Genomic DNA, 72,089 nt, shown 5'->3' with positions numbered 1-72,089 from the left:
CACCCCACCAGGTCCTCTGAATATTCCTTCACAAAAATGTGTCATATTTCATGTGAAGCTGCATAAAATTAAAATTATATCGGGTAAAAACGGGATAAAACGGCCTAAAGGGCCATACACGGCCCTCGAGACATAGGTTCCCCACCCCTGCTCTACAACAAGGTATGGTGTTTATGTCACTGGGTACAGTGTAGCAAGTCCCAATTCCAAAGCCATACTGGGAAGTCTCACGCCACTTCACTTACAGTCAGTTCACACTGGGGATAGCGGACACAATCTCAAGGAACTCGGCATAGAAACATACCTGTTTAATTGGAATTATTTAAAAGTACTTCTGAAAGCGAGTTTTAAGCAAACAAAATACAAATATTATTGTCACCTTCATATCTCCTCAATAATTTCTCTTCAATTAGAGTTATCATGTTCCAAGCTTTACAAAAAGGGCACTTACTTGGGTACCTGAAGTAGAAGTCATTCTCAACATCACTGGAGATGTTGTGCTCTTTTCTGTACTCTGACCAGCGAGTACTCGACTCTTCGTCGTACCGAATGAACACCCCGAACAGGATAATCATAGCCGTTTGCCAAACGACGCAAACAGCCGGCAAGCTTATTCTCATGTAGGGCTTCTTGGGCCTATCGCAGCATTTTGTGACGCTGTGCAGACAATTTCCCATCGTTGGCAGCGTCGGGTGCTCCGGATGCGTCTGTTCAGCTGTACTGTGTGCACTGCAGTGAGGGAGGATGGTACCTGCACCTGATGCACACGCACACATACATATGGCCTGTGTGGAGCGAGGGGCGTGTACTGACTGCCAGGAGCCGGCCCCCAGTGACTTCTTCCCCCCTAATAAATGCCTTAAGTTGAAAATCTTGTCTGTCCGTGTTGGGTGGTTGGGTGTTGCTTGCTAATAGGGGTCTAAATCCCAGCCTCCATGAGGGTTTTTTACCTTCGCCAGAAGGTTATGTTTTGCCCGCCGTGTATTTATTTATTTATTTGTGAATATGTCTGTTTGTTTGTTTGTACTTCGTATAACTCAGTCAGAACTGAGCCGATTTTTATGAAATTTAGTGGGATGATTGGTCATGACCCAAGGAACAATCGAATAGTTTTTGGGAGTGATTGGGTCAAAGCTCAAGGTCAAGGTCACGAAAAGGTCAAAAACGTTTTTCTTTGCCAAGCACTATATACCAGAACAACGTATGCATGCTGAATTGACTAAGAGGTCAAGACTGGGCCAAAAATGTAATATTACGATATTCCGGTCCAATTGAAATGAAACTAACACCAAAATTTGGAGAATGTTATGCCCCACACTCTGAAGATGGGCAGAAAAAAATAAGTGGCGTAGGCGAAGGTTTGCGCTCTACAGAGTGCCCATTCTAGTTTGTGAATATGTTTGTTTGTTTGTTTGTTTGTTTGTTTGTACTTCGTATAACTCAGTCAGAACTGAGCCGATTTTTATGAAATTTAGTGGGATGATTCGTCATGACCCAAGGAACAATCGATTAGTTTTTGGGAGTGATTGGGTCAAAGGTCAAAGGTCAAGGTCACGAAAAGGTCAAAAACGTAAATTGAGCCGATTTTTATGAAATTTAGTGGGATGATTGGTCATGACCCAAGGAACAATCGATTACTTTTTTGGGAGTGATTGGGTCAAAGGTCAAAGGTCAAGGTCACGAAAAGGTCAAAAACGTAAACTGAGCCGATTTTTATGAAATTTAGTGGGATGATTGGTCATGACCCAAGGAACAATCGATTACTTTTTGGGAGTGATTGGGTCAAAGGTCAAGGTCAAGGTCACGAAAAGGTCAAAAACGTAAATTGAGCCGATTTTTATGAAATTTACTGGGATGATTGGTCATGACCCAAGGAACAATCGATTACTTTTCGGGAGTGATTGGGTCAAAGGTCAAGGTCAAGGTCACGAAAAGGTCAAAAACATTTTTCTTTGCCAAGCAGTATATGCCAGAACAACGTGTGCATGCTGAATTGAATAAGAGGTCAATGTTAGAATGTTATGCCCCACACTCTGAAGATGGCCAGAAAAAAAAGTGGCGTAGGCGAAGGTTTGCGCTCTACCGAGTGCCCATTCTAGTTAACTTATGTCTTCAAATTGTGCCCACCATAATTTGAAGGCATGAGACTTTTCCCCCTCTCCTCTCCCTATGTTGTTATTATGCTTTCTTAATGCCGCCTGTCTACCTGCCTGGTCCATGTCTACCCTTTGTACCCACTTTGTGCTTCACTGTTATGTGGCCAGGGGGACAGTACTTGTTGTTCACAAAAACACACACTCCCCCACCTCGTGTTTTACTACTACTACTACTACTACTACTACTACTACTATTCGATGCAATGCGATTTGATTATTTATTTTCGATACTTAAGAATACGATACGATGCGATTTGATTCAATCGTCAGATTGAGTATATCACGACATATTTCGATTATTATTTACACCCCTACTTGCTACCTATGTAGAAATGGCTGAACGGGGATGGTGACTAGCGCCAGAGAATCTCTAACAGGGATAAGGCTCAGTCTCATTGGTTCCCATTGTAGCCAGTTAGCTTTGCATGCGTACTGCTGTAACGAGCGTAGGCCAGTCATTCATGTGGGAAAATGTTAGGAATGGAAAGGGGAACCCATGCTAAATACATTGCTACTGCGATTTCCAGTCACAAATATCATCAACAAAACATTCCTGGTAAGCACTATGACTGTTGTTTAACAATAGGCTGTATTGACAAATCGTTCAGGTGTGTAGTTTTACAGCAGGTTAGAAGATTTCAACCTGTACTCGCTAGCATCGCGCTAATGTTTATGGGTTTGGCCCCATAAAAATTGAGCTTTGTGACCCAGTATATAATAATCTAGTGGCGCAAAATAATCGAAACGCTACTCAAATGCGGTCTTATTATTTCTAGCTTCGAACTTAATATGAATATTTCAGGACAAAAAATTATAAAAAATCACAAAAATTATAATGGTAGAAAACTCCATTGACACCCATTCATTTTGCACTGTCCCGTGGTTAGGGTTAGCCAGTTGTGGCTAGTAGCTATTTCCATGAGTGAACACCCCCTGCTAGCACCAACCTCCACCTCCACCATTTTTACAACCGGTTTGGCAACTCTGGCACAGGGGGAGGCATTTCTCTTGTCACCTCTAAGGCCCCCGCACTCCCCCAGCCCACACTAGACAACGACTCTGATAACGACCCCGACAACCACTCTTCAGCAGGCTCCTACCCCACTCACAACTAGGGTTTAGTATCGGAGGGGTTTCATTCGATACCGGTGCCAAATCGATACTTTAAAACAGTGCCGGTTCCTAAACTGTACTTTTTTCGGTACTTTAAAAACATAAAAAATAAAAAATAAATAAAAAGCACAGATGTTTGTAATGAAACAATGACTTTAAGTGGACCATCTTTCAAATTGGAAATTTCAGATTAGAAATGCGAAACTTAAGAAACGTATTATTTCAGCATACAATTATTAAACTATTTAAAATTAAAATGATAGAAAGTCAAATTCGTCTCTACTCTAGGCTTACATACAAGAAGCAATAAACTCAAAATGAACAGACAACAATCAGACACCTGCAGACACCACAGACACCACAGCGTGTGTGTGAGGAAAGCCCCACCTCTTCTCTCTGTCAATTGGAGCGACCGCAGACATGTAGAATAAACACCATTGAATGTAGACATGACATGTTGAATAGACACAATTGAAAGTATTTCAGGGACATGACAATCAGCTGCACCTGAACACCACCAAAACCAAGGAAATGGTGATTGATTTCAGGCGCTCCACCCCGCCCTTGGTGCCTGTCTCTATTGGGGGAGAGAATGTGGAGACTGTCTGCACTTACAAGTACTTAGGAATGCACCTCGACAATAAACGGGACTGGACCACAACTTCAGATGCACTCTACAGGAATGACCAAAGCAGGCTCTATTTCCTTAGAAGGCTGAGGTCATTCAGTGTCTGCAGCGGACTTCTGCTTATGTACCAGTCTGTCATGGCCAGTGTGCTCTATGCTGTGACGTGCTGGGGTGGAAGCATCAGGAAGAGAGATGCTGGACGCCTTGTGAGACTGGTGAGGAAGGCGGGGTCAGTGGTGGGCATGGAGAGGGAGACTCTCACCTCAACAGCTGAGAGCAGAGCCCTGAACAGACTGGACTCTATTATGGACAATTAGCTACGCACCCCCTTCACACTACCTTCACTAACTAGCTGAGTCTGTTCAGCCACATACACATACTGTGCTTTCAACTGCAGGACTGACAGGCTGAGGAGGTCCTTTGTCCCATGGGCAATTCAACTGTTTAACAACACATAGAAGGACACTTGAGGTAGACAGGCTTAACATTACCAGGAAAGAGTGTTGACAGATACATCTATGATATAGTGATGTAGAAATAGGAGAAATAAGTATTTCAAGTAAAACAAGGTAGAATATATATCCTGGTAAGGTGCATGAACTTTTTCATGACTTTGTCACCAGTAGGCTAGACTACTGTAATGCTCTCTTCTCTGGCCTGCCAAAAAAGTGAATTGACAAATTGCAACTCATTCAAAATTCTGCAGCAAGAATCCTAACAAGAACCAGAAGGAGAGAGCACATCACTCCTGTCTTGGCAGACCTGCACTGGTTGCCTGTCTCATACAGAATGGATTTTAAGATTCTGCTGACAGCATTTAAAGCATTAAATGGACTTGCCCCTAGTGACATCTCTGACATGCTCTCTTTTTATGCCCCTGCTCGAGCTCTCAATTCCACTGATGCCAAGCTGCTAAGGACTCCCACCCCCCCGCAAAAGAAGATTGGCGATGCCGCGTTCGTTTGCTATGCGCCCGAAGGGATGGAACGCCCTCCCCATCGAGATCCAATCAGCCAGCTCCGTCGACTCCTTCAAGAAGCAGCTGAAGACCCACCTTTTCACCCTTGCCCACTCCTAGCTGCCAAGGCGTCACAGCGGCAGCGGCAGCGTCCTTATTGTTCATAACCAGCCCTGGCAGGGGGCCCCCCTAGGTGGCCGCTGGTCTCTGCCTGAGGTTTCTTCCTGGCTATAGGGTTTTTTTCTCAGACCTTATTGAGCTTTTTCCCCCTACAAACTATGAATCAAGCGAAAGGGAGTTTTTCCTCCCCCCTGATGCCACCAGGGGCCGCATCTGAGCGCCCAAATTCAGTGTGACTATCTATGACTTATGCTAGACCCAGCCACTATGGACCTAACGGTGAATCCCATTACACCCCTTAGCCCTACGCCTTCCCCCTTTGCCTCCGTTTTGCGCGTCCACGTGTAGGGGTAGTGGCATCCAGATTCACATTCAGACAGATGGGTAGGGGTACGGCGAAGGGCTTTTCACCCCTCCGTGTGGAGATTTTCCAACACCAGACTCCACGACGGACGGCTACGACAGGTTTCCCTGAATGCATTGCGAATTCATTTAAAAATTGGCGGCAAGCCGCGGCACCCACAACAGCACACAAGTTTAAGTATTTTCACCGCAATTGGTGGTTTCAAAGTGGTAATAATTATTCCATTGTACTAAGTTCAACATTGTCCTAATGTGTGATGGCCCTTTTCTCCGTGAAACGCACATGAAAAAAATCGCTATTAACGTCAACCTAATGCATGGAATTAGTGACAGCTGTGAGTGTCATTCCATGATTGTTGAAGGGGTATCCCAATTCGTAGCGGTGTGTTTCAAGCCCTACACCTTACAGCTTCGTTGGAAAGCACGAGGGGCATGGGGAAGGCGTAGGGGTAGAGATTAGTAATGGGAATAGGACTGGGTACCGAAATTCAATTCTTTGATGGAACCGAATTAAAAGCTAAGGTTCTACTTGGTATCGAAACGTGCCTTGTCTGTCGGTTCCACGTTTCGGTTCCTGAAGCCTGACTTTCAGAGCCATCAAATGTGTGTTTAAGCACGCGGCCATTTCAGCCAATCACAAGTGTCACAAACTGACCACGCTCCTCCTCTTCCCGTTTCGCACCTCATTTAAACGATTGATAAGACAGCTGATTTTCAACCAGCTGCTTGTAGGCTACTATTGAGAAACAAAAACATGCCGTCGAAAGCGTGGCTAGGCTATATTTCAGGAAAGTAGCCTAGATAAGGAAGGAGCGCGCTGCAATATCTGCGATAAACTAAAACTAATGGCAATACATCCAACCTGTTCAAACACCTGCTCTTGCATTCGAACTTGTGCAGAGAGTTGCAGCATTTTTACAACGGCAACACACCGTCAACCTCAACTGTGCCTGCTGCAATACCGTCAACCTCAACCATGACCTCGACTCTTCAGGAAGATGTCTCTGACTCCTTGGAAACATGTTTTTCCATGAAAAGAGCTAACTTAGAAAGAACTGGTCTTGTGTTGGGGACGTACAAATGTAGGTAGCCTATTTAGACCGTCGGTTTAATTCGAGGGAACAAAGAACACAGCGACAAAAATATTTCCTCTCTATCCGGCTGGAGAATAACGCCATTGTTTACTTGAAGTAGCGGCCGCTTAAGGTTAAATAACAGTGGATTGAAAGAACATAAAAACGTTCCGTAAAAAACTGTAAAAAAGCTAAGAATCTCAGCTTTCGAACAAGCCCTAACACATGTCTGCAGGTCTAGGTTAAGGAGATCGCTGGCTGTTAGGAAAAAAATGACGAGATAAAAAAATGGTTGGAAAGCGCTATTTTTTCACTTGCAACAGCGGCCGCTTACAGTTCAATAACTTTTGAATGAAAGAACATAAAAACGTGCCGTAAAAAACAGTACAAAGCTAAGATTCGCAGCTTTCGAACAAGCCCTAACACATGTCTGTAGGTCTAGGTTAAGGAGATCGCTGGCTGTTAGGGAAAAAATGAGGAGATAAAAAAAATGGTTGGAAAGCGCTATTTTTTCACTTGCAACAGCGGCCGCTTACAGTTCAATAACTTTTGAATGAAATAACATAAACACGTTCCGTAAAAAGCTGTAAAAAGCTAAGAATCTCAGCTTTCGAACAAGCCCTAACACATGTCTGTAGGTCTAGGTTAAGGAGATCGCTGGCTGTTGGGAAAAAAAATGACGAGATAAAAAAAAATGGTTGGAAAGCGCTATTTTTTCACTTGCAACAGCGGCCGCTTACAATTCAATAACTTTTGAATGAAAGAACATAAAAACGTGCCGTAAAAAACTGTACAAAGCTAAGATTCGCAGCTTTCGAACAAGCCCTAACACATGTCTGTAGGAGAAGGAGATCGCTGGTTATATATATATATTTAGGCCTATATATAGTTTAGATTAGGACTCTTCAGCTTAGATTCACCATGGCGTGAAAGCACATTGTTGTCGCGGCTATGCAGCAGCTGATCATACGGCCCAGTTCTAGTCCCTGTATGGAAATGCGTGCGAGACAGCACCATCGCGCCCCCGTCAAGTTTCAGGAATATTTATGAAGCCTAGTTGTGTTAGAACAGTTCTGCAGAACCTAGTAGAAAAGCCCCAGCTGTCGACAGACTTGGTAGCGTAGGCAACATTAAAAAATCATGTCAGGCACGGTTGACATAGGATTGGTACCAGAAGTGAAGTTGCACCGTACAGCAGAACAATTTTAATCAGACATGAGTACATTTATCAGTATCAAAACCGTTTATTATACTTGCCAAGCCATGCCGAGAGGACAACTTGCAGCATGCAATTAATCATGAATGCTGTAGGCCTATAGAATTACATGCCTTTAACCCGCCATTGCTTAAGTCACGATGAGCGCCGCCTTGTGGCAGGCAGGGAAACTCATGATTTACAGACCCGTTACGCCATCTACTGGCCACTTTGGGTAACTGCAGGTTTAATTCAGGGTTTCTAGGAACCGAAAATGGAACCGTTCTGGTACCGGAACCGAAACGAAGGAACCGGAAATGGAACCGGAACCGAAAATTGTCAATCAATACCCAGGCCTAAATGGGAAAGGCCCTAAGAATCCTGGTCCTAACCTACGTTGACCTTATGACTCTACAATCTTTATCTATCTCTTCTTCCTCTGCCTTCCTTCTATTTCTGCCTCTCCTCTCTACCTCTCCTTTTAAATCCATCTCTAACAATGATGTCTTTTTCCCATTTGTTAAGCACTTTGAGTTGCATGCCTTGTATGATACAGTGCCATACAAATACAATTATTATTATTATTATTATTATTATTTTTATTATTATTAGGAAGACAATGGGTTAAATGATCATAAAGCAGGCAGTGCACAGAGTATGATAGGGGTGAAAATTTCTTACAATGTCACATTCAAGTACAGGTAAGTGCGGCTGAGCATTCGTTGGATAATGGCCTCGTCTCTCGATGCGAGTTGAACATCATCTGCGTACCCTTGGACCGGATTTGGAGAGCACGCACCAACCGGCGCGCACTTCTGTATCCATTTTAGCCAACTATTTAATGCCAGGATGAAGTTAACTGCACTCCACGGGCACCCCGTCTTAATTCCGATGTTTAGGGGAATTGGATCTGTTAGGGTGTTGTCACAAATTATTTGGATGAACGAGTTACTGTATACATCCACCATGAGGTCTACGTAGGTTTGGGGGAGATTTATCTCTGAGTGCGTGCAGCATTACGGTATGGGGTAGGGTGCCAAACGCATGTCTAAAGTCCAGGAAAACTGCATAAAACGTGCACGAGTCATGCTTAAAATTGTCTATTCCTGTTTTTAGACAGAATACATGTTCATTCATCCCCTGTCTATGTAGGCCTTTTGGCAGGTAGACAGGATTTCGTTGTCTGTAAACCATGGTAGAATGCGGGCCAGCAGGCATTTCATGAGTGCCCAGTCTCGCGGAAAATCAACTGTATGCTTCGTGGTGCCGCTACGATATAGCCTCGTTTTTCGTGGTTGGGCAACGCACACTGCTGTCAAGAGTGGGTGACAGAGAGGGCGATAGAGAGCGAGTGAGAGAGAGAGACCACCCGAGCAGCGTGCATTCTGGGAGGGGAGCGCTGTCGTTGTGTCAGCTTCATGCCATCTCTCCCTTCCTCCAACATTGTCCCTAACCTTAACCGTAATTATACAATAGTTATCCGGTCAATTTATTTTGCGACATCTGATTGGATGAGACGCGTTCTACTGGCATTCTACGCGTCGGTATGGAGGATGATGTCTATGTGGACATCATCCCCGGAGACTCATCACACCTAATAATCACTCCGCCGTGGATAGAATGTAACCAGGGCCGCGCATTTTGAACTCGCCATCATTCTATCTCATAGTCTACTGCGGAGAAAGTGAATGTAACCAGGGCTGCGTAGTTTGAACTCACCATCACTCTATTCCATTGTTCTATGCTGGACTAAGTTGGGCGCACGCACGCCCGCATGACAGAGACGCGTATCCCAGTTGGTAGCTGGATTCTGGCAGAGAGGAAAGAAGTTATCTGATTCTAGTGCAGTTGTCTGGGCAGTTGGCACACCTCTGCGACCGCTATTTCGTAGTCTTTTGAAGGCAATCTAACACATATAGCCTAGCCTACGTTAAATATCTGTTCATACACGGAAGATAGTTTCAAACTGGAGATATGCGGGACAACGGACACTTTTTTGACACAGCTACAGAAAGGCTATGTCAGTCTCCTGCAGTGTATGAGAACCGCTATAATCGGATCTCATTTGCGCTGCAGGAGAGGGAATGACGAGGAAAAGATGAATTAAAAATATAGCCTAGGTTATCTTGCCATCCACCACGTGCAAATCAATTAATAGTAGCCTACAAAGTGGGCATCTGGAAGGAAGATACCGTGTGCCATGCAATTTAAAATGATGGCCGCTTGGAACTGGAATAAGTTGCCTTTTAGTTTATTGGGAGGGAAACCGTGAACCCATCTCGGGTTCGCACCCACATCAGACGTTTGCCTATGAAAGTGTTTCAGTAGCAAAGTTGTAGCCTGCAGTAGCCTAAAGCAGACATCGGGATATCATAGGCCTACAAGGGATTGTTTTGTGTGGTTGTTGTGCGTGTGAAAACAGCGCTCGGATCTCATGCGGCACTGGAGAGGGAAAGACGAGGTGTGTCTTTACGCAGCTATCAGCAAGTTTTGTGGTCCACAAAAACGTGAAAATTAATGTCGGCCAAAAGGCTTAAGAGTAGGCCTAGGCATCTAACTAAAATGTTGAAGTTGCACAGTGTTTTCATTTATCATGCATCATTTCAGTAGGCTAAGCGAAGCCCAGTCGCAGTCCACACAGAAATGCACTTCACAGCGTTTCATGGAACTTTACACGCTGGCTCTGTCAGCTCGTCATTGCATAGCAACCATACAATCAATTCGGAACTACTTTGCTTAGCGGAGCAGGTAAACAAAGTATGATGAAGGTAACTAATAAACATGAATTCGAACATTTATTCTGGTATTTTGTTGGCAATTGAACTATTGTATAAAAGGAATTCGAGACGATTCGTCTAATGAATTGTTGAGAGGGGACCATTCGAAGAAAAAGTTGGACCATTCGTAGAAGGCATGGGGCGTTTCGTGCAGTACCTGAGGATTTTTCGTAGAAGACCTAAGGACCTTACGTTCAATCCATGCAGACCTTTCGTGTAACTGGGCAGATGTTTAGTTTAGTCTGCCTATTTTATTAGCCTATTATTTTTTATATTTTATCAAACTTGTGTGCCTACCACCACAATGCAATGAAAACAAAAATCGAACCATGTAGAAAGTGCGTGCGTCTCTATTTTTTAAAATTAATTATTAATTTTAGTTCAGGCTGCTTTTTTATCATTAGGCCTATTTTATAGCCTATTTTATATAGACTATATTGTAACGGACTGCCTCTGCCTCCTCCGGAGTGAGATAACAGCGTTACCCCCTGTGAACTACACGTGCAGCCTATAAAATGGAGTTAATTTCAAATGGCGGGTGAGACTGTCAGGAAGCAACAAGCCGAGAGAGCAAGAGAGAGGGAACCATGAAGTGTGCGCCGAGAAGATCACCATTCGCAAGAATCGCTAAAGCCAGACATTGATGTAAGCTGTTCCAAATTGAGAGGGTTTTGCAAAAGTGCACTACTAAACGTAAGAAAAGATATTCGTTGTGTTGATATGAATTATTTCTAATGTGTTGGTCACTGATTTTTATTCATTTTTGGAAAGGTAACGGCAGTCTTGCTGCCTGCCTGGCGCCCATCTCATAACTACAGTCGTTTGCACCACTACAATATCAACAAAATGTTTTGAAATGTACTAGGCCTACATCAATTTAAAGGTAGTCCTAAGGGATAATGTATTGTCCACACATGACTATAAGAAAATGTTTCCCTACGGGGCGAATAACACCCCCGACGCCGAAGGCGGAGTGCTGTTATCTCTGAAGGGAAATGTATTTTCCGTAGTCACGTGTGGACAATACATTATCCCGCCTTTACCAACATTATAAAGCATACATAGTTAACCATAGTTTATAGCGTGCGCAAAGAAATATAGTTTGTGGAACGCTCATAATGTAAACAGGTTAACAAGCAACATGGTTTGGCTACTTTCTAACTTGTTACAGCCACATTGCGCTTCAAACTCTTTGCAGGCTGCCTCGTTCACTGCGCGATATCTACTAAACTCGGGTTCATAACATGATCATTTCTATCTAATCGGCACAGTATTCCAGAAAAAAGCATAGACAACCCAAACACTGATGTGCGCCCTGACCATCATCATTAGCCTATCGACCCTGATACAGGCAGAGCCTATCAAAGGGCGTTGAACACAATAGCCTTGGTCTCATTAGCCGCGCTTCAGCGGCCCGGGGCCGCCCGGGGCTCAGGAGAGTGGCCGGCTCGGAGCTGCCGGCCCCGGGCCATTTTTTGCCTGATCGGACTCATAGCCGACCCCAGGCACATTCAGGTACACGCCTTGTTTGTGAAACGTCAGTCGGGCACAGCCCACTTTCGCCCCAAATCACAGAAGGACAACAACAGAACAACGACAAAGAAGGAGAAGAAAATTGAGCAAACTCTGCTGGAGCAGGTCGCCGTTTGGCTCGTAGCCTACGGACAAAGACGACAAGAACTGCAAAGAAAAGGGCTTGCCTTTCAAGAACAGTTTTATTACATGGCAAAGTTGTCGATTCAGAAGCTGTATGGGACGCAGCGCATATTAAGAAGACAAAGACGCATGAAAATACGAGCAGCTCGACAACTGAGAGTGAACAGAAGGAGACGTGCGAACATGCCCAGTTAATCCCCCCAATAGCGCACAGAAGCATGAGCCCCGGACATAGCGAGACATGAATGTGCAGGTAATTGAATAAGTTACCATGTGAAAGGAGACCAAATCCCGGAGACATAGCACCTTCATCAGTTGCTATAGAAAATGATGAGCCCCGGACATAGCGACACACCCCCTCGTTGCGGCGTGCCACCTGTCTATTCATGGTGAATGTGCAGGTAATTGAATAAGTTACCATGTGAAAAGAGACCAAATCCCGGAGACATAGCATCTTCATCAGCTGCTATAGAAAATGATGAGCCAGGGGAATAGCGACTATTTATTAAAGTAGCCACGGAAGTAGCGTAGCCTACAAGTCGTTCAATCTGCATAACATCGGTGTGTGTCCTGCAGGGAATTCTAAGTGTGCGCACTATGGCACATGTCTGCAAAACGTATGCCTATGGTTTAGTATGTCTGCAAAACATGAGACACTAGGGCAGCAGAGTGAGGATGATTTTAAATAGGCCTAAGTCAATAACAGCTGTGCTTTACTGTGTAATAATGTGGCTGCATGGGGGACTTATCGCTAAATTCTGGGCAAATTATTAGTTTGGGGTGTTTGGCTTTCTTATGGCATAATTTCATAAGATGCAACTTTGGCACTTCTGTTTGTGTTTTTAAAGTTATTTAGCCAACATAACTTTTTTGTTGTTATCAGGGCATCATGGGCACCACTACACTTAAACTTGGGATGTCATAGCTAAGTCATGTCGGCTTTTTTCTGCTTTTAGCCACCAACTCTTGTGCCATTATCGTGATTTGGCATGCTTTCCACTGGACACCAATAAAAAGTGTCTCACAAATACTCACACATGACATTTATGTCGGCTTATTTAGCTTTTGCGCTATTATCGCCGAAGGTCTGGTAGGCTATATCGCACATGGGCTATATCGCCCGAGGTTGACCCCGCCTCCGAGCCTCGGCGGTGCTTGCTGGCCCATCGAATTCGACGGGCCAGGGAAAGCGGCCCTTAGCCCCACAACCTGGCCCGGCGGCCATCTTTAGCACCTAGCCCCCTTATGATGAGATCACCGTCAGCCCCCTTTTGTCCGGGCCAGCCCGGGGCTGGCCCTGCAGTGAGACTAAGGCTAATGGCTATGGACCTTTTCAGTAGGCTATGGTTGGGGAAGTAGGGCCTGCGTCGTGATTCACCGTTGGTGTTTGTATCAGCACGCCAAAAGTTACCTCACTAACGTTAATGATGTTCTTTGCTGAGTAACCTAGCCAAATATATCCAGATCATCGTGAATTATGCAAAATAAAGTCTGCCAACTTGTATTGCCATTCTAGGAGCGATAAGGAGAATGCCGCACAGGCGTGGAGAAAGGGTTCCTTTGACACAGAGAATGCTCTGTGTGGCTGCGCGCATGCAGTGTTTAGTTTGCAGGTTTCAGGCAAATAATGGTGATCGATACGCCCTAGGTCCATAAGACTAACAGTAAAACAGGGACAATTACAAAAGGGATGAATTGCTTGAGGAAATCAAAAGGGACAGGGCGAAGTTATGACAACAAATTGACGTGCACCATTATGCAAGGCTACATGTAGTTATGATGGGTTAACCACTCAGTTACCGTTGCATTAATAATATGTATGATAAAGATGACTTCAGCGCAGGATATCAGAAATAAACAAGACAGCGCAGATGGCTTTTAATTTTTAACATGGCCACATTATGCGTCAATACGCCAATGCGTATTAGGCTATTTATCATGAAACCTCAAATCGGAAGTAGCCTTATCTTGTACCCAGCACTTTTCAAACCTTACTCGGGTTTATGGTAATTGTCCGGGCCAGCACTTTTGAAATCAAACGGACGCCCCTTGCCTGCATGACATGTCATTTGCATGATAAGAGCACGGACGATCATGGACATACGATGGTACACACATAGCCACACACGCACACAACACGGTTCAGTTCAACGTTTATTGACCAACAAGCGAGCAGCGCAGTACCAGCTGATTTGCTCTGGAATCTCGAAATGAAAACTGACTTTTCTTGGGAAAAGTGTTGCAAGAACATTGAACTCATTTAGTAGGCCTATCATTGTGCCAAGCGTGTGTCGCAATATTGTACTGGGGATATGTGTTGGGGAGGGCATTAACATTAGGCCTATGACAAAAACATTATCGGGGAGGATTGAGGATAAATCTTACACGTTTCCTTATTAATGGAAAATCAATTCCATACTAATTCCAAGTATTCAATAACCTAAACAATATGTAATTGCTCCACAGTTCAAGGGTTAGGCTATGGATATTGACACCTTTCCTCCGCGATCGCGGATAGCCCCCACCTTTGCGCTTCTCATCTGGCTGTCACGATATGGAACGGGAAGAGACAGTTCAAGACAAGCGGCATGACTGCAATTGTCAATACAGTAGCCTAAAAAACTGTTAACTGTTCAGCGGTGTGTAGTCAAATTATCACAGCGGTGGTAGATGAATTTATGAAGACCTGGAGGACAAAAACCAACAGACACAATTGCTGAGTGTGTATGCAGTATTTGTAACGAATAATTCTCCTGCCAGGATAGCGTTGGACTACAGAATAACCCATTTACATGTTGAATGTTGAGAGGAGGCATTTTGAAAAGTCGAAGACCTTCACGAGGATATCATAGCTACCTTTCCTTGTCAATGTCCCATGCACCACAAAATATTCCAGAACCTCATCTGCGAAAGCTTTTTTTTAATGCGGTACATTTCAAGCTTCACAAAACCCACTGGTTAACAGCAGGTTTTACGCACACATTTCGAAGCGGTTAATCACAGATGCTGCTCTCTTCCTTGCTCTCCCTTGCACCCCATCGTACACTGGGTTTAATACACCCTGCAATACTGGCAAACTATTATTCAATTCAATAGCCTACTTCTAGATGCACTATAGTCTATAGCCTAGACGCGCGATGCTCTGATTCAAAGCGAGCACAAGCCTACTTCTAGACACATTAAACCGCACTGCTTTGATTCAAAGCGAGCAGGAGGCATTTTGAAAAGTCGAAGACCTATTCACGAGGATATCATAGCTACCTTTCCTTGTCAATGTCCCATGAACTACAAAATATTCCAGAACCTCATCTGCGATAGGCTAAACACAATTTATCCAACAAGCTTGTGGATAATATTGCCACCTTTCCCCTCTCCTGCGGTAGCCAGTTGCCTTCTCAGAAGAAGCAATCTGAATCGGAAAGAGAGCGCACTGTTCAAGACCCGCGGCAAGACTGCAATTGTCATCTGGTTCGTGGTGTCAACCTTCAGCCAAAACGGTGACAGACCCTTTTTTTTTACAAGATAGACCTACCTTATTCGCAGCAGCCAAAATCAGTCAGACAATAAGTGCTTAACGAGTAGTGCAGGGTAGCGAATGCTCTTCTATCAGGGTAAAGTTTGCAATTGGAGAGGGGTGATTGAAGGGCTAAATTAAGTCCGAAATCAAAATGATAAAAAAAAATACGGTCGATTTATTTACAATACCCTACATGACAGAAAGAAAACGTGTAGGGGGTCAACTGAAAATACCGATAAACTGAGGACTATAGGCAACGTCAAAGTAAAATGCAAACACGAAATCAAACAAAGCTTTTTTTAATGCGGTACACTTCAAGCTCCACAAAATCCACTGGTTAACAGCAGGTTTTACGCACACATTTCGAAGCGGTTAATCACAGATGCTGCTCTCTTCCTTGCTCTCCCTTGCACCCCAACGTACACTGGGTTTAATACACCCTGCAATACTGGCAAACTATTATTCAATTACCATTTCATTTGTTCATGCAAAGACGCTGCGGAGAGAGAACGCGCTCCTGTGCAGTGTTAACGTAGCGATTTAACGTCTCTCTCTCGTAGCCATGGGCTTAACACAGGTGCATGGGTTCTGTAATGTTTTCAACACTGTTAGGACCTATATTGCTTTCTGGCTCATGCGCGAACTATTTGTTGTCATTCAGAATCAGAAACATCAAAGTGTCGGGAGACAGCTTTCTCTTGTTGCTGGTGCTTCGCATCTAAAAAGTTACCGGAAAGTCAGAAAACTCGCTGCATGACAGCTCAATGGTCAATAGCCTACTTCTAGATGCACTATAGTCTATAGCCTAGACTCGCGCTGCTCTGATTCAAAGCGAGCACAAGGGTCAATAGCCTACTTCTAGACACATTAAACCGCACTGCTTTGATTCAAAGCGAGCAGGCTGTGCTTGGTCCCGCCTCTCTGCCCGCAGATGGGAGTAAAGTAACGGCGTAAAAGTGAAAAAAAGCTTCTAAAATATTGTCTAGATAATTGTCAAAAAATGTAAGGGCGTAAACGTAAATTGTCAAAAAATGTAACGACGTGAAAAAAAAAGCTTCTCAAATATTGTCTAGATAATTGTCAAAAAATGTAAGGGAGTAAACGTAAATTGTCAAAAAATGTAACGACGTAAACGTTAAAAAACCAACAACATAGCCCTACCAGTTAAAATGAGTAAGTAGGCCTACATTTTATTTATAGATTTACATGTTTAAATCAACAAAAAACAAAACTTAACAGCTGATTTACATATTTAAATAAACAAAACCCTTAAAATGAGCATTAAAAAAGCTGATTTACATTTCTAATATAGGCAGGCTGAAGAAAACCCGTTAAAATGAGCATTAAAAAAGCTGATTTACATTTCTAATATAGGCAGACTGAAGGGACCTTTAGTTGAAACCTACGGATCTTTAGTTCAATTTTAAGGACCTTTCGTTGGCTTTTGCGGTAGACGGACCGTCCTCGACTAAAGATCCCCTGCCTTATACTAATGGTCCAACGTTTTGTTCGAATGGTCCCCTCTCAAGAATCCATTCGACGAAAAGACCTGTACCCTATAAAAGCAATATGACCCTCGTGGTCGGGATGATGTGCACTGACATCCTCCCTGGTGTGATTGCCGACGGCACTCAGCCTTCGGCTTCGTGCCTATGGCCGAACCACACCAGGGAGGATGTCAGTGCACATCATCCCTCCCACTCGAGTCATATTGCTTAAATCTAACCCTAACCTTAACCTTAACTCTAAATCACTTGTTTGAAATGTTTGATTACCGTCGTTTCCAGTTAGCCTTCACTCACGCTTGATTGTTGACGTCCGTCCACATTATTCTTCCCCCCAGAACCAAACTACCCCAATTGTCAATTCCCCCTTTCGTCACCCAACCACGAGAAACGAGGCTATTCGTAACGGCACCACGAGGCTTAAAGTTGATTTTTTTCTGTTTTTCTCGTAAATACTTCACAAATGGCCCGAGATACGGTTGTTCATGAACAGTTTGTAGACCGTAGGCAGGAGTGAAATATCTCTCCATGTGGATGGATCATCAGGGACATTGTCTTTTTTGGGAATGCGGTGTATTAAGGCCCCCTTCCAGGAATCGGGAAGTTTGCCATTAATTAAACATGCATTGAAAATGTGGGTAAGCGTTGAGCATGAGAATCAAGGGCGTAGGTTTGGCTTGAGCGTTGGTAGGGACAACTGCAACCAAAAAAAAAAAAAAAACATAGATTCTTTATTAATCTGACTGGTATTATGAAACTAATCTAGGCTCATTCAATATAGGCCTATGCGCCCTACCGAAATAGCCTAATGACTAGGGCCTATAAGTGAGGAAGACTGTTCTTTTTCTAACTTCGCTCGGTGTTTCACTATGGGATACGCTTGGGCGTGACCATCTATGGAAGCTCCAATGACATTACGTCTGTCAAAGACAGACAGTCGACGCAGTCGGGCTCCGCCCGCTTGGGGTGTCTACCCCCGTCGACACGCTGAGTCCAGCATTCTCGCTTTCTTCCCGTGAAGATCTACTACAAGCTCCTCGCACCTGCCAAGGCTGTGCTCGCTTAACCGTTCACAGACGGACCGTCCAGGACCCCGTCGCCGAACGCGACCGCGGCCGGTAAGTGCTATATTGTTTGCCTTCGTCAAGAAGTGCATTGAAGGTTTGCAGTTAAGTCAGCTTACTTTCCAACTCTAGTGAAGTGTCCGCGTCGTGGCGAACTTCAAGTTTAGCATGGCGGGCTACCTAACCCACCTAGCTACCTAACTTCAGCCTAGCCTGATTTAGCTACCTCTACCTCCACCGAGCACTCGGGTGCCGGTGATAACTTATTAATGGTAAGCTACACCGTACAACAGGGAGCGAGAACGCCTTACTCGCTACTCTGTTTGACTATTTTCATCTGTTTTCTGTTTGTAACCCACCGCATGTAAACCCACTCGGCGGGAAACAAGTTGCTAGCTTCGATCTGTAGCTACAAGTTTAGCATGGCGGGCTACCTAACCCACCTACTCTAGCTACCTAACTTCAGCTTAGCCTGATTTAGCTACCTCTACCTCCACCCAGCACTCGGGTGCCGGTGATAACTTATTAATGGTAAGCTACACCTTACAACAGGGAGCGAGAACGCCTCACTCGCTACTCTGTTTGACTATTTTAATCTGCTTTCTGTTGGTAACCCACCGCATGTAAACCCACTCGGCGGGAAACAAGTTGCTAGCTTCGATCTGTAGCTACCCCGCACGTGCGGCTAATCTGCTAACACTGGTGTTAACTGAAGTAATCACTTGTTATGACGAGTTATTCGAGTAACACTACTCTCCTCTCTCTTTTATTCTGAAATATGCTTCAGGCATTTCCCCCGCCATAGGGAAGAGTGAAAACAAAGAGTGAAGAGCCCGTTGCCTGCCGTGCCGGCGTCACGCAGCCCACCATGGCGGGCGGAGAATCCCAGGTCTGCATGGAACCCTACCATGCACATGCAACGGTTGCAGGCCGCCATACCTGCACCACTGCGTGGACAATACCAGAGGGAATTCGGGAGCGGAGGCTGAATGTGGTGATCGTCACTAACAGCCCCCATGCACAAGTCAGACTCTGTGGATACCATGCCACCCGAGGACGACCCCAGCTTAGGCTACCCCCTCTCACAGGGAGCAGGAGGATACCCAAGCATAAAGCACAATATCAGGGACATCACGTCGCTGCCCCCTCGACCCCAACAGGGTGGGCGACCTATCCTGCAGTAATCAAGGCCCCCCAGTGACCATGCTGACTCGGCGGCCCTCTGCTCAGGATGCAGGAGACAAGGAAAGGGACCAGCAACACTGCCCCCCAACCCCCCTCCCTCCTCAAGTCCAACCTGGCCACCCCTCCCAGCAGTCCTGGCCTGTCTGAGAGATGGCCCCCTGTCACTGGAAGCCTCACAAGTATTCCAAATGTGCCCTAACCGACGGACTGTGTCGACTATGTCCAACATCGCTCTCCCCTGCAAGAGAGACTGATAGGTGGGCGAGCCGGTCCGATTGCTCTCTGATGCTGTCACCAGGTCCAGGCGGACACGGCAAAACAGACACTCAGGCATCATCTACACGCTGCACCAAGGGCCCGGCGCTGTGCTGGTGAAGATGAGGGAGACAAGGTCTCGGCAGGCATAAGGATGATGCTCTCTGGGCGAGCCTGACACACAAGCCGCCCCCAGGCCCCAACCTCCCAGGCAGGTCAACACTGCCAAGGTAGTCATCCTATGGAGAGAGAGGCCATAGCCTGCACCCTAAGGGCTAGAACGGTCAGAAGCTCAGGGTGCTTCAACCCAGAACAGAGGCCCAAACTGTCCAAACGGCCTACAGGACCCAGTGGCGGACCTGACAGCCCAGGCTCACTTGTTCCCACGTCCTCGCCCACAGCGGAGAGGAAGATGGAGAAAAGGTTATGTCTTACAGGTGTTCAAAATCTGAAACTGCAGACAAAGTGTCACCAAGCACAAATCACACCCAATCTCAGTGTCCAGTAAATATACATTATTCGCACCTAGGCCGTGGGCCAAAGGCGAATCTGTTGATACAAAATAAACGCCAATGCTACACAGAGACTAATTTCACCGAACTGTTCAGTATACCAAGGTGTTCAGTATACAAAGATCTTTATCTTCCTAGCAAGGGCCAGGAACGATTTGGTCAACACATAAGATGCACATAATGCATGAGAGCGGTCTCAACTCACTAAGGTGTTAAGTAGACTAAGGTCATTCGCACCAAGGCAGGGCCAAGGGCGAATTTTATTAACACAATATACACACATTGTGTCTCACCAGACTAAAGTGTTAAGTAAACAAAGGTGATTCGCATCTAGGTAGGGGCCTAGTGCGAATTGTCTTAACACATAACAATGTTAACATGTTATAAACATGCACACTTTGCATCTCACCAGACTAAAATGTTCAGTAAACAAGGGTCATTCGCATCTGGGCAAGAGCCAAGGGCGAAATTGTTACTACATAACTGACACAAGTAATGCAAAGCAGTAGCCTCTGTCTCACCAGACTAAACTGCTCAGTAAACAATTATCATTTGCATCCAGGCAGGGGCCAAGGCTGAAATTGTTAACATTATGCACACGGGATACTATCACAGTAGTCTCAGCAGTGTTAAGGGAACAAATATCCCTCGCACCCAGGCGAGGGGCAGATTTGGTAACACAAAAGTGGCTCCCCTTGCAGCCTAGGGGTAGCCTCAACAGACCAGTGTGCTTTAAAATAAATAAAGAATGCCATCCCCATCCAGGCTTTGGGCCAAGGACGGAGTTGTTTTTGAGAAGTCACACACGAGGTGTACAAGTACAATGTACTGACACCAGAAATCTCTCTCAAAAATAAATACGGTACATAAATAAATAAAATGAAAAAAAAAAAAAAGGGGTGCACCACTGTCATAACACCACCAGGGCGCACCATTTCCCCTTTATTGGCAGCGGAGACATAGCAGAGATCTCTCCGGTGACGCTACTAGTGTGCGTCACGTCACGGCTGCGTGGGTAACGTGACTAACGTCATATAAGAGCGACGGGTCATGCTCATCCATGACGTACAGTACACAAACGCAACACTACTTTATTCCACTGTAAGTGGATAAAGAACTTCTGTTGATCACAAGACCACCTAGGTTCAGTGGAACACTAATTTAAGGTCAGTAGACTGAGTTCTCGAGTTACGAACGAAGAGATCCCTTCTTTTCTACTCCAAGGAGCCATCAATGGGCTCTGTTCAACATACTGCGCGATCTCAGCTGGAAAGCGCATTTTACAGACTGTCTTATAAAAACAGGTATGCCACAATCGCATACATCTGACAACAAGGTGCTTTGTCAATCATATCATCGTCTCGACTTTGGGGTTGTGACAAGAGTTACAGCAGATGATCTTATCACAAGGCTGTAGCCTGTCTGAAATCAGAATCTGTATTATGAGTTTCGCCGCCACGGCAAAACATACGGCATCTCGCTGCCTCAACCGGCGATTGGGGACGGCGTTAGCCCCTCTGACAGGCTTGGGATCAGAATACTGTAATTAAGACAATTTCCCCTATTGCTCCCTCTCGAAGGAGTCAGCATTAGATTCCAGGACGGCGCTAAAGCATCGAGTGAATTTGGGTTCAACAAGTCACCGTTAGTAGTAGTCAGACAAGGTCTAGACTACAGTTGGTGTAACGGCATCCGCTATTACGGTAGCGAGAGGTGTCTCTCTATGATGAAGGGCTTTTACAGTAAAGCTTACAGTAAAGCTTACTGGCCACGTTGTTCATGCAGTGGTTTCACCATCGCACGTCCAGGGCGACCATATACATTAAGTGTTCTGGGCCCTGAAACATTTCCAAAACGATGTAGGTGGTTGAGGAAACTATTGCTGGGTCACAGTTTCTGTTAAGTCTGCAGAACAGGGCCAAGGGGAACATCCTCTCTACTCTCAAACATCGACTTGTGTGGGGCAGGGGTTGGTGCAGGTTTTGCTATCTCTACACCTTGTAAGGAAACACGGTGCCCTCTATTCCTCCTTGGCATAAAAGATGCACTAGATTGCTATGGGCAAAACACCCTGCTCTATGCATTCACACCAATAAGCATAATAACCCCCACACTGGTCAGAGTCAGGCAACAGAGCCTGCTACTGATTTTGTTGGCCCACTTATGTCACCCTATGGGGTCACGATTGTGTAAGGTTGTTCGGAGGGCCCTCAGGGGCCCCACCTCTACTGAGAGATCCTCTCAGACAAGAAGCGATATTTATAATTCACACCTAGACAGGCTGGTCCGGTAGGCTCATTCTGTGAGAGGTAGAATTCAGACGCAGTCGCCCTCTCCCAGCAGTCACCGAGACTGTACTAGGGGCGACAGCAGCATACACACTTCATACTTGGTCATAAATGGCGTGTGTTCAAGGTATGGGGCACACGGAGACACTTCTCCCTAACGCCCTGTTGTTCAGCTTCTTAGCTTCCTACGGGATCTTATACACAGGGTTAAAGTCTTTCCCAATGGGAAAGTTTACCTTGCTGCATTTTCAGCCAGCCACTTAAGTTTTGAGTACAAGCCAGCAGGGTAGTACTCCTTGGAGACTTAGTTCTGGTTAAGTTGAGCTACACGCTCACCCCTCCAAATCACTGGTTTGAAGTTTAGCTTGTCAAGACTGTTCTAATACAGCATTAACCACCATGAAATGAGTGAGTGAACTAAAAGCCTTCCTTGTGAGGCCCTCTTGGTTTGCAATCTGACTCTGATTTGAAGAAGGTGCGTCTTCTCCCCATTACAGATTTGTGCCCAGAGCAGGACTTTCTTTAGATGTCGGAGAAAGGACCTGGATGCCCCGCACCCTGCCCCCTCACTCAGAGGAGGGTCAGGAGCTCAACTATGTGTGTCCTGTTAAAGCTCTGTGACTATACAGAATTTAGCAGAGTTCAACTTTTTGTGGCGGCCACACACCATAAAGGACTACCACTGCCACGTCAGGGGTTGTCTCATTGGATTGTGTAAGTTACAGCGGTTGCCTATCAGAATAATGTCTCGCCGGCCCCTTAGGGACCTAAGAGCTTATGCATTAACAGGAATGGCCAATTCCAGGGCACTGTCCACGGGGTTGCCAATGGTAGGCCTGTGCAATGTAGCGAACAGGGCCCCAGGGTACACGTTCGCCCGCTTTCATGAGCTAGAGGTATCTGGCCGACACTTATCTCACGCTGTACTAGGTTCTGACTCCCCAGCAGCGATCTATACATTCTGACCGATGCTACTGTAATAAGGGCTTTACATAGCGTGCATTCCGGGAGTGGGCTATATCTCCCATAGTGAAACACCGAGCGAAGTTAGAAAAAGAACGTTAGGTTATGGCTATAACCCTCGGTTCTTTGATAACAGAGTGAGGTGTTTCACCTATTTTTCCCTCCTTGCACTAGTTGTTAGGTGGGGAAGAAACCGTTAAGAATGCTGGACTCAGCGTGTCGACGGGGGTAGACACCCCAAGCGGGCGGAGCCCGACTGCGTCGACTGTCTGTCTTTGACAGACGTAATGTCATTGGAGCTTCCATAGATGGTCACGCCCAAGCGTATCCCAAAGTGAAACACCTCACTCTGTTATCAAAGAACCGAGGGTTATAGCCATAACCTAACGTTTCTTAAACCAGGTGGCACATTAGACCAGGGCTCATATCCTTTTCCCAAAACGAACAGTGCTATACAGTAGCTAAGTGGTACATGTTAAACACAGATAATTCTGTTTAACATGTAGGCCTATTTAAACAAAATTGTTTCAACGACTAAGCATTTCTAATGGGCCTGGACAACATAACAATGGTGTGTGTGTGTGTGTGTGAGAGAGAGAGAGAGAGAGAGAGAGAGAGAGAGAGAGAGAGAGAGAGAGAGAGAGAGAGAGAGAGAGAGAGAGAGAGAGAGAGAGAGAATATCTGTATCTGACTTTAAAAGGGAAGCGGCTCCTTAAAAGACGTAGGCCAGGCTACTCTTGGGCTCCTTTCTGTAAAAGCAGTCAAGCTCCATCAAGACCGAGCCCCTTTTTCCTGGGAGAATAAACAAGCCTTCTTTGCCTGACAATATCTAAAACCTGAGTTTTATTCTCAGAATGTTAATCTCAGAGGAATCACAACGTGAAATGAATTCCTTTTGCCAAACTTTTTACAACATGCGGCACACGCGACACGCGGCAACCTAAATGAGCAAGCATAAATCGCATTTAGCTATCGAGTAGTTTGACAGTCGGAATGTTTTGCATGCTTTGTGTGAGGTGTGTGGATAGCCACCAGGCTACAGCAACTATTTCAAAAGGTAGCATCACCAGCATCTTCCCATGACTCTCTCATTCATTCATTCCCATGTTTATTTGCATCTGCCAGGGCTTAATTGATGGCTACAACGAGACCGTTAAAACTTGTACTTGAAAAAGAAAAGGGAGGGTAACGCTTATTACCTAAACACTGAACGATGCAACACATGCGTAGATGAAATCTTATGGGGCTGTAGGCTTACTGTTGAGATAGCATAACTTCTTATGCCAGTCATCCTTTTCTTTTTGGTATCTCTGAGGCTCATAATAAATGTCAAATTCAGAAGGAAACACGTAGGCCTATGCCGTTTGAGTTTAATTCCAATACGAGACAGATGTGTTCACTTTTCAGCACCACCAGCGTGGACCACTGCTTCCGCCTGGCCGCTTGTTGCAGCCAATAGCGGCATGGGTCATCATAGCTCACTAACTAGCCAATTTAAAATGTTTTTTTGTTTTGTTTTAATGAATGCTACCACTGCATAGTATATCGAAATCAATGTAGATTTTCGTTCAGTTATTTCATTTTTTTTCAATGAATAGGCCTATGTCAAAAATTGGTCGGGACTATTTTATATCCCTTGAATATTGGTTGTGACATGTCACGACCGTCCCTACCGAAATCTACGCCCATGATGAGAATTGCTTGGTGGGGTACCATATGAATGCCGTCTGTGTTGTACGGTCTGACGGCAATGTGAATGGCAAATGTGTGCTTTTCCATCCTGAAGAAGAAAAACATTAGAAAAATAACAGCTTAACAGTCATTCGATTTCCTTTTAATGTAAAGTTAGCTGTGTGCCATTTAAGATTTTTCAGTACTAGCCTATATAATGCTCTATATCTAGGGTGACCAGATTTTTCTAGTCTAAAACCGGGACACTTCGTGCATGACTGAAGGACAATATTTGGCGGGCGGGTCTGGGGGTCCTCCCCCAGGAAAATTTGTATTTTTTAGATGCAATTTCCTGCATTCTAAGCAATTTTAGAGGTCGGAATGACAAATTGCAACTGACTCCTTCGACTTTCTATACAAGCGCTGGCTGCCATTAATTGTGGCAGGTAAACTTTAGGTAATCAGGTAATCTTTTCCATATATTTACCCTGATAGATATGGCGTAATGTAGTGGGTGGCCAAAACCGGGACATATTTGTGTCCCGAGAGAGTTTGCTCGGGACATGGGACACACAACTCCAAACCGGGACTGTCCCGGTCAAACCGGGACGTCTGGTCACCCTATCTATATCCCATGTGATAAATCAATAGATTCGTTTTTGGTGGTAGGCCTAAATGAAGTAGCTTGATTAATTCCTGTGAATTCAACTCAAACCTCATGTCTAAAGTCCAAATATTCACTGGTAGGCCTATATGCTAATTGCTGTCTTTGTGTTGGAATAGACTATATGCTAATGAGTATTTTTGCACCTTTGATAGCATTGTTATATGTGTGAATTGTAAGTTCTTAGCAGCATTGCAACATTACAGTGACAGTGACTCAATTTGAACTTTGAAATTTGAGATTACATAAAAACACAGATGGTAGAAAATAATTTGATTAACTCTCAGACACCTAAGCATTCATTTCCTTTCAACCTAATTTTACTAAGTCTCTGATGCAGAAACTTTTAAGTTCATTTCTGAGAATTCTGTAGAAACGCTGAAAATCTGCAATAGGGCTTCAGTGAAACACTTATCTTTATCATCTCAAATCACTATATGATTCTCGTATACACAAACACAGATAGCCTACAGGTGTACACACCTGTCTGTGTATTCCAATGGCTTAGCACCCAGGTATTAGGCATTTTCCTTCCAAATAAGATCAGACCTTCATATCACTTTTCTAAAAAAAACGTTTGTTTCCCACATTTCTGGCACATCTACATATTAAATAATTACTTCTACAATGGTTAAAATGTATTCAGAAAAGACAGCTAGCAGTATACAAAAATGGCCATGTTTTTACTTGGAATGTGATCTTTTCTATACTATTTTCTCTCCGGAAATGACTGTGTGGTGTTGGGATATGTAGGCCTAATTTGAGTTAAGTTCAGTCAATGTAAGGCAAAAAAATCTTATAAAAAGATCACAAAAAATAACTCATTACTGTTTGACATAATAGGAGACCTAAAATGTGCCAAATGTTGCCAAATGTGACCAATGATTACCAACCCAAAAATACTAAAAAGAACGCCTTAAGAATAAAATCCTGCCAGAATTAAACAGAAGTCTTGATTTATATGAACACAAATCTACAGAATATGTATCTGCCCAAAGCCCTTCTTTAACCCATAGATGACCATCGGAAACCGCTCAATCTGGTAACACTCACAGGTGTCATAAGAACCCGAGAAAATCATTCTCTTTATCTATTCTATAGTGTTTGAGTGTTTTTTTCTTTTTGTAAGAGCATGCCCCTGTGAAATTCATGTGGCTACCCCATTGCTCCCCCAAGAATAAATGTCTGGTTCCGCCACTGCCCCAAACAAGTGTGCAAGAAACCAGCTGTCATGCTCATTCAACTGAAGAAAAAATATCCAAGTGTATGGCGGGGCAAATGGATTGAGTCGTGTTGAGGGATGGTGTTTGTGGTAATAGCCTGACAAGCTTGACTTAATACTTCTTTCCATTCGTTTTCGTGGAAAGGTCCGGCTTGTGAGGCTAGTGTGTGGTGTCTTCGTGAAAGAGAAATGCCCTTATGCACAATGTATTGTTATGATCACAAATAGTTGGCTTCGCTACTGTGCTGAACATGTAAAACGTACCTTGTGAAAGGCGCTGCTTGTCGAGCAGGGAAATATTGACGCTGCGGTGGGGAAACTCTCTCCACTTTGTAGTTTACAGTAGTAACAACTCGGACATTGGTATTGAAATGGAAGTTTTTATTATTATCATTATTATTTTTTTTTTTTTTTACTTAACACGTAACAATAGTGAAGGCAATTTGTCTTGGTGACAGTGGAGTTAAAAGGCATCCCATGCAGCCGCAGAGGTAGATTCTAGCGGCTTCTCATAGGTATCCACTGATATCGATAGCACATAATAGTGCAGACAACCGCCCTTGATGTAGGCTACTCTGACTGTTCTCATGATAGTTGTTCATCTACCAATTTTATATATTACATTTTTGTTGAGGTCTTGAGGTCTTGTTTACTTTTTGCTACTTTTTAATGCATTGCCCCCTTCTTTACTCTTTGTAGGACAATGCTATAAGTGTTGCAACTGTGCACTGTGCCTTACCCTGTTCTTGTTTAAATAGCTCCTTGTAAGTCGCTTTGAACAAAGGCGTCTGCTAAATACTAATGTAATGTAAAAAAGTGTATTGGACTCTCTCTCTCTCTCTCTCTCTCTCTCTCTCTCTCTCTCTCTCTCTCTCTCTCTCTCTCTCTCTCTCTCTCTCTCTCTCTCTCTCTCACACACACACACACACACACACACACACACACACACACACACACACACACACACACACACACAGTTTAGTACTTTTATTTGGATCACCACACAGGGAGGGATTACAGATCCAAACATTAATGGAAATATTCTGCAGATTGGCTGTGATGAAATCAGAATAATAAGTCCATGAGTCTCTATGGATAGATGTGACATCTCTGTCTCCAAATGGACAAGCTTCCTATTATGGCAGATATTGAACAGAATATGGCCAGTGCCTTTGCACTCGTTTTACATAATCCGCATAGGCTAGTTGCAAGCCTCGCATGACTAATTTATGTATGTGTCCAAGGCTCCCAAACACAAGGACGACTAACTTGCAATTATATCCAAGGCTCATAATTAGTTCCACCAGTGGCTGGTACTTAAGCATTTTGGCCTTGAAACAAGTGTAGGCCTACATATATAAATCAAAAGAACAACCTATTTCAACCAGGGTTTCTACTCTATTTGTTAGTAATATCTGGAGTATTTGGGAGATTATCTAGTTGAACATGATCTCCTTCATTTTCGGTAGTAAACCAGCTTATCTGTATAGCACTGTGTTTATGCATTTTTACATTTTCATCTAAAATGTACTTAAAGTTATCAGAGATTAGGTCTACCAGCCCGTCATGTCGCGCAACATATAGTCCCTTGTAAAAGCTACACACACACACACACACACACACACACACACACACACACACACACACACACACACACACACACACACACACACACACACACACACACACACACACACTACAGCACAGGCGGTTAGGTCACTGGGTACAGAGGTGGTCAAACTCAGGCCTGGGGGCCACATGGCCCACAGAGCCTTTACAAAAAAGACAAATTCACACACACACACACACACACACACACACACACACACACACACACACACACACACACACACACACACACACACACACACACACACACACACACACACACACACACACCATATCATGCTACACCTCATGTTTACATCACCCCTGCAGCACCACATCTCATGTTTACACCACATCTGATGGATAGATGGTGGATGGAACCCCCAACAAAGTCATTTGAAGGTGATATAGAATAGAATAGACTATTCATGCCAGCACGACACACACACAACCTATGGAACTGCTCCACGTTACCTGCACTCTCTGATCTCCACTTACCTGTACAAGAACTGCTTGCACTATGAGACTTGCACCTCCAACTATGCTGCTAAATGCTTTTACTTGACCACTGGACTACAATGGACCATGTTGGATGATAGGCTACAGTGTGGTACAGCACAGCTTTGACTTTTGTATTTCAGTATTGGACTGCACCTACACTACCCCACAAGAACACACACACACACACACACATACACTGTACCAGGGACTGCACCTTACCTGCACTACTCAGTCCTACACTATTGCTGCTGTCACTGTTATTATTTCTATTTTCGTAATGTCTACATGTGACGGGGGTCATCTTGCACCTGTTTGCCCCCTCGGTGCTGCGAACGTGCGACCTCGTCAACTACAACGGTCCGGCAATGGGAGACGCAGTACGATACGACTAGTCTCCCGGCCCGACGGCATCGGCACTGTATGAGGCTATCGGAGGGAGGTTTACCAACGTTCCACGCCAACTCTAGTTAGTCTCCGTTACATACATTCTATATTTATCTTATCTTCTGTTTACATGTTCAATGTTAAATGCTGAATGTTAAATGTTAAATGTTCCTTTGTACTGTATTTATTATTGACCACTTATTGTTACCAGTCCATCACTGTTACCTGTCATGTCTTGTACTTTATGTCAGTCTGTAAATGTCAGTCTTGTAGGCTATATGTTTTGTCCTAGCATGATATAGAGAGAAAACGTAATTTCATTCTCCTTGTATGTCTTGGGCATTTGAAGAAAGTGACAATAAAAAGCTGACCTGATGAAAAAATTCCTTTGGTCTCACAGAATAAAAACAGAATAATGAACACAAACAGACAAAAACACACATACAAATCAGACACTTTAAGAACCTCCGAGGGCCATACTATGAACACAAACCAGGATTTCCCCCTACACGTTAGCCCTATATTGAAGGCAGCCACCATTCTTTTACATCCCCAAAAGCTCATGGACCCCCTGCAGTGCGCCTACCAAGCCTCCAGGGGGGTTGATGATGCTATTGCACTTATGCACGTTTTGCACACACATCTTGAGAAGCAGAAGGCACATGCTAAGATTTTATTTGTGGACTTTTCCTCTGCTTTTAACACCTTGCTCCCAAAGACTATTTCAGAGATTCGTACCAATGATTTTAATCTGAACAGTGGTCTTATTCTCTGGATCATGGACTTCCTGACTAGCAGAGCGAAGCGAGTCAGAGTAGGCTCCTTCCTCTCTGACATCTTGACCACATCCATTGGCTCCCCACAAGGGTGTGTTTTATTTCCTTTGTTTTTTATTCTTTATATATGCATGCACTAGCACTTTTCCAAATAGGCACTTTATTAAATATGCTGATGATACAGCTCTAGTGAGCCTCCTAGAGGATGGGGAGAGTGACCACGGCCCAGTTTTATATATGCTTTTATCCTGGTGCAAGAAGTCAAACCTGATTTTAAACACAAAAAAGACTAAAGAAATGTGTATCGATTTTAGGTCACAATCATCCTCTTCCACAGTTGTGATGGGAGAGACCATCCAGACTGTAAATTCTTACAAATATCTTGGCATTGTACTTGATGATAAGCTGAAATGGGACTCATGGACTGATTCGCTGCACACCAAGTCACAACAAAGAATGTACTTTTTGAAGGAAATGTTTGTTTTAATGTTGACGAACGGATGCTAAAAATGTTTTATACTGCTTTTACTTAAATTTTTTTAACCTTCTGTATTATTTGTTTGGAAATGCCTCTGAGGCACAGAAAAAGGTGGTCAGGAAGACGGTCACTACTGCCAGCAAACTTGGGATCCCTCTGCCAAACATAGACAGTGTTTATGGACAGACTTCTTAAAAAGGCAGACAAAATAATTGAACAATATACGCATCCACTGTCCTCTTGTTTCCAACTCTTGCCATCTGGACGCCACTTTTGTCCCCTTCCTGTCTAAAAACAGGTCAAGGTCTTCCTTTATCCCTCAAGCTATTAAAGCACTAAATGAGGTGATTTGTTAACCTAGTCATCAGCTTTGGTGTATACTAGTTTGTGCAGGTCTGTGTTTCCTGTTTGTTTGTTTTTTACCTGTTTTTTACCTCCGCGTTGGTTTGTCTGTCTGTCTGTTTGTCTGTTTGTCAGCAGCATAACTGAAAAACGTATCAACTGATTTGGACGAAACTTTGTGGAGTTGTTAATAATGACCCAAGGAACAAGTGATTAAATTCTGTGATCAAGATCACGAACCGGAACCAGGACTTTTTACAAGATTCTTCACCATTGCTGGCCTATATATCTAGACGCCCCTAGTGACCAGAAATTGAATTGTGGGGACTCCACAAAAGGCAGAAAGACTTAGGGTGTAACATCAAATGTTCTATCAAGCAGTTTCCTTGGCGGAGGTCTGCGCTCTCTGAGTGCTTCTAGTTTGTTTTTGTTTTGGTTGTCTGTTGCTCTCTGTTATTCCTGTCTGTGTCTCATGCTTGGTGCCAAACAAATTTGTATTGCAAACAAATTTGCCCCATGGGGACAATAAAGTTCTAATACTATATATACTGGTAGAATCAAGCCAAGGCTTTTCTTACATGGGCCGAGCCAAACTTTTTTCTGTGCACACCCTTTTTCAACTATAAGCTGTTTGTCTGTGCTCCTGGTTAATACTGTATAAAACATTGGTTGGCATTATTTATTATATATTTTTTTATAGATTATTACATAATGCACCATGTTATTACATTTCCATCATAAAAAAATTGCAGCTGCATTTCGTAAAATAAATTCCCCATTATGTAATAATTTATTACAAGATGAGAAAACAGTTGTTACGAAATGCTTTCAAGAAATGTATTACGACATGCGTAAATTATTACATAATGCGGAAATTGTCACCACATTATGTAATAATTTATTACATTATTACATATTGCACCGTTACTACATAATGCTGTGTTACATGTGCCATAAACGGCCCTCGAGACATAGGTTCCACACCCCAGGTCTAAGGTCTTTTGAGGCTGCTTTCAGATATATGGGAATAAAGTTAAGTGGATCAATGACGTCACACCAATTTTGTTGTGCTCCTTTCATTTTGTCTAGTAGAGAACAACACAGACTTGACAACATTCTCACAACTTACTTGGATATATTGTGCTTTTGAGGACCAAGTCTAGTTTATTGTAGGCCTACTTTTAAGAATTTTGAGAGAGTACATGCCAATCAATCAATCAATCAATCAATCAATCAATCAATCAATCAATCAATCAATCAATCAATCAATCAATCAATCAATCTATCAAAATGACTTGGATAGCACATTATCATACATAGTTGTCATTCAATGTGCTAAAGAGTAAAATGAAGAAAATGAAAAGAGAAGAAAAAGAATCCATATTGTGTTATAGATAGAAGACTAGGTCTAGGGTAGAATGCCCTAATGTGGGACAATTTTTGTCACTTCAACTTTGGTGGTTTATTAAAATTTAATGACAACATTTCAATACAAACAAATCACACCCTTTTCATCCTCTAGTTATGCTCTAATCAAATAAAACCTTTAAAAACACGTTACGTGTTTCTAATTCGAATAATTTGGATATTAATGTAAGTTGGTCAAAAACCATGGTTATCCCTAAAGTGGGACAATCGGTTTCCTAATGTGGGACAGTGTATATTAAAAGATCTCTAAAACATGATTGTGTAAAATATTAATTCAAAATGTGATCTGCCACTCTTTCAGACATATCAGCTACACATTTATAGCATGTTTTATTAATTATTTTTACTTTCTTTTATTGGTAAATATGACTGAGATAGTTTGAACCCATTGCACACCATTAGTCATTTCAACATGGCAGCTCTATTTGAGTTAAGAACTTCCTGTTTTTGGACCCAAATGTTGTGTTGATAGCTGTGCTCCAGTAGAGTAGGCCAGAAAGACTGAAATACACTTTTGATATAGATTTAAATATACATTTTCTGATGTGGACATTGTGTTTGACTTCATAGTAATTGTTTGACTTATTAAATTACTACTTTTACAACTGTCCCACTTTAGGAAAATCTTGTGTCCCACTTTAGGACGCACCTTTCCTAAAGTGGGACACTAATAATATGGTTTAAAAATAAAATATTACATTATTTTATATACACCACACATTATTTTCTGATGAACATATACCTACTCAACATATTTATCAAAAAAATCACAATGTTGCTTTGATTGGAATTGATTTATACCCTAAAGACAAATTTGTCCAAATGCTATGTAATTTGCCATTTGATGGACTTCACCCAGGGTCCTTCTTCTTAATTGTAACCCCTCCCTGGAGTATTACTATACATTTACTAAATCATGATATTATGATAACAGGATGATAGGGCTTTTATTTGGTTATAGTTTTGTAAACATTTACCAACTTGGGGCAAAGCTACACCCCTTAAACCTTAAGGTGTCCCACATTAGGCATCGTCCCACTTTAGGGCATTCTACCCTAACTATCACCAAAGGCAGATGAGAATAAAGCTGTTTTTTTTTAGATATCCTACTGTTGGGGCAGTTCTAATTTGGCCAGGAAGTTGGTTCCAGCATTTTGCAGCATAATGACTAAATGCCAGTTCACACTGTCTGGACTTGACCCAGGCACAACCAGTAGAGGAGATTCTGAAGACATATATTTGGAGGATATTGTTCAAGCATGTTTACAATACACTTAGGGCCTACGGCGGCCATCGCTGGTAGGCAGTGCAATGACCTAAGTAAAAGAGTGATGTGGTCTCTTTTCTTTGTTTTAGTTAGGATTCTTGCTGCAGCATTTTGGATAGTTGCACCTGAGTGACCGTTGGGGGAGACCTATAAGTAGAGTATTGCAATAGTCAACTCTACAGGTAATAAAAGTATGGATTAACTTCTCCATGTCCAATGTGGTATGATATGAACTGATGCGCGCGCGTGCACACACACACACACACACACACACACACACACACACACACACACACACACACACACACACACACACACACACACACACACACACACACACACACACACACACACACAGGGCTGGATTAACGCACAGGCTATGGCTGCAGCCTGGGGTGCCTGCTAGGTAAAAAAACAGTAGAATTGTGAGAAGATGCAGAATTGAAGCAATTGTATGCTGTTGAATTTGAGTTTTCAATTTTGCTATTACTCATTCCTGGCTCGGAATTACGTCGTATGCCTAATTTTATTGCAGGATTTGTTTTCTGTGGGGGCCTACAGCAATGTATGGCTTATATAGGGGCCCCATACCGTCCATCTTAATCCAGCCCTGCACACACACACACACACACACACACACACACACACACACACACACACACACACACACACACACACACACACACACACACACACACACACACACACACACAATGTAAATCTTGGTAAGGCAAATCTTGGAAAGGCAATGTTTACACCACAATCGAAACAAGGCAATGTATACACCATAATGACACACACACACACACACACACACACACACACACACACACACACACACACACACACACACACACACACACACACACACACACACACACACACAATGTAAATCTTGGTGAACATTGAAAAATGTGAATAAACTGGTTGACTGTTGACTGGTTGATTGTGCTAATTCTAAGATTGTTTTCCATGATGAAATATTTAGGCTACATTTGGCTAAAAAAAAGAATGTACCAAACTAACCCAACAATAAGGGAATCAGAATTTGTTTGCTGTCTAAGAATATAAAGGTAAGCAGAGAGGGAATTTTGTAGACAAACAGCAAAGCGAGAGGCTGACAGAGACGGTCTAAGAAAATCTAAACTTTGGCTGACATAGGCCCACCTATTAGCATAGCCGTGAATTGGACCTCTCTGCTACTAGTCTCGAAGAGATTTGAAAGTCGACGATAATCAGGCTATTACAACCAAAGACCTATATTAGACTGTTTATTCTAGGTCTCTGATCACAACCTTCAGCAGGCCTGTCTGATCAGGCAAAGCCAATATTGTAGCCTACTGCCCCCGTGTGTTGAAACGAATGCATCACAAGTCGCAGTGGACAAAATGGAAAAATAATTTCAAAACCCATTGATACCAGACATAATAACAGAAGTTCAGAAATATCTCTTTAAAATAATAATAATAATTATAATAATAATAAACCGTTTGCAAAATCTCAACCCTCCTCCCAGGACAGAAATGCTCACCCGTGTTGTATTTTCAAACAGGCACAATATGAACACCTTGTACACAGCGCTCCTCATGTGTTTCAGGACCTCAAGATGTCCATGCTTGCAGAACGTGAGTTCAATGCTGTTAAGGCAAATAGATGTATATCAACGTGTTTTTTGGCACAGCATTATATGATAATATCCCATATGAAGTTAGCGTGTTGGTCTAGTCTTGATTATGGTCTTGATCAATGTGATTTTATTTACATCAACAAAGCATCATTCTCCGATGTAGGCAGGTTCCTGTGTCAGCTAGCAAGCTAACGAAATTGGCTAACCTTTTGCCACTGAAATATGTAAACAGGTCATTTTTTTAAAAAGAGGCGTTAACTTGATATTTATCTGTTGGACAGTGTACTTGACTTGAGAATGTTTTTGACGCTGTCAATGCGTGCGTTAAAGTGATCTGTGTCTTTGACAGCTAGTCGCTAATGTTTATCTTGCTGATGTGTCAACAGCCCGTAAGAAACAAAAATGGTCTGTGGATCCAAGAAACAGCGCTTGGAGCAAGGATGACTCCAAATTCGGCCAGAAGATGCTGGAGCGAATGGGCTGGTCCAAAGGCAAAGTATGTAAACTTGTTTCATTCTCATGGAAATATAACTTCTGGTACATTTTCGCCAGGTGCTCTTGCAGCCAAACTAAAATGACGTGGCTCGCATGCCATGTCCCCACATGTTTTGACTGACCACGTGTTTTCGTTGCGTGATGACTACTCTTTATTGTTTACCAATATCTGCCTCACGAACATCTGTTTCCCAGGTTAAGACGCATCTTTCATGATCTATTTACCTTCCTCCGTGTAGGGACTGGGGAAAACTGAGCAGGGAGAGACAGAGCACATCAAAGTGAAGGTGAAAAACAACAGTCTCGGCCTGGGCACCAGCACTAGCAATGAGGTAAGTTAACCCCATCAAAGCATGCACACCAATGTACTCATCAATGCATCAAACAACTATGCTGATGTTAGAGAGGGTGACATGCATTCCCATTGCATCTTGTGTTGTAGGACAACTGGATTGCACACCAGGACGATTTCAATCAACTCCTGGCAGAGCTCAACAACTGTCATGGTCAGAACACCACGAGCGGTACGTTGACTTGACTGTCAACCAAATACCCTTGACAACTTGCAAATATGGAAATCGTTGGGGAAAGTGCTGTTACTCTAGTAGTTCATACATTAGTTTTGCAGTGCTGCTAGACCACTAGGTGGTGCTGTTGTTGCATTTCTCAGCATTTCATTGTGATTTTCCCCTTGTTTTTAAAAGAGGTTAACTGTGTAAGTATCAGTAAACTTCCAGGCCATTGAGAGCTGTTGCTGTGGTGGTAGTCATAACAAGATGACCTGTACTTAGGCTGTCTTTAAAACAGAGCCATAAATGACAGGCTGTAACTTAAAGATTGCAATTAATGATGATCGTACCCATTGTTGCCAAGTCTGTTGTTTTATTGTGATGGGTAATTGAGTAGCCGTCGTGTTACAAAGTGTGGTATTATGTTTTTAACTGTACTTCAGAGCTGTTAACTGTGTTTCAGAAGATATTGACTTAATGACTTAGCAATGGCCGCAATTCTGTGATGAAATAAATTATTTGTACCGGTATGTGTGCTGCTGTGCCCACCTCAGAAGCTGTACAGGAGGAGAAACAGGACAGCTTCAGTCTGGAGGAGAAGTCCAAGTCGTCCAGAAAAAGGGTCCATTACATGAAGTTCACCAAAGGTGAGTGAGCCAGGGGTTGCATTCCAATATGCAACCTTGCGTCCTCCACTTGTGCTTGTGGCCTCACGTTTTGGTGAGCGAGCCAGGGAGTATTTTATTAGCCTTGATTTTTTTTACTGCATTTATATATACCGCCTTTCCACTCTCTGGAGCACTCAAAGCACTTAACATTGTATGCCTCACATTCTTACCCATTCACACTCACATTCACACACTGGTGGCCGTGGCTGCCACGTAGGGTACCACCCTGCCACCAGGAGCAACTTGGGGGGGAAGTATCTTGCTCAAGGATACATCGATGGGGTTAGGCAGAGCGGGGCTCGAACCTGCAACCCTTCTGGCAGCTGAACGGCTCCTCTACCACCTGAGCCACCACCTCCAATTATACCTTTTAGGGGTACTGACTCCATTGCTCCCTCTCCTCTTCTTCTTTTACATTACCTAACATTACACTTAGCAGACACTTTTTTAATCCAAAGAAACTTAGTCCTACAGTTATTTCATTTCAGGGTATTGGTTCTTCTTCTTCTTCTTCTTCTTCTTCTTCTTCTTCTTCTTCTGTTTTTTTTTCATGCCAGTAGTTCATTGAAGTTCTGAGTGTGCCATGACACTTTTCTCGTCAGTGAAACATACAGTTTTGTGTTCTGATGATTTCACCCATTTTTTTTCTTTACTTTTTTTGTCATCATAACAGTCAAGAGTGGATTGTGTTGATATTGTTTGTATTTCTAACAGTGGTCATTCAGTCCCAAAGCATTGTTTTTGATTTTTGATTTTGATTCTGTAATGTGATCACATTATTGTAGATGGATAGGCATTGCCAGTTTTCGTACTACTGAGAATATCATCCGACTCAAGCATTTGCTGGAAAATCCATTCTATGCCGTTTCAGAAATTGATGCAATAATGTCGCACTCTTTGTGAAATGTGCTATCGTTTATCAAGGTGAGCAATATACTCTATTTTCAGCCACTTGATTTTTCTCTTGGTGATGTCATAGCGACGTTTGTTATGATGTAGTAGTTATGCATTTTCCAGCAAATGCTTGAGTCGACTTGGATGGTTGGCGATTAAAGGGTCAATAGTGTGAATTCCTGATGGGCCTCCATCTCCTCCTTGTGCTACGCTCACCGTGCCCATTTCCCATGTCGGTGAGGGTTGGGCCCACGGGTCAGTGCAGCCAGTGAGGTCAGCTCAACCACTGACTCAGACACTCGGAGCACGGGAGTCGACCGTGCCCCCTCCCTCCCCAACCCAGCTGGCATTTGCCTCCCTCTTCCCCTGTCGATCACCAGGCCAGTTGTTGGCAGGACCGTTCTCAATTCCTCAGAAACGGTTTGGTTATCTCTCTCTTGGACTGCCACTGAGTATCAGTGACCTCAGTCACGTAAAAATGAGTTATGTCTAGAAGTCGTCCCTCCCTGCACGCACGCACGCACGCACGCACGCAGGCACGCACATACACACACACACACACCCCGACACCACAGGTCTCTTAATTGTGTTTACCGATCGCCATCTCCCAGAGTGGTTATCGTGAATGAAAACACTTGGCTTATTTCACCGTCTTGTTTGCCGTTGTTTTTTCCACAGCGGCGTGGAATGTGGGGGAAAGTGTGCTCTGCGGCCCCCACCCCCCCCCCCCCCACCCCGCCAACAACATCACACCCATATAAGGACACACACACAGACACACACAGCAGGAGGCAAGGAGAGGTTGAGGAGGAAGAAGGAGGGGGGAAAGGGGCTTTTAAAAGCGGCACTTCCTGTTTCCTGTGCAGGCCGCCACAGTGCGGTGCTGGACGGACGGACGGTCGGACAGTCAGTTTTTGGGCCACACACGCGAAATGGCCTCAATCAACGCCTGATGGGCCTCGGAGATAGACACACCAGACACTCCCTGTCAACGACGTCTCCCCCTTTCACCCTGATCTCAGGGACTCCCAATTTAGCCGGCCGAGAGGAAAAAGGCCGTATGTGTGTGTGTGTGTGTGTGTGTGTGTGTGTGTGTGTGTGTGTGTGTGTGTGTGTGTGTGTGTGTGTGTGTGTGTGTGTGTGTGTGTGTGTGTGTGTGTGTGTGTAAGAGAGAATAGCCATTGGTTGTGTGAGCAAGTGAGGTAGACCATGGAATGCTCTGTGACCTACACTTCAAGCAGAGCCAAGCTGCAAGAGGTTCTGTCCCCGCCTGGCTTCATGCCCCCCAGCCAACCCCACTGCCTCTGTAACCTCTGCTTCAACTTCTTAGGGCCTAATCAGAGGTAACTAGCATACTTCGCGCCTTTTGGTCTTCAGAACCATTAATGACGTCATCGAAAGCAGCAGACCATTCATGCTCATAAATGCTATAAGTGCAACATTTGCAGTTCTGGGCTTGTATTTTCGAATGTGTGCCCTCTGCTGTTCATGAGAGAAATGGCACATTCTGCCGCAGCGATCGAGTTCTAAAAAAAAAAAAATAGATCGACAAACACAAGGAGCTGTTTGCCCACTGAAGATATGACTTGTGACTTATCACAATAAAACGGATTTTTGTTGTAGCCTACATTGCCAGATCATTCTAAAACCATGTGAGAGCATTGTTCTGGCTGCAGAGTTTTACAGATAGATCGCCAAACACAACATGCTTTACTGAACAAAGTAAACCATTGCGTCATTGAACAAAATTGAGACATTATATTATCCACAAAATGAGGCTGGGCTCCTCCTGTAGTCCAGCTGTATCTAGGCTACTTCAGGGCTCTTGAATGTGACCAAATTTTTCAGTAGTGCAACGGAAAAAAAAACTTAGCTATTTGCTTTGTGGCTTCTTTTTAATGTATGCCATTTCTTAGTGCCTGGTTTCAGACTTGATAGAGTTTGTTGTCAATAATGATCTAGTAATTAGTGTTTTGTCTTGTTTTCATTAAGTGTTGAAGGTTCAAGCTGAGGACTGTCTACTCTCAGGTCTGTTTCTACAGTGGCAGAGAGCAGATGTATGTAGTCATTAAAGTTCATTATGTAAGGGAGCTTGACCAATAATGAAGTGTTTTTTCGTTGCACGAAGGCTTGGGCCCCCTTGGCTCTTGGGCCCGGTAGGCCTGTGCAGCAAACCGTCTTGTGCATGTGTTTTCAGCCACTCTGGGTGTTTGTTACCTCACCATACCTCTCTTTATGCTTGCTACGGTTGCCCCTAACAACATTACACCCTCATCCCCTTCTGTACCCTGCCTGTGATATGCAAAAGGGAGGAGTATTTGCAGTGTTGGGTACTGGTTACACGTATGTGTATTTTTATTAAATGATAATTTCATCTTTTTTTATATTTTCTATTGGTTTACGTGAATGTAATACGTAGATAAAAATAAAAACGCCATTGTGACGGGTGTGTTTTAGCCCCCTAAATGGGATATTAAAAACTGGAATTTTAGAAATTTGCTTTCTAAATCTGGGCTTACGTGTTAACGAGAGGCCAAAACCAATGTGTTTTCAAAAATATCCCATAGTTACCAGAGCAATCCGCTCGCGCGGCTCGCCAGAGGATTGTCTTACGTTCGCTTGGCCTCTGGCTTCCAATGCATCGCCATGGTGACGGCGGTTGGTGGACGCCATTTGCGGAGGTTAATGCGAGTAATGGCTTTATCCCCTGCTAAACCGGTTACATGTGAAGAGGTTGGAAGAGGTTGCCGGCAGGCAGAGGCTACTTATGCCCCCTCGCTGTCTGCCAACGTTAGGTGATGAGTGATGGCATGTTTTTTTTACTAGCTCGGTGGCACTGGGGTTGGTAGAGGCACGTGGTAATCCTTCTTGGTATTAGTGCAATACCAGACTGCCAGACTGGCTTTTAACTTTGCCAGTCAAATGCCACCATGAGGGCTTTCATCAACTTGCGTAGACCTGCAACTTTGGACTTTTGGCGTTTGGTGTTAAAAAGACGTTATGACTTAAATGTCGGGACATCTGTGCTCGATGTCTCTCTCCCATCACCACAGCTTGGTTCTGTATACTAGGCTAATTTGCAGGCCTACTACAGATTTTTTTCCCTTTAAAAAAACCTGTCAGTTCCTTAATCATTTTCTGTGTTCTTATTCAGTTTTGTGGTTCACATGAGGCTTTGTAGTTCGCCTTGTCAATTCTGTTGGTATGAGGTTCTTTTGCCCTGCCCTGTCCTGCCCTTCCTTGGCCTGGCCTGCCTGTCCACTGCCCACGCCGGAGCTGCTGCTTCTGGGGGTTGGTGATTGATGATACCACCACCACCACCACCTTCACCTCCACCACCACCATCACCACTTCTCTCCGGAGAGAGACACAGGCCTCTCCACAGCCAGCCTGCCCCCTTCACTCTATCTATCTCTACCACTCTATCGTAAACCAGTAACCCACTTTTAATTGGGTGCCTATTCATCACGCTGACAAGGCCTCGAGAGTTGATGTGGAGTCAACAGCACTCCCGTCACACTGGGCAGCTGCAGGCCGACTCCCTTCCCACCTGACTGGGATGAGAAGTGTTGTTTCCTCATTACAGCATCAGGTACTGCATTGGCACGTGGGTGCAAGGCTGCACGAGTCGAGTCGAGTCGAATCATCATCATCGTTGTCGTCATGAGTAGTCGTGTGTTTCTCATTTCTGTTCATGAGTCGGATTCGGTTGTCATCCTGATAAATGGTTTAATTCACTTTTTGGCGTTTCACATTTTGCGACGGTTGACATGGCTTGAGCTATATTGTGTTACGTTTTATTTAATTGCATTTTTCCTTTTTTACTTGCGGTTCATGCATATTATGTTTTGATTTCTCCGCTGCTTTTGTAAGTGTGCCAGATTGGGAACGTTGGTTGTCAGATTGGCTCTTTCAACCCCTGAAGACTTGTGATTTTCTTTGCTAAGCATTTTTTAGTCCGTGTTTGGTTTTGCTCGTTGTGGAATCACCTTGGTAACTGCCTTCCACCACACCCACAGGACTTCAACGGTTATCTTCAGGTAGCGTCTCAACAGGGGCTCTACAGCCCCCCAGGGGACATTGGGGTGCCCTAGGGGGACGTTGAGAAGGATACAGCAGAGAGGAGTGGTGCTTAGTTGCCATTGGGAGGCATTAGCTCATTTTGGTTTTTTTAATACGAAGGGGGCGCTGGCAAGCTTATGATGAGGTCAAGGGGGCGTTTGGAAGCCCTAGATAAAGTCCAGGGGGTTTGATTCGTTTATATTTTTATATTTCCAGTATGAAGTGGGGATGGGGAGCAAAGTGCGTGCGTGCTTGCGTGCGGAAGGCTGTGTGCGTGCGTGCATACATACATGTGAATTTAACCTTAACCCACTCCCTCAGTTTCAAGTGTTTGTGTGTAGCCAAGTGTGAGGAGGTCAGTTTTTTTTCCTCCCTCTTTCTTCTTCTCTTTATTTTTTTTCCCACCACCTAATTTCAAAGTTCAAGAGGCGGCGGTGGTGATGATATTGGAACCCCTTGCGAGATCAAGAGATGGTTTGCATGACCCGGCGCTTTTGTTTAGGCCACTGTGACCCTCACAGGATACCGTACCGCCCCGGCCCCCACAGCCCTAGCCTCCAGCCTCCCAACACACACACACACACACACACACACACACACACACACACACACACACAGACACACACAGACACACACAGACACACACACACACACACACACACACACACACACACACACACACACACCCTCCAACCTTCTTCTGGTCAGCCAGTGAGGTAGCAACACAGGCGCCCCTTTGAAAAAGCCAGGCTGGAGAAAATAAAATGGAGGAGGGAACGGTGAGTGTGGGACTGCTGGTGGTGGCGGCAATGGGGTGTCCAGAAGCTTTGCAAAGGAGCAGGCGAGTGTGGTTTGTGGCTGTTGATGTTGCTCTTGGTGGGAATGGGGGTGACTAGAAGCTTTGCAAAGTAGCAGGCGAGTGAGGTTTGTGGCTGTTGATGTTGCTCTTGGTGGGTGGTGGTGGTGGGGTGACTAGAAGATTTGCAAAGTAGCAGGGGAGTGCAGTGTCTTGGTGGGAGCTGCTAATGGTGTTGGTGGGTGGGTGACTAGAAGCTTTGCAACAGGGGGAGGAGAGGAGGGGAACGGCGGAGAGGGCGGGTCAGCGGTGTTGGTGTTGTGGGTGATTGGTGTAGGAGAAGGAGATGGGGTGGGGTGGGGTGGTGTGCGACTAGAAGCAATAAATAACCAAATGTTATCAGGAGCCAGGCCAGAGGAAGAGGATGCAGCTGGGCGAGTGTGACTGGAGGTGGGGAGGCAGGAGACGGACAGCCAGCCGCTCCTGGAGCCTTTGAGGGCCTTGGAAAAAGAAGAGAGAGCGAGAAGGGAGAGAGGAACAAAAAAAATGCTGTGAGAAGAAGAAAAAATAAATAAATATGTTGGAGGGGGTGTGAGGCGGGGCTATTTTTCTGTTCTTGTTTTTTCTTTTTTCTATTTTTGCTTTGGTTTATTTTTCTTTACTTGCTGTTTCATTCCCCTCCTCCACCTCTATAGGTTACCTCTGTAACCCCCCACCCCCAACGCACACACTCCTCCTTTTGGCCCAAGTTCAAAATCACTTCTGTGTGTCGGTTTCACGTGTTTCAATTTACACAATTGAGAGCCATTTATGCTTTTCAGAAATTTTTTATTCAGCCGTCATGCAGAAAATGAAAAGGGCATGTCCTACAAACAACCAGTTACGTGAAGAAAAACCCATGTTGTCTACCTTTAGATATTTGAAGTACAGTTGTTGGATCAAAACTTGTTCCTCAGACTTACACGAGTTCTTCAAGGCTGGATGAGTTACACCGTCGTTATCCCACCCCACCCGACCCCTCCTCCTTTTGGAAAGAGTGTCATCATCTAGTCCTAGTGTTTCTCTGTATTGTTGTTGTTCATGCTCTCCCCTTTGTTTGGTCTTTCAGGAAAGGACCTATCCAGTCGCAGTGAGACTGACCTGGCGTGCATCTTTGGGAAGAGGTCAAAGCCATCGAGAGACCAGGATGAGGTACGTCACATTGGCACTGTTTACAAGCGAAGCAGCGACAAGCAGGCCACGGGGGTATTTCAAGAGGGAGGTTCAGTAGCCAACCAAGTTAAAGGAAAACTCTGGGCAATTTTAACAGAAGTTGTATTGCTCCCGCTACCCTTGACTCTCCATTACCAGATGATGGGAGAATCTCTTTTGTCAGAACCTTCTGAGAGCTTTGCCATTCTAATATAACCTGACTTAACCCATTGATGCCTAATGCACCTGCAAAAAACGCCTGCTGAATGCCTAAGCCCTTGTCGGGAAAGATGCCATCAGCCTATAAAAATCCAAATATCTTCGCCTCTGATGCACATAACAACATGAAATAAGTTGCATTTAAACCCCCAAGACCCTCGTCTTGCATTAGAATGTGTTCATTCAGCTGTAACATACCCACATTTTTATTTAAAAAAAGCTAAAATCTCAAGAGCCTGAATGCAGCGTATATGTGTCTCTCCAGGCACCAAAGGTAAAACACATAGTAGTCATCAGGCTCAAATGGGTTAAGCTATCTGGTTGTGTTTCGCCAAACTCATTGAGAGTAAATAGAATGGAGGCCAAAATTCTATTTCATTGTTGAAGCCAAGTTGGAGCCAAGGTTGGACCCAAAAAGACAAAAAAATGGCCAAATCCCATTCATTCCTATGAGAGACATAAAACCCTGTATCTCCCTTAAATGCCACTCCAGGGGGATAATTTTTCGCTCAACTAGTAGGTCCCCTTGCTCTCCAACTTACCAGGGTGGTGATTTTTTGTGGTGATGTTTTGTTTTAGAGAGATATTAAAAGTTAAATTGACCAATGAGCATCAGAACATGGTTTGATTGACCGTTAGAAGTCTTGTTGTTGTCCAATCAGCACCTGCGTTTGGCGTTGCTAAGGTGGAATGTAAGTTGGAAAGTTCCCAAATCTGGCTTCAAAGCGTTGAATGGCAAATAGCGTTGATTTGGCGTCCATTCTATTTACTGTCAATGGCCAAACTACATGCGAGGGTGTACCGGTTTCCTCACGCAACCATCTGATGCCCATGAAAATCAGAATCATTTCAGAGCGAATAAACCAGTCAGCATCCCTGGGTGGGATGTTCCATAGATAGTTGCAGCGTTATAGCTGTTCTTCCACCTGTCGTTTTCAGCTGCATGATGGGTCGAGTCCAGTGTGAGTGGTTGTCAGTAAAGATGAGGACAGGGTGTTTATCCAGTCACATACTAATTTCGGCACCTGAAAGTGGTACAAGGAATACGTGGCAGGGGTTTTAACTTCAAGTAGGTTTTGACTTCCTTTGTCTCCAAAGACTATTTCAGATGTGGGTTAGGGGATGTATGGGCTAGACTGGAGCACAGTCATGTCAGCTTAAGAGTGGTATCCACTCCCACTCCCTTCTAACACACACCTAAAACCAATGAACTCACACACACCTAAAACCAATGCACACACACACACACACACACACACACACACACAGACACACACACACACACAGACACACACACACACACACACACACACACACACACACACACACACACACACACACACACACACACACACACACACGTGCATACTTACCTAGAATTCGCACGCACACTGGTCACACTCACATATTCATGGTTGGAGCAGAGCCACAGATTGCTACTCTCCACCGCCACCAAGCTGCGAGGCGAGGCTGCGGCCGATCACCAAGTCTCAGGGGTCACATGGTCTCCCTGTGCGGTCATCCGCGGGCACCGATTAGCCGTGTCATAGCGTGCTGCTGCTCAGCACGGCACAGGCCACCGCAGGCGGAGGGGGGGAGCCAGCGCTCCAAATCCCATTACAGGATTAACTCCTCCTTCATCCACCCATCCACCCTCCACCCCTGCTCCTCTCCTCCACCTCCCACCACCCATCTCCTCTCTTGACTCTCTCATCTCACCTGGTTCCACCCTTCTCTCCATGCTACACTCTTCCTCTGCTTCTCTCTTCTCTCCTCCTCCCTCCATCCTTCCTTCCTTCCCTCCTTTACCACTATCCTCTCCTCTCCTCCTCTTGTCTCCTCTTCTCTTCTCACCGCCTCCCTCCATTCCTCCCTCTCATCCACCCTCCCCCTGCTCGCTCTATCTCTGCCTTCGGAGCCGTTTTCAGGAGAGCCACAGTCATATCAGGTAATGTTCCACCAAGGGCAGGGCTCAGGGAAGACCTTGGCCGCCTGGAGGTGCAATAAGCGCTTAAAGTTAAAGACTGCGGCAGCTTCCGTTTGTGATGACTCGTGCAGAAAAATAAACATGGAAGATTTGCTTCGAAAGTTTTCTTTCTCTCCCCCATTCCCCCCTCCTCTCCCTTTTCTATCACCCAAGTTCGTTACCGTAGAGTTGTCAGTCCTCAGACATGTTTGGGACAAGCGTCAAGCTGTCTGTGACTGTGATTCCATCGTGACTGTTGGCAGTCGTGATGCCCTTTAAGACGGCCTAGCAGGTGAACCGAAGGGGCTGCTTAGTGTACGTACAAGCAGACTGCACACGGCAAAGGCGGCTAAGGTAATCAACTTAATATAGACGAGCAAGTGTGATAAGCGGCGAAAGCGTTTTTTTTTGTGTGTGTCGAGAGGGGTCAGGATGGCCTGCCTCTCGCCACACCTGTGGAGTTCAGCACGGCTCGTCTGGGGGCTTCATGCGCTACACACATACACACACGTCTGGTTCTGTAGGATTCAGGAAGCTCTACAGCCTGGAACTTGCCAGTGCAATTTGTTATTTTAAACAACAATTGCATGCATCAAGGAGTCATGTATCTACTGTATTGTAGACGCTGCCACATACGGAGAATTTCTTGGTGGCAAGGAAGGGCAACTGGTAGATGAAGCCGTGCCTTCTGAAAACGAATCCAATGTGCACGCTCCTAGACCCAGAGTAGACCTCGCAAAGCTGTGCGGAACTACAGGTCTGACGAGAGCCCGGCTAGCGTCAGGACTCAGGAGGGGTTTTGGGCGTCAAAAGAGGTGTTGAAACATCAGTTAAAAAGCTGCAAGGTTTGCCACATCCTTCTTTCCCCCAAACACTTAAAGAAGAAGCAATTCGTGGATTAGGCATCTCAGTCTCCTGTCCCAATGAATCAGTGGCTCAATGCAGATAGAAGGCAATACACACGCAAGAAGAGACGTAATTGTTCGTTCAAGCTTGCATTTTACCATAAGAAGTAGAAGGCAACAGCACCAAAAAACATGGTTGCGCAATAGCATTATCCACACTGTACTACTTCTACTGTCACAGATGCACTTCCTGAGTGGTGGTCTGTGTTAATGTTGGTTTGTGCGTGCGTGTGTTGTTGTTGCTAAGTGCTGTCGATGATGGTTGTTTTCACAAAGCAGTTCAGCAGATTTGGCATAATTGCGATCAACATGAAATTCAACTATGTGGGAAAAGTCCACGTCATGCTACATTGGGCTTGTGGAATGTGCTCCCAGTGCGTTTGCCCCGTCAGAAGGAGATTTCACAATAATTACAGGTGAACAGCAGTAAGCTTAGTCTATTCAAAAAAGAGAGGTTGGGCATCTTGTTTATTAAAAAAAATGTGAGTCCTCAGACATTGCTTTTATGATCACATTTATTTATCTTTCTATATGTGAATCCATGTATCTATCTTTTCACATATTTTGTAATCTTCCATTTCATATTGTTGATTCTGAAGGTCAGTCATAAGGTTTTGCGGTCAGGAAATGGAAGGCTCCCTTGTGAGTCCCCACTGTAAGCTGTTGGTTTTGTTGAGCTGCAGACAAGCTCTCTAAAGCTTACACTGCACGCTTGCTTTGTTTTAGTCAGTATGTCGGTTAGTATATCAGAATTCCACGCGTATGAAACAAATGCCGGATGCATGTTTTAAACAGCTGTGCAACAACCTATGTTGAAAGAGCAGAAAGACCCGGCTGTGTGCCATGAATCAGCAGCTATATAGTAGCGTGGCCACGCTTGCCGTACTGTAAATATGTTGACTGGCTACAGAAGGAAACAATAGTGTATCGGACCGTAGCCAGGGGCAGTGTTGGGTAAGCAAGACGCAGGTTGCCCTAGGGAAATGTGTGCCCGCGTCTGTGTGTGAATGTGTGTGCGTATTTGATAGATGGTGTTTGTAATTTTCCATCTGAGCACGAGGTGTATGCTCACAATGCATGTGTCCCACAAACGGTATTTGATATGTCTGTGTCATGTATGATCCATAGTCACTGCTTCTACTCAATATCATTTCAAACCGTTTTCAACATTTTTCCGTAACCTTATGACGTGTTCTATTATGGGCAGAAGCCCACAGGACAGGCCAGTATACGTAGTTCTTGGTCCTCTCCCGTGAGTAGAAACCTCCAGTAAAGCCTCAGATGTCTGCCCCATAAACCGGGCGCTTCTTTTCACTCCTCGCGTGTACAGTTGCCCAGTTGTTGGTCTGCTAGCCATACCCCGATCTTTTCTAAATCCATACACCCTTGGCACAGGAACAATATCATAGCAGATACAGATACCAGGTCTGTGGTTCTCCTCGGACCTCTCGTTGGACCCTGGTCTGGCTGCCTGGGGCGATGGTGGTGGTAGTTGGGGGGTGTTGTCAACAACTGCCCCCTATATCCCACCACCACGAATGGGCCTGCAGTTCCACCTCGGTCACTACCCACCCACCCACCGGGTTCGCGGGCCCCTCGGACCTCCATCACAATAGCCGCTCCGCTGCCTGCCTCTGTCATGTGGCTGGCACTGACGAAGGGAGAAAAAAATTGGAAATGCAGGTGGGCGATATAATCCCCTGCCTTCCTCTTCCTCCCCTGTCTTTCTCCGACCGGTGACCACCCCCTCTCCTTTATTTTATTTTTTTGGTTGTCTTCCTCTCCGTGTGCTAATCGTTTTTCGCCGGGCTTTATTATTGCGAGGCTCATGGGGGTGGGGTGGGGTGGGGGGCAGGGGGGGACACGACTCCATTGAACGGATCAGAAACCGATGCGAGTGCACACAATCACAATGGCCTCCCTAGAGGACCAGTGGCGTGCAACACACATCACCTCACCTCACCACACCACACCGCAGAGCACAGTAGCACAGCACAGCACAGCACGACACTGACAGCACCAGACCGAGAAGTGGGCACTCGGACCACTGGATGAAGTGTGCGTTGTTGTGAGCGTATTTGCGTGCATGCACAGAGAGTCTGTTGTGCATGGACATGGCTGTGTGTGTGTGTGTGTGTGTGTGTGTGTGTGTGTGTGTGTGTGTGTGTGTGTGTGTGTGTGTGTGTGTGTGTGTGTGTGTGTGTGTGTGTGTGTGTGTGTGTGTGTGTGTGTGTGTGTGTGTGTGTGCGAGCACGTGTGTATGTGTGTGTGTGTGTTTTTGCGCGCACGTGTGTGTGTGTGTGTTTTTTTGTCTCTTGTGCATGTACAGTGTGTTAATCTATGCGCGTGTGCACGCGTTCAGTCCACGTTAATATGTGCAGTGAATGTAATGCCGATGTGTGTGTGTGCGTCGGTGTGTGTTTGTGTTGGTGTATTAGGGAGCGTCTGCTTTAACCCTGCAGCATGACCTCTTGAGCTGTGCTTGGCGGCCTTCTTCAGGGCCTCTCCGCTCAGCTCCCCTCCGCTCCACTCCCCTGTCTTAGCGCTGATCCTGCTGCGCCGCGCCGGCTAACCACAGTAATTCCCTTTCACTTCGTATGCTGATCTGTCTTGATCTCTGACAAGGGACTGCCATTAATAGCGGTTTCGTGGCCTTTCTCAACGCGTGTGCTCGTTTATGCGTGTCTCTGTTTATGTGTGTGCTTGTGTGTGTGTGTGTGTGTGTGTGTGTGTGCGCGCGCGTGCGGTTCTTTTTTTGTAGTTGGAGTCAAAAGACCCTTGGAAAGTATGTAAGTGAAAATTTGCCTGCCACAGCACAGTGGCTCCAGGTGCCATCTCCCCTATTTCCCTCTCTTTCTCTCTCTCTCACACACACACGCACACACACCCAAGTGCAGAAATGCACGCACATGCGTAGCTGCGCAGATGCACACATGCACACTTTTTTGACACACGCATTCTCACTCACTCACCCACACACACACTCTCTCGCTCTCTGTGTGCTTGCTCTCTCTCTCTCTCTCTCTCTCTCTCTCTCTCACTCACTCACTCACTCACTCACTCACTCACTCACTCACTCACTCACTCACTCACTCACTCACTCACTCACTCACTCACTCACTCTCTCACACACACACACACACACACACACACACACACACACACACACACACACACACACACACACACACACACACACACACACACAGCTGCCTTTTACAGAGACAGGTAGGTGGAGTTGTGGTGTGTGTGTGTGTGTGTGTGTGTGTGTGTGTGTGTGTGTGTGTGTGTGTGTGTGTGTGTGTGTGTGTGTGTGTGTGTGTGGAGGTCTTGGCCGGCCTGGTTCCCACCTCCCTCCTCCTCCTTCACCAGGGGTTTTCCTCCCTCCTGTGAGCTTCCTGCCAGCCTCTTATCTCTTGTCACAGTGCTCCCTGACACACACACACACTTACTCACTAGACATATGCGCACGGGCACGCACACACACACACACACACATGAATACACACAAGCACGCACTCACACGTTTACACACAGGCACACACACACACACACACACACACACACTCACTCACTAGACATACACATGCGCACGGGCACGCACACACACACACACACATGAATACACACAAGCACGCACGCACGCACACACACCCACGAATATGCACGCACGAATACACACACACATGCATGCACGAATACACGCACGCACACACACACTACACATACACATGCATACATACTACACATACACATGCATACACACCACCCTGCACACACACACACACCACCCTGTACACACACATACACACACACCACCCTGTACATATGTGCTTGAACATGTTTTCCTCTGTTTGTGAGTGTTGTCATACATGGATGAAGACGCACACACACACACACACACACACACACACACACACACACACACACACACACACACACACACACACACACACACACACACATTGTTTGTCAAAAGCTACAATATATATTACACACTCAGGAATACTTTTCCTGATCACATAAACACACAGTTTCTCACAGAAGCGTACACTCTCTGTCCACATCTCTGCTGCGCGCACACACACACACACACACACACACACACACACACACACACACACACACACACACACACACACACACACACACACACACACACACACACACACACGCACACACACACACACGATTCCCTCCTACACACTGCTCTTTTCTTTAGATACTGTCCCAGCATGGCCCAGCTTACCCTGCTATACCTCAGGAGTCTCTTTTTCTCTGCATTTGTCCAGCTGTCTGTCTGATCGTGTCTGTCTGGTTCTTGCTATTTTTCTTTTGCTCTCTCGTTCTCTCTCTCTCCACCTGACTTTCTCACAATTTTTCAGTGTCTAGCTTTCTCTCTCTCTCTCTCTCTCTCTCTCTCTCTCTCTCTCTCTCTCTCTCTCTCTCTCTCTCTCTCTCTCTCTCTCTCTTTCTCTTTCTCTTTCTTTTTTGTTTTGGATCCAGATCAAAGCTAGCTGTGTTTATTTAGGCCCCAGTAACTCATCAGGCCTCTGTGTTTAAATGGGCCTCTCCTGCTCGCGACTCCATCTTTTGATGAACCAGTCAATTGAAGAAGCAAGAAACAAGAAAAATCAAGTGGAGGGAGAGTTTTTGCAACTTTGGAATACGATGAGCACCTGAAGTTTTTTTCATACTACTACCCCACAGACGCAACTCATCTTTTTCTCTTTTTCTCTACACTAAGAAAAATCAAGTGTTTGTCAAGTAGTCAAGTCAAGTACTCCCCCCTCCCCAACCTTTAACATTTTCATTAGTTCATCAACTTGTAGCAGAATGAAGGACATTTTTTACCCAAGACGCAATTTCACTTCTAACCAGTGGGTTGACCAAAGATGCCTACTGTCCTGAGTAAAGAGTTTGATCAGGGTAACTGGCTACCTGGAGGACAAGGGGTGGTGGGGTTAGTTCAACTCTCATCAGCAGCCGTCTGTCTGCCTGCCTGCCTGTCTGTCTACCTGACTTTCTACCTGCCTGTTTGTGGGCTTACTTGTGATTCATTCTTGCTGGCTAGGCCCAATATCTCCCACCCTCCTCCACTCCCTGCACTCCTACACACACACACACACACTCTCTCTCTCTCTCTCTCTCTCTCTCTCTCTCTCTCTCACACACACACACAACTGTCCTCTCACTCACGTATGCACACACACACACACACGACTGTCCTCTCACTCACGCATGCACACACACACACACACACACACCGATCTCCATTCACACGCACACTCACACACCAGTGAGCCCCATACTCTCATTACTCACTGCTAGACAGGCAGGACGAGTGTGTTCTGTTTACACAAGGCTGGAGTGGCTGCAGGGGGCTTCACCCAGGGCAGCCCTGCAGGGCACCACATGGCCTGGTCTGGTCTGGTCCCCCTCTCCACCGCATAGCCCTCTACCAGCCCAGCAGGGCACGGCCTGGTCCCCCTCTCCACCGCATAGCCCTCTACCAGCCCAGCAGGGCACGGCCTGGTCCCCCTCTCCACCGCATAGCCCTCTACCAGCCCAGCAGGGCACGGCCTGGTCCCCCTCTCCACCACATAGCCCTCTCCCAGCCCAGCAGGGCACGGCCTGGTCCCCCTCTCCACCGCATGCCCCTCTCCCAGCCTTGCAGGGCACGGCCTGGTCCCCCTCTCCACCGCATGCCCCTCTCCCAGCCTTGCAGGGCACGGCCTGGTCCCCCTCTCCACCGCATAGCCCTCTACCAGCCCAGCAGGGCACGGCCTGGTCCCCCTCTCCACCGCATAGCCCTCTCCCAGCCCTGCAGGGCACGGCCTGGTCCCCCTCTCCACTCTCCACCACGCGGCCTGGTCTGGTCTCCCTCTCCACCGCATAACGGCCTGCTCTGCTCTCCCTCTTCCTGGCCACTGCATGCCCCTTTCCCAGCTCAGGCACCCTGGGGGATGCCTTCCGCCTTCCTACTTGCTGTTTCTCGCTCTCTCTCTCTGTCTGTCTCTCTCGCTTGCTCTCTCTCTCGTTCTCTCTCTCTCTCTCGTCTCTCTCTGTGTGTCTCGCTCGCACTCTCTTGCTCTCCTCTAATTCTCTTGCTCTCTCGCTCTTGCTCTCTCTAGCTCTCTTTCTTGCTCGCTCACAGTCACACTATCACCAATTCAATCTCGCAGTCTTGTTCCTTTGGCTATCTCATTCCTCTCACTTACTCACTCTGTGTGTCTCTCTCGGTCACCCCTTGCTTGCACCCCTTACTCCCACCCCCAACCCCCATCTCTCCCTCTGGACCCTCTCTCACACACACTCTGCTTCTTTCTGTCACTTTACCTCTTCATCTTTCCCTTCTTTTCTCTCCTCTCCCCTTTCTATCTGTTCAGCGCGGTCTCTGCTGTGCTGTTTACAAGCCATTGTCTAGTCCTCTGCTCCATCTGTGTGTCTCTGCTCTCTGCTCTCGTCTGCTGTGCGGCGCTGTTTGGCCATTTCCAGTCTCTTGCCTCTCAGTTTGTTGACCTCTCTCTCTCTCTCTCTCTCTCTCTCTCTCTCTCTCTCTCTCTCTCTCTCTCTCTCTCTCTCTGTATTTCTTGCCTTTCTCTCTCTCTCTCTCTCTCTCTCTCTCTCTCTCTCTCTCTCTCTCTGTGTCTACTGCTACTTCTGTCGACTGCTACTGCTGTCTCTTAAACATGCATGCTCTTTCTTTTTTCCTCTTGTCATTGCTCCTCTCTCCCTCTCTTTTCTTCTTCTCTTCCTCTTCTCCTCCTCCTCCTCCTCTCCTTGGGGGCTGTAGTTAGAGAGCTGCAGGGGTGGAGTGGGTTTTGATTTATCATTCCCTCGCCCACTCCACTGCCCCCTCCCCTCCCCTCACCCATGCTTCTCTCTCTCTCTCTCTCTCTCTCTCTCTCTCTCTCTCTCTCTCTCTCTCTCTCTCTCTCTCTCTTGTCCTACCTTCCTCCCTTTCTCCTCATGCCAGCTCTCTTTCTCTCTTCTTCTCATTCGTTCTCTCTCTCTCTCTCTCTCTCTCTCTCTCTCTCTCTCTCTCTCTCTCTGTCTCAGTGGCCGCTCCTCTCTGCTCGGCAAGAAAGAAAGGGAGAGAGAAAGAGCCGACTTGGCTGGAATGGGGGGAGTCTGTTAGGGAAGGGGCCCGGGCATTAGCTGAAATAAACCCTCCTGCCGCCGGTGAAAAATGTCTTGTGATTGGCTAATTAATCAGTCAAAAGGGGAGCGTCGGTGCTGGTGACTTGGGGGACCGTCCAGGGCGAGCGCTGAGGGCCGCGCTGATGAATGGACTCCCGCCTGCTTCATACATCAACCAAACTTAGTCATTTTTTACCCCTGGCTCACCGCGTCAACGCTGGATTGCTTGCTTGTGTGTGTGCGTGTGTGTGTGTGCGTGCGAGCATGTGTGTCTGCGTGCGAGCACGTGTGTGTGCGTGCCTGTGTGCGTGTGGGTTGGTGAGTGTGTGTGCGTGTCTGTGTGTGTTTTTGTTTTCATGCTACCCCTTCGTTTTGCCGTTTCCTGTATTTGTGGATTGCTGTCAGACATTTCAGTTCATTTGCAAGGTTGGGACAATTCACACTTTTTTTAACCCTCCCCCCTCTCCAGAACTCTCATGTTAAAGCGATCTCAGGAAGCCTCAGTCAGGTGCACTGCCCTCCGTCAGCTGAGTCAGATCTAACATTATATCCTCATTTCTGTCAGACTACAGGTAGGGGGGTATAATGCTGGAGGCCTGCATGCTTATCTATCTATCTATCTATCTATCTATCTATCTATCTATCTATCTATGTATCTATCTATCTATCTATCTATCTATCTATCTATCTATCTATCTATCTATCTATCTATCTATCTATGTATCTATCTATCTATCTATCTATCTATCTATCTATCTATCTATCTAGTAATTTATTTATTTATCTCTGTGTAACTGTTCCCAGCACTGCTGCTCTTCCCAGAGCACTGGAATATACACAGAAACATTCAGAAGTATGGTGTTTCAGTCAACAATGTGTTTCGCTTGTGCTTCGTCAGGTTCCTTTTTGAACAGAAACCTGTTGCAGCGATGGGCCTAAAATATTCGGTTAAAGCACCCTAATATCAGGAGGCATGCGGAACAATAAAGGTCACAACCAAAGAATATTCTATGATCCTCTTGGAATTGCCTTTATTCCTACAGTTGCACGGGTGACTGCACGCACACACTCACACACACGCACAACACAACTGGAGAAGATTGCAAACTTATGCAATTTTGTATGCAAAGTATACACACGGACCGTTGTTATCTACTTATGCATGTATCTACTTAAGTGTTGCACAGTAAGTTAGTAATGTAAAGGTCAAGGGTGGTATTGGGCAATATCGGTATGAAAACGCGTTTAAGGGATGCAGTGCGGAAGATTCTCCACTGCACGCTATTGAATTCTCTAGCTTTTCTGAGTGCTCTTTTAGGATACAATTCAGGAAAAAAAACATCTAAAAGTAATTAATAAGTAAATGTAGTTTTGTTACGCCACCAGTAACTATTTTTCATTCCATTTGCTAGTTACCCCTCTCCCCCCACAGAATTTTCACACAACACTTAATCATGACTGAAAAAGATTGAAATGAAATAGATGATCTAAAAAGCTCCGTCTTTAAGAGTCTCCAGAACCTCTAACCCGTCTCTCTCTCCCCCCCCCCCCCCTTACATCCTTCATCTCTCTCTCCCGCTAACTAACAAGACAAACTGGCACCTCTGTGGCGCATGACGCCCCACTGGCCTGGGTTCATTCCGACCCTGACCCACAACGGCCTCTCCCACTCCCACTCCCCTGTGTGTATGTGTGTGTGTCTGTGTGTATGTGTGTGTGTGCCTGTGTGTAAGTGTGTGCATGTGCGCATGCATCTCCTACAGCCACTGAGGGCCGGGGGTGCGCTGCTGGCCCCATGTCCACCCACGGTAGGCCACATGAAGGATGGCACTGCACTGCACTGCACTGCACATCACGACACCGCGGCAACTAGGCCCTTAGAGCCAGTAAGAGGGGGGGGTGGGAGGTGTCCGAGTCGAGATGGGGGTTTTATGTTTAAGGTCCTTGTCCCTTCTTCCAGTGGCGCCGCCAACAGCCAGCCTTGAGGTGTGTGTGTGTGTTAGGTAAGGCAGCATGATTGTGTGTGTGTGTGTGTGTGTTAGGTAAGGCAGCATGATTGTGTGTGTGTGTGTGTGTGTGTGTGTTAGGTAAGGCAGCAGGATTGTGTGTGTGTATGGCTTGGCTGGCTAAGGCGGCAGGGGTGAAGGGTCCCCGTCCTCCTGCCAGGCGACATGTGGCAGAGGTGCAGCAGCCATGGTTCGGGGCGGACGCCCGTGGGTGTGGAGAGGCACACCGGGGAGTCGGGACTTCAAACACTTGCTGAAACGGCAGAACGCAGCATCAGCACCAGCTTTCCCACCACCACCACCATCACTAACCCACTACCAGGAGCAGAAGGCGCTCGCAGAGAACCTGTCACAGTCACATATGAGGGAGTGCAGCCTCTCTGTGAACTAACACCGGGGACACATACAACACGTCTGTGCCGTGCCGTCCCGTGCCGTGTCGTGCGTGCCGTGTTTAGCTGAGTGCCACTGTTTAACCAGCCCTGTTTGTGTTTCCAGTACAAATCGTGTTACCCAGAGTTTGGTTGGAGACACGTTTTGGCATTGTCACGAAGCCTTACTTTACATAGGCTAGTTTATTTAACATAAGGTCGACAGATATCTCACCTATTGAAGTAGGCTTTAAATAGTTTCAGCAACATCATATTGCGATGCTACATTATTTGATTTCTGCTTTCGATTTACATATCAAAATAATACAATGTCAAACTAAAGAGCAGTCCAAGAGCTTTGGATACCATGATTATTTTTTGATCCGGTGAGGACGAGCTGATGTGGACACTAGGTAAAAGACACACTGACTCGATCTGTGTTGATACCAATCAAAAAGCAACAAGTGGAGGCCCAGTTGTACTGTGTCGCTGTACCGGGTAGAAAACGGGCAGTAGAAATGAGCCTATACACGCAAAGTTGGCCAAGCGACACTGGCAGCAGTGGTGTGCACTTAACCCAGTAGCAGTAATGTGCATGTTTCTCTCTGTGAGGTGCAGAGCAGATGTGGCTAAACGCAACTGTAAGTACAACCTAATATCCACTATCACACATTTCTTCCATCTTCCGTCCATTTTTACTGAGCAGCAAGTATCATTCCACATTTCCTGGAGGAAGACCCATTGGGGTTGAAGCCTTTTGATTGTTTGAGCTCTATGAAGTCACAGCACACATGATGCACAGTTGCCATTCGCCAGATAACCGGTTTGGTTTTCGTAGGGTTTGCACGCGATATGCTGTACGTCTCTTCCGCTTGCTCATTTTTTTCAAGTTACTGTGGTTTGTGCCACATTAACAGTTGGGAGATAATGTACCTGTAACATGTTGGTGACATGGACGGTTCGCAAGTGAAGTGTTCCCTTGTCTTGATGTGTGTTTTGACACGCAGTTAATGGCCGTTAGTGGTAACCTAAGGCTGTTGTTGGCTGTCAGGGGGGGAAAAATGTTTGATGTGAAGCCAGGGCAACTAGAATTCGCTCTCGGGTTTCACCTAATTGCCCCAAACAACAAGTATGGCCTCCTGTCTTTCCCCTTCAGCCACATCTTGTCTTCCCATCCCCTACACACACACACACACACACACACACACACACACACACACACACACACACACACACACACACACACACACACACACATGCACAATCACTCCCCACTGACAAGAGCGCATTGCCGCCGCCACAGTTAAGCAAAGAAACAAGCCGAATGACACATTAGCAAACACTCACCCGCCCACCCTAACAACAGCCCTCTGCCCCCTACCCCCCACAAACACACCCTGCCACCCACCCACACACATACACGCACACGCACACACACACACATACCATAAGCAAGTCATTCTATGGTCTCTCCAACTGTGCCAGCGTGCTGACACGTACAGATTAGCACCCTGAGAGAGAGGTGGAGAGGGAGAAGAAAGAAAGAAAGAATGAAATGGGTGCTGCTGGGGGGTTGGTTGCTTGCTTGGTTGGTGGGTGGGTTGGTTGCTTGCTTGGTAGGTAGGTGGGTGGATGGGGGCGGTTTAGGGTGAGGGGTACCGATACCGGCCCGCCATCCCTAAGCTACAAACGCAGGCAAGCAGACCCTGGCAAGGTAATTACCGCTGAGGAAATCTGAGCTAAACTGCCCCTGCAACGAACACCTCCACTGTGCAGCGCAGCACAGACGCCAGTGTTTTTGCAGGCCTGGGCTTTGCATTTAATCACTGCCTTTTTAGCGTAATAAATCACGACGGGCGAAAATAAACGGTGCACGTTCCATCTTCCCCGGGTGACAAGAGCGCTTCTTAAGGGGTGCGGTGCGGAAAGGGGTGGGGTGGGGAGTGTGTGTGGGGGGGGGGGGGGGCATGTTAGTGGCAGGATTGGGGCTAAGATTTCAGTGTTCAGCAAGCATAGTTTAGTCCTGCCCTTTGCATAATCTTGTAGTCATTTGTTTCCTTCAGAGAGAAAAAAATAATAATCCGGCAATTTCTGAAAGATATGGGAAGGGAGGGTTGACTTTTTTTTATCATCATGTCTCGCATTTCTTTCTTATAAGATTTTTTTGCGTTTGTCTTTAATTCTATAATCAGCACTTTAAGGTACTGTGTAGGTAAAGGGGGAAAACGATACTCTGTTGCAATCTTGGACTTTTCTCTTGTCTTTGTTGCAAAGGGCATGTTTTGTTAAGCCCACGTGTTTTGCAAGGGGAATGGGCATGTCCTCTTGACAATGGCGCACCTGTCATAAATGGCACATGTGCGTAAAAAAGAAAAGTATTCGGGACTTCTGAAGAACTGTCTTTCTGCAGGAGAGGAATCCTTTGTACTTTGCTGCAGGCAGGTTTCTACTCCTTCAACCCCCCACGCCTCCTTCCCCCCTAACCACCACCATCTTTTTTTCCCCCTTCTCTGCCGTTAACAAGCCACCCTGAACTCTGCACCGCTGTCTTGCACGGGAGCCACCTGTTTCGCTGTCCGCCCACGGCAAGTGTGTGAAGGATGGCAGAGGCCCGCCAGTCCTCCCCGCTCCACCCCCACCACATACCTCCCCACCTCATCTGGGGATGGGGACAGGGACAGCTGGGTAATCGGCAGAGCCCGATCCATAGACCCCGGCCTCCACCAAATTTATAATAGTGGCAGGACAATGAGAACATGGACGCCGGTAATTAACAGGCCTCCCGATATCGCTTCGATAATATCTATCGGAGCGAGCCGTTAATGGCCCCAGAGTGCATCCAACGCTTTTAATCTACAGTCCAAAACTCACCCCGGGCCAAATTAAGCCACCAGGTCCCTCCTCCTCCTCCTCGGTAAAACCGATACTTAAGTAAAAACTGATGAAGCTTCTTTTTTGGGAAAAAAAAAACCCTTTTGGCGATGATCGGAAATAGTTTGTGACTGGAATGTGGTGAAAGACGGACGCGTCATCGGATTTTGGATTTTTTTCTTGTGCTGATGTTTCACTGCAAATCTGCATGGATTGTTAAAAATGCAATAGATGTATGCTCAGTCCTGAGTGGATACAAACACACAGAGGAGTGGAGACCTCATTGTATACAGATGCATAGCGGTGAATCGCCTTTCTGTGATCTTTTATTTCCATAACCCTGCTCTAACAATTTGGTATGATGTGGACTTTGTTGTTAGTTTTCACTGATTAATTTTGCATTCCTGAAGACTCATAGGAAGGACAGGACATGCATGTGAAATCACAGACTTGATTATGGCTCAAATCATTGCGTCCTAATTTGCCTGGTTAACCCTGCTCTTACGATATGATATGATGTGGGCTTTATTGTCAGTTTTCACTGATTCATTTTGCATTCCTGGACCCCTTTTCTCGAAAGCAAAGTTGCTGACCAGTTAGCAACTTGCTAGGTTTCCAAGGGAAAATTGCACTGCAAGCAAGTAAGTTGCTAACTTGGTTAGCAACGACGTTGTCGAGAAACGCACCTCTGATGAGCAAGACTCATAGGAAGGACAGGACATGCATGTGAAATCAGTCTTGATTTTGGCTCAAATAATTGCTCACTAGGTCCTAATTTGCCTGGTCACAGCCTGATATGGCTTAAAGATTCTCTTCAGTCACAGCTATTAATGCTTGTGAAGAACACTGTGACGAGCCACCTTTTTGTCATCTCGAGCGTGTTTATATTGCCAGTGAAGGCAACGGCATGATGAAGGTCTGCACCCTTCTCAGTCCATTGTGTACTTGCTTGTTTGAGGGACCCGCAATGTAAATTTCCTGCGGGCCAAACATCAAATGCCTCCTCTAAAGTAAACTGCATCGGACTGGCCTAGTACAGCGTGTCCTTGGCATGACTGGCCTTTGTGGCACTGAGCTGTGCATTTGAGGGGACAAGACTGGCTACAATGCCATAAATTTGGCTGGAGGAAACGTTTTTAGCGCAGTGTTGGGAGAAATCGGCTGTTTTCGTTAGAAGCAGATCACAGCACGTCCCAGTCCTCCAACACACACACACACACACACACACACACCCCCGCCACCAACCCGATTGCTTACAGCTTGTGAAACGCCACCAGACACGTTTACTCGAACACAGTCACACACACACACACATACACACACCACACACACACCACACACACCCCATTTCCCGGTCACCCTCTCTGCCTGCCACCACCCACACACACACACATACACACACACACGCCTCTTCGAGTGTTTATTGCTTTGGGCAGTTGCTCACCGGTGACATTGTCCTGTTTTTCAAGCGGCCTCGAAAAGGGCCCTTTGAATTCACCCCCTTGCACCACTCTCTCTCTGTCTGCCAGTCTGTTTTCTTTCTCCCTCCATCTCTCTTTCTCTCTCTGGATACTTTTCTTTCCCTCCATATCTCTCGTTTTTCTCTCCTGATTTTTTCTACCTTTCCCGCCCTCTTTTTCATCCATCTCTGTTGCTCTATCCTTTTTCCTTCTTTCTCCTCTGTGCACTCCGTCTTTCTGTCTCTCTATCTATCCCTCCCTCTCTACCACCTTTCCTCCCTCCTCCATCCCCCCCAATCTCCTTTCCCCCCCCCTCTCTTTCTCTGTCCCAGGCCCGTAAAGGCCCCACTCCTGCTCCCGCTCCCTAGGGCCCCCCCTCGCTCGGCCTCTCTCCTCCAGGGCAGCGGCGGGCAGGAAAGAGCGAGTGGAGGCTGCTGCTTCAGGAGGGCTTATCTGCGCGGCGCATGCGGTGCAGGGAACGCATCCTCTTCCTGGGGCCTGACTCCTGCCAGCAGGCTCAGGAGAACGGTGGAGGTAGATGGTGGTGGTGGAGGGGGAGGAGGAGGAGGAGGTGGTTGTTTAATGTGGAGGTGGCTTAGGAGTGTAGGTGTTGGTGGTTGAACAGGATGACAATGGAGGTAGAGGAGGAGGTGGGGAAAGGGATAGGTGTCAGTGGGGGAATGTGGAAAAGAAAGACATGGGGATAGCAGAGGAGGAGGAGGTGGTGGAAGAGGAGGAGATGGAGGAGGTGGTGGAAGAGGAGGAGATGGAGGAGGTGGTGGTGGTAGAGGAGGGAGGTAGGTAGGCAGGTGATGACTGCAGGCCAAGTCCTGGGCTGTGCTGCAGTGGGCAGAGGGTGCGTCATCGTGTGCTGGTGGGTGGTGTGTTGTTATGCTGCTGGACTGTGAGGATGCTGCGAAAAGCGAGAGGAGAAAAGGCCAAAATCCTTTAACATGTAATAATTATTAAAATCTGTTGGTGCTCAAAACCACAACATTTGTAAAATGAATGGATTCATGGTTTCTGTTTTGCTTTAATACGCTGGCCTATGGAAACAGTGTTTCTTACATAGAAAATTTGCCCTCTTTTGCCCTTTCAATGGGATTCTCATTAAGAAATCGTATAAGAAATTAAAGTATACATCTAAACTGCATAAAATAAGACTCACCTCCCATACAAACGGAATAACATAATTGATGGATTTTACCTGTGCTGCAGATCTGATTTATTGCCATACATCTCAAATGGCTCACTTCATTTGTTGTTGTGTTATAATTAACGTGTCTGTTAACAGTTGTGCAACATGGAATCGGATCATACAGTGAATATTTTGAAGCGTGACTCTAAATTGTTGGAAGTTAAACTTAATCATTCATAGACTTTGATTCCATTTCGGAGGGACAATGTGAACTGACAACTGTAAAAAGTACCCTTGCTTTGACATCTTGTGGCAACTGCCTTTTTTCAAAAGTTGTACGCTAAATGAAAAAGCAGCTATTCAGCAGCTTATCGTGTTTTATAGGGGCTTGAACGGGGCTTGGCAGATCACCAAAAACTCTCTTCCCTTTTGACGTCGCTCACAAAACTGGTCCGCACTGACTCGGCAGAAAACACTAGTGACGCGCTTGCCTCGACGCATCACTGAACTTCGGAGGCGGCTAGATCAACAGCTGGTGTGATTGCGAGATCATGTATCATCAAGCATAATTACTAAGGTGTTGCCCAATGCCTTTGACACAATTAAGGTGTCGCAACCTCAGTAGAATGCCCTCCAGGTTTGGTTGTCACATTTTTTGTTTTTGGAACATGGCGGTGTGCTGTGAGGTGTCTGAGATTAATATGTGTATGTGAATATATTTAATGCATCATCTCTCTCTTTTTACCTTTTTTTTGTTGGGAACTTACCAGTGGACCAGCCGAGGTGTGTGTGTGTGCGTGTGCGTGTGTGTGCGTGTGTTTGTGCGTGCACGTGTGTGTGCGTGTGTCCGTTTACTTGTGCGTGCGTTTCCTAAAAGCAGCACTTTTACCTGTGTATTAGCAAGATAAGTCTTAATCGAGGATCCCAGAGGCACACCAATCAGGAGCCTCCGACACAAATCACTACCTTCAGTCTGAAGAAGTGGATTTCACCTGTCCACTGTATCTCTCCTCCCTTCTCTCTCTCTCTCTCTCTCTCTCTCTCTCTCTCTCTCTCTCTCTCTCTCTCTCTCTCTCTCTCTCTCTCTCTCTCTCTCTCTCTCTCTCTCTCTCTCTCTCTCTCTCTCTCTCCCTCTCCCTCTCTCACACACACACACACACACACACACACACACACACACACACACACACACACACACACACACACACACACACACACACACACACACACACACACACACACACACACACACACACACACACACATCTCTTCCTTCCTCCTCAGCACAACTCTTGCTTATTCTGTTCCCCCTTCACACCATCTCACGTTTTTCTTCCACTCTCTTGCAGCATCCTGTGTGCCCCTTCTCTCTCCATCCCCCCACCCCTCACACTGTCCCTCTCTAACCACCCCTTGCCCCCTCCCAAGCTCTCTCTAGAGAGTAATTTCACAGGCAGTTCCTAAAAATGCCCTCTAGCCATTAGTCCAAATCCCAGAGATACACACACTGCACACACACTACACTCTCCGTGCCATCACCTGCAAAGCCTCTATCCCTTTAGCTGAACCAGGGGGAATGCTATTGTAACAACAACCAGGGGTTATGGATTTTTTATTTTTCTTGGGGGGGATGGCGGGAGAAGGGGGAGAAAAGTTGGGGGAAAGTTTTTATTTTCTTTTAATGAGCCTACATCTGCGGTTTTTGCAGTTCTCTTTTGCCTCACCACATCATTCTACCTGAGAGAGGTGGAGGAGAAGGAGGGAGGGGAGAGGTAGAGAGCTGGAGAGGGAGGGAGGGAAGGAGAGAGAGAGAGAAGTGTGTGTGTGTGTGTGTGTGGGGGGTATGGGTAGAGAGACTGATTCTGATAGTTTGTGGACGGATGCTTTGGTTGTGTAGACCAATGTTTCCCAACCTTTTTTGTCTTGTGTACCCCCAAGCCTTTTTGTTGTGCCATGAGTACCCCCTAAGTCAAGTTCTATAGCTTTCTCCATCCCAATGTAACTAAGCTCCATATATTTGTTAGAATTAATTTTTTTCCAAGTACCCCCTGCAGTGTGCTCGCGTACCCCTAGTGGTACGCGTACCCCTAGTTGGGAAACACTGGTGTAGACCACTTCATCACGGAGAGATGTCTTGATGTTAACAAGCACCTTTTAAGAAGCCAAGAATTAAAAAAAAAAATCCCCCCCCACACACACACACAAAAATACTACAGACTGAGTAGGCAGATCTCGTAATTTTCGGCTTTATTTCACGCTATTGTGTTTCACCTGGCAAAAAGATAATGCATTAAACCAACACCCAGAAGGCAAAGCGTTACAGAAATTACGTGCTGGGGGGTGCTGTGTCGCAGCACACTGAGACACCGTACCATGTGCGGGCGACCCTGGTTCAATTTCCCAACCCTACCCCGTCTCTCTCTCCCACTTACTTCCTGTCATCTCTTCACTATTTCAAGGCAGAAAAGCCCCTCAAAAATATTTTGGGGGGGAAAAAAGAAGAAGAAAAGTGACGTTCTTTGAATGATGGTGCCGTAATACCATACTTGAGAGACAAACTGGTTATCACTGAAATGCCGCAACGTGAAATGCCAGCGAATGAAACGAGTCAGATTGCATGAACCCCCTTAAGTCCCCTATGGCTCTGTCTGTACAGCAGAAATGATCTTATTGGAGGCAGACTCCCAAACCGATGATAATCTTTCCTCTGTGTCTCTTTTGTTTTGCATAGGACCTCACTGTGCTTTCTCCATGATCGTTATTATTCAGAACCTCTTGATACATTTTTCCCCCTATTTCCCCCCACCTCCCATTTTTCCTACCCCCGTCCTCGTCGCGTTTGAAAAATGCTCTTCGTGGTCCTGTCATGGGTGTAATATAGAGCTCCCTGCTTGTTTTCAGTGGGGCTCGCGTTGTGGGTATTCTTCGCGGTACATCATTATGCATTGAGCAGGCTATTAGCAAAAAGAAGACGAATGGGGAGCCGGGGCGTGCATGACAAAGTGTTGGAGGGCCCTGCAGTTTAATCTAAAGCGAGTCTCTGGCGACCTTATGGGGACATAGTCACGTTGAGAGCTTTGGGTCACTGTCGTCTGCTGTGGGTGGGGAGGGAGGTGGGGGCGCAACCGGCTTGGTAGGAAACATGGGTTGACAAATCATCCCTAAAGACTGAGCAGCTAAATGCCATTATTAAAACAAAAGATCGAGAGATAAGGGCTGGGGAGGATCCTGCAAATCTGGATTATCCATCTAGATGCCTACCTGCCTACCCTGAACTGAAATGTGCGCACCAGTTACTACGTTTAAGTCGTGAAAGTAGAAAATCCATTTATAGGTGGCAATTATATGTGGCTGAAGAATGCTGATTTGTCAGTTACGCCCTTGGATTTCTATTAACCGTCTTTCGTTTAATCTGCAAAATTACTTTTAAAGACCTTGGCAGAGGTTTTCCTCCCTCGCATGTCAAGATTATTTTCATTCATTCCTGAATCGTCACATGCCAACATTGCCCGCATTGAAGAGTAAATACACGTTAATGTCTGTTAGATATAATACTTAGTTTGTTTTAAGCGTACTTAATTATAACATACAAAAACCGCAGTGTTATTCCACACTGTCCATATCTGTTTACACTCGTCTTCAAACACCTTTTGCCGTTGTTGTTTTTGAAGCTTCTACGTGTCAAACGTTAAGTTTGACCTCGTGCTTTGCAGATCTGTTAACAGTTGCCAATCAGGGGTGAAAGACCTTTTGAAGGAAAGGCCTAAACTCAACTTCACAAGAGTTTCCCTGCCATTCAAGCTTGTTTTGTGCGTGTGCGTGCGTGCGTGCGTGCGTGCGTGCGTTAGGGTGCATCAGATGCCCCCTATGAAAAGATATTGCCTTGGCCCTATAGTAAAAATGTTCTACACCCAGTAGAAACAGACTGTGTAAAATATTTTGAAATTTGGATGAAGTCTACCGGGGCCACCAGCCCCATGAAAATACAAAATAATGGTGATAGTCAGAATCTTGGAATAGAAATGGACATTTTGCTGCATAAAGCTACCCAATAAAAAACATATTGTCTCAGCTCTGTGATAAAAATGTTCTATGCACAGTAAAATCACTCTGTGTAAAATATGTTGAAATTTAGATGAATTCTACCGGGTCCACCAGGCCCATGAAAATACAAAATAATGGTGATGGTGATGGGCAACCTGGATTCCAAAGCTGAAGTCCAGTGCCACATATTCCAAATGACATACCTAGTTTTACCTTTCCAGTTAGGGCAATTGGGCAGGTAAAACCAGGTAATTTGAAATCTGTGGCACTGGATTGTAGCTTTTGAATCTAGGCTTCCCATTGTCTTAAAACAGAGGTGGACAAACCACGTGACACATTTGCCCCAGCCAATATAATGAACCAGCTGGGCCTAATTACCACTTAAGCCAGGTTGATGAGGTAATTAGTGAGATCACCTGTATTGGGAGCACAAACAGAAGGAATATCTAAGCAGGTTGTGTATTCAGTCGATCCACTTACACAGACTTCAGTCTCAGGACAGACTGATGGTCAAACTGCTATATTTAGGCAAATTTGCTCTTTTGCAACACAATATCAATTCCTTGCTGACCCACTGCCAGTATCAAGCAAGAGATTGCAAAGCTGCATGACTGTTATATTTGTGTGTTTCACCTGTGGGCCTACAATTCATGGAGGAACATCTGTACTAAAGCTGTGAATGTTCCTTGGAATACCTAGGCTACAAAGCAGTCAATACAACTGTATTGAAGAGTGCCATTACTTCTTTATCCCATCGCCTGTGGTAGTATTTCACTTTACTCCATCAAATGAGTACCATAACTTACCTGAGAGGCCCTTGGCAATGGACTCTGGACCTGGTGATACCCATGACATACCTAGAAGCCACTTAAGTACAGGTTTTGGGAGGCCACTCTTTCCAACATCACATACAGTTGTATTGTATGTACTCTATTGAACTACTGCAGGGATTTCTTAAAAACACACAGGTCATTCCAAGGAGCATTCACAGCTTTAGTACAGATGCTCCACCAGGTATTAACAGCTACCTGTACAATCCTGTAGGCCCACAGGTGAAGCACACAAAAGTCATACAACTTCGCAATCTCTTGCTTGATACTGGCAGTGGGTCAGCTGGTTCATTATATTGGCTATATTTGGAATATGTGGCACTGGACTTTGGAATCCAGGTTGCCCATCACTATCACGGGCCTGGTGGACCCAGTAGAATTAATCTAAATTTCAACACATTTTCCACAGAGTGATTTTACTGTGCATAGAACATTTTTTTATCACACAGCTGAGACAATATGCAGCAAAATGTCCATTTCTATTCAGGGCTGGACTGGGCGATAAATAGGGCCCGGGCACTTTTGGATTTAAGGGGGCCTCCTCATTATTATTAGTGCTGGAGAACTGACTCACCGGTGGGCCCCGCACCCTCATGGGCCCCTATTTTCAGTAATGTAAAAAATAAAAAAATGGGGGCCCACGAGGGTGCGGGGCTCACCGGGAAATGTCCGCCATGCCAGATGGCCAGTCCAGCCCTGTTTCTATCCAAGATTTTGACTATCACCATGATTTTCTATTTTCATGGGGCTGGTGGCCCCGGTAGACTTCATCCAAATTTCAAAATATTTTACACAGAGTGATTTTACTGTGCATAGAACATTTTTATCACAGAGCTGAGACAATATGTTTTTTATTGGGTAGCTTTATAAAGCAAAATGTCCATTTCTATTCCAAGATTCTGACTATCACCATTATTTTGTATTTTCATGGGGCTGGTGGCCCCGGTAGACTTCATCCAAATTTCAAAATATTTTACACAGTGTGTTTTTACTGGGTGTAGAACATTTTTACTATAGGGCCAAGGCAATATCTTTTCATAGGGGGCAACTGATGCACCCTAGCGTGCGTGCGTGCTTGCGTGTTTTGCCCTGCCATTCAAACTGGGCTTTAACGCCTGGTTGTACATGAGCCAAACTGTGCTGTCACTTGATGCCGCAAGCAGGTCTCAACAGGCAGCTGATGATTGACGGCGGCTTTCATTTCTTGGTCTGTGTGTGTGTGGTTTTTTTTTTTTGTGGTACACTTTGCACGTGTCTCTGTCTCTGTCTCTGTGTGTGTGTGTGTGTGTGTGTGTTTGTGTGTGTGTGTGTGTGTGGACAGTTCTGTCAGTGCGTAGGAGGAGACGCCATGCAGCCTAGTGCGTAGTTACGGAAAGATGTGTGTGTGTGTGTGTGTGCGTGTGTGCGTGCGTGCGTGCGTGTGCGGGCATGGAAAGGTGTGCGTGTGTGCGTGCGTGCGTGCGTGTGCGGGCATGGAAAGGTGTGGCTGTAGCTGATGTTCCCTTGGCTCTCAGACGTGGCCCATCCATTCTAGAGCTCTTCCTTTCAGCACCTGTCAGCTGAGGCGGCGCTAATTTGAAACGTTTCACTGCTTCCAGTGGCGGCAGGAGGCGTCTGTGTTGGTTTTGGGGTCTTGCTGCATTGCGTTGCGTAGTTTCGTTGTGGCTGCAAGTGTAGTCAGTTATGCAATGCTAAATTCTTCGGTCTTGTATGTTTGTTTTTCTTTCTTTTTTTGGCACAAACATGAACGTGTGAGAGAACACGTGCATCATCTTAAGTAAGTCTGCAATACTGGTAGTTGCAAGACAAGTGGTGTTCCCAAAGCTGGCATTTCAAGGGGCATAGCAAGAACTTGCATGATTGCATGCAACAAGATTTAAATTTGATCTCCTATAAGGGGACATCTTCCCTTGATTATAATGTCACAGAGCAACATAGGGGAACACACATCTGTTGGAGAAGCTATACACTGAAACACACCAAATCAAGTTCAGCCAAACGAAATTCTGAAAAGCAGTGTTTCTTTTGCATTAACTCGTGCAAGAAGTCTCAATATGTGAGCTGGAACTGAAGGGCTATAATATGATGGTGATATAAAGATAGACCTGTGTTGTATTATTTATTTACTGTGTGTTGAACGTCACCACAAGTGGCATCATGCCGGATTTCTCAGTGCACGGTGTAAAGGAAATGGATTGTTTCAGTCAACATGCAATCATAATGCATCTTGTTGTAACAATTGGGCTGCTGAGAACAGCATGCAGTAAAGATGCCCGAAACAGTAATTGCACTAATATTGTATATGTATGCATTCACACACACACTCTTTTTTTTGCATTTTTCTCACAAAGTTTCTCTTTTTTTTAATCTTCAGGATGACAGTGGCCCAGACTCCAAGGAGGAGGTGGAGAAGAAGAACGACGGCAACAACGACACGGCAGAATCCAAGATGGCTGAGGAGCCAGAATCCAACACGGTGACCAGCACTTTGACCATGCAGGAGTATTTCGCCCAGCGCATGGCGCAACTGAAGAAGGCCCGTGGTGGTGGAGCAGGAGGAGGAGGAGGAGGAGGAGCATGGGCACAGGCCAACGGGACGGGCGGACAAAACACTCCCAGCAGCCCCAGCCCTGCGCCCACGCCATCCGCCTCTGAGACCCCGGCAGACAGCCCCAACATCAGCGACAGTGAACAGCAGCCGGAGAAGAAGAAGAAGAAGAAAAAGAAGAAGAGCAGGAAGGAGGAGGAGGAACAGGAAACGGAACAGGAAGGAGGCAATGAAGCTGCTGAGGGTGTCCCGGAGGTAGTAGTGGTGGAAGACGCCACAGAGCAAGATTCCACTTCCTCCTCGGAGAGGAAGAGGAAAAAGAAAAAGAAAAACAAGGCTGAGAAAGAGGAGGAGGAGGAGGATGTGGTGGTTGTGACACCGGAGTGCATCACACCGCCACCTGAGCAGGAGAACTCTGAAGCAGCAGAGAACATCTCGGCAGAGAAGAAGAAAAAGAAGAAGAAAAAAAAGGACAAGCAGGAGGTCCAGTCAGAAGTGATAGAGCTAGACCAGACCAGCAGTGAGGAGAGTGCAGAGACCCAAGCAGTGGACGGAGATGGCACGGCTAAGAAAAAGAAACGAAAAAGAGCGGTGGAGGAGGAGGAGGAGGAGGTAGTAGTTGTGGTTGAAGAGAAAAAATCTAAAAAGGACAAGAAGAAGAAAAAGAAAAAAGATCTTGACTAGGAGATGCTGTAAAGAACTGTGCTGTCAATTTTTTACATACTATATCTGGTCTGTCTACCTCATACCAGAGAACTTTGAGTTAAAAAAAGGATTGGAGTGGCCTTGAGAAAGACAAACCATGAATATAGCTGCTTTACATCACTTTTAAATGGACTTGAATGGACTTCTTAATTGTATGAATTGATGTCATATGATCGTACCTTATTATCTTATCAACTCCCACAACTGTTCTGTTATATCTATAACCTCCCAGTGACTTTTTACTTTCATCATAAGAAGTAAAAACAAAAAGAACAGATCTGAATTCTAGCTTTTATGAATTTATTTTTTTCTCTGCCTGATACAAAACATTATTACATTATTGCAACCACTCTGTTAATTGTCCGAAGTTAAGACCAAGTTTCATAAAATCAAAAACCAAATCAAAAGTGCCCTTTCAAGTCTAGCCACTAGTTTTTTGGCTGATTCAATAAAGATTTGAATGGTCTACTACGTTGTGCCTTGCATGCATGTAATTTGTCAGATTTTGACTTGACTGTAAATAAAAATACTGTCTTAATACAACTTAAGTCCTCACAGAAAACTTGACTTTGGACCAGAATTTCACAAGACACCCAACTCTAAAGGGCACCTATGAAGAGAGAATGCGTGACCCAAACAAATGGCTAAACCTGTTCTGAGGGAACTTTAAAACGTGCAGTCATCGCTCCCTTGATGTCACTGCCTCTTTTTTTTCCTCTCCGTCACAACTGTGAAACCAGTCTACGGCGACAGTGGCGTCTGAGCCTACGCCTCAATGTCACTCCAATCTCAAGACACCTCGTTTTTCACTCCAAACATCACTTGGGCAATGCTGAAAAACCCGCCATTGCACTGTTTTCAATAGGGAGACACTTTTTTTTAAGTTTATAAATAGCAGCTACTGTCTTTGCTTTTACATCCGGTCCCCCTAATATGGTGTTTCCTAATGACTCATTTAGCACTGACAATATTTGACTGCAAAATATTTCAAGACTTATTTTTTTGTAGATTTCCATAAAAGCAATCATATTGCATTAGGCTATTTTAAAACAAAATTGGAGCAGAGTAACTTTTCAGCCTGGCCTAATTTGTAAACTGTCATCAGCATAAAATTTTCAAGATCTCCATGTGAAGGAGGAAAAAAAAGATGAGCCATAGGTCGAAGAGAGTACACACAAATAGTGTGTTGTCCACTCCTGGATAGATCTGATGGTGCTTGTTCTGCATGATTATTTTTTTTAACAGCTGTCACGGCTGATGGATGACTGTGGACAATCAGGGTCGTTGAGCTATGCCAAATATGAAGTCATTGTTTGAGTGGCTAATGGGCCCTGGCAGTGGATCCCATTGATCGGGGCATTGTGGTCTCGTCAGCCCAGCCCGTGGCCAAGTGAGGATATTGTTTGTAAGCTAAAACGGAAACAAATAGTAGCAGATACGAGTCATAATGTAACGATTAACGGGAATGGTTATGCACATTGCTGTAGCTGGGGGCCTTCTGACGTGCACATGCACAATTAATGGATGTAAATAAAGTTTAAGGAGAATGCACAGAAGCTGTGTTGCAGCTAGGGCTATTTCATTTGAAAGAGTTTGTTGTTGAGTCTCCACGATCATTTGTCTTTTTGCACAAAATTGCAGCACAATGTGAAGTGCTGTTGTTTTGACAGGAGCAGAAGCGGATAACAAGATAATCTTGTTTGGTTTTTTGAGTGGGCGTCAAGACCTGAAATGGGAGGAAAGGGGACACGCAGGCTGCCGGGTTACTCATAACAATCATTGTGCAATTCTGGGCATCACCCAACGCAAGTCTACCCATATGTTGATATTAATACACTTACAGCTTTTGTCTGCTTGTAGTTATGTTTGTCTAGTGAAAGTGTTACGACCACCACACCACATCAGCTGGCCTGCTTGCCACATTCATCACACATCTTCAAAGAAGATTCTATTCTCTGCACATTGTATTTCA

General features: G+C 45.5%; 2 protein-coding genes across 2 annotated transcripts in view; one reads left to right on the top strand and one right to left on the bottom strand.

The window, feature by feature from the left end:
• Positions 1-677, bottom strand: part of LOC134468423 (ammonium transporter Rh type C 1-like) — an 8,057-nt gene extending 7,380 nt beyond the window's left edge. The window contains exon 1 of the mRNA XM_063222346.1: positions 452-677. Within this exon, the coding sequence (XP_063078416.1) occupies positions 452-677 (226 nt within the window). The remainder of the gene's footprint in view (positions 1-451) is intronic.
• A 34,547-nt stretch (positions 678-35,224) lies between these two features.
• Positions 35,225-70,660, top strand: pinx1 (PIN2 (TERF1) interacting telomerase inhibitor 1). The gene is made up of 7 exons (XM_063222344.1): positions 35,225-35,294; positions 35,683-35,792; positions 36,031-36,123; positions 36,234-36,315; positions 36,855-36,947; positions 43,829-43,911; positions 69,239-70,660. The coding sequence occupies exons 1-7, from the start codon at positions 35,276-35,278 to the stop codon at positions 70,094-70,096; spliced, it is 1,338 nt and encodes a 445-aa protein (XP_063078414.1). The 5' UTR covers positions 35,225-35,275; the 3' UTR covers positions 70,097-70,660.
• Positions 70,661-72,089: the final 1,429 nt, after the last annotated feature.

This window comes from Engraulis encrasicolus, chromosome 18 (genome assembly GCF_034702125.1).
Source record: "Engraulis encrasicolus isolate BLACKSEA-1 chromosome 18, IST_EnEncr_1.0, whole genome shotgun sequence".
Classification (NCBI taxonomy): domain Eukaryota; kingdom Metazoa; phylum Chordata; class Actinopteri; order Clupeiformes; family Engraulidae; genus Engraulis; species Engraulis encrasicolus.
The sequence above is the reverse complement of the archived record's forward strand: the minus strand, read 5'-3'. Positions and strand labels throughout refer to the sequence as shown.

Excerpts from the sequence above, each read along its gene's own strand:
- pinx1 (XM_063222344.1), top strand. Across the intron at positions 35,793-36,030 it reads TGGGCTGGTCCAAAGGCAAA|GGACTGGGGAAAACTGAGCA; the intron begins GTATGTAAACTT and ends TCCTCCGTGTAG. Across the intron at positions 43,912-69,238 it reads CATCGAGAGACCAGGATGAG|GATGACAGTGGCCCAGACTC; the intron begins GTACGTCACATT and ends TTTAATCTTCAG.